The 72,089-nt window shown below is 39.6% G+C and overlaps 3 protein-coding genes and 1 pseudogene across 4 annotated transcripts in view; all 4 read right to left on the bottom strand.

Moving 5' to 3' along the window:
- Positions 1-16,448, bottom strand: part of LOC128615106 (zinc finger protein 850-like) — a 20,985-nt gene extending 4,537 nt beyond the window's left edge. The window contains exons 1-5 of the mRNA XM_053636965.1: positions 16,302-16,448; positions 11,676-13,056; positions 8,660-8,708; positions 8,305-8,383; positions 4,641-5,548 (exon numbers count right to left, since the gene is read on the bottom strand). Of these exons, the coding sequence (XP_053492940.1) occupies positions 4,641-5,548; positions 8,305-8,383; positions 8,660-8,708; positions 11,676-12,970 (2,331 nt within the window). The 5' untranslated portion in view covers positions 12,971-13,056; positions 16,302-16,448. The remainder of the gene's footprint in view (positions 1-4,640; positions 5,549-8,304; positions 8,384-8,659; positions 8,709-11,675; positions 13,057-16,301) is intronic.
- Positions 16,449-19,307: 2,859 nt separating this feature from the next.
- Positions 19,308-24,780, bottom strand: LOC128614801 (zinc finger protein 239-like). Of its 2 annotated transcripts, none has more exons than XM_053636415.1 (2): positions 24,744-24,780; positions 19,308-21,350 (listed from the first exon to the last, which is right to left on the bottom strand). In XM_053636415.1, the coding sequence occupies exon 2, from the start codon at positions 21,259-21,261 to the stop codon at positions 20,356-20,358; it is 906 nt and encodes a 301-aa protein (XP_053492390.1). In that variant the 5' UTR covers positions 21,262-21,350; positions 24,744-24,780; the 3' UTR covers positions 19,308-20,355. The 2 variants fall into 2 exon arrangements, with proteins under 2 accessions (XP_053492390.1, XP_053492391.1); XM_053636416.1 differs by lacking the exon at positions 24,744-24,780 and adding an exon at positions 22,800-22,918.
- A 7,049-nt stretch (positions 24,781-31,829) lies between these two features.
- LOC128615105 (zinc finger protein 850-like) lies at positions 31,830-67,623 on the bottom strand (annotated as a pseudogene).
- A 3,892-nt stretch (positions 67,624-71,515) lies between these two features.
- itgb7 (integrin, beta 7) overlaps positions 71,516-72,089 on the bottom strand; it is a 23,314-nt gene continuing 22,740 nt past the window's right edge. Inside the window, exon 16 of the mRNA XM_053636381.1 lies at positions 71,516-72,089. This exon is cut by the window's right edge and continues 201 nt beyond it. The gene's annotated coding sequence lies outside the window, so the exon portion shown is untranslated.

Genomic DNA, 72,089 nt, shown 5'->3' with positions numbered 1-72,089 from the left:
CACCTGCCATCTGGCAGAAGGTACAGAAGCATCCGTGCCACCACCAGCAGACTCCATGACAGTTTCTTCCCTGAGGCAGTCAGATTACATTTACATTTATTCACTTAGCAGACACTTTTATCCAAAGCGACTTACAAATGAGAAAAATACAAGCAAAAGATTACTCAACACCCTGCTGTCTCTGAACGCTCACCTGGGATAGCCAAACACCTTACCCATTAAGACTCATACCACTGTACACCTGCACTTTACACAGCTGCACCAGTCACTTTACATTATAGAACTTGTTTTTCCAATATTGCTGCTATACTTACTGCTGCTACATCACACAACAGTTTACCGTTTACAGCCCATGTTCTGTGGGTTTATTATCCTGTGTGCTGTCTTGCACTCGTCTCACACTGTTGTGTAGTCTTGTGTACTGTTCTGTGTTGCACCATGGTCCTGAAGAAACGACATGTCCCAGTGTATACACGCTATATAGAGGAACGACAATAAAAACCCACTTGACCACACTGCTCACTTTTAGGATGAAATGGAACACTGACTGCATGCTAGACCTTTCTCACCCAACATCTCGAATGCTGTTGTGGCTATAAAAATGTTTCCAGATTTCTTGTTTGTTTAGCCAGGTTAGCTAAAGTAAGCACAGTTTCTGACAGGATTCTGAAGGATCAGTTGTGTACACGAATGATATATTTCCCAGTAATACAGTGAGTTTCTTCTTATTATTTTTATTAATAAAATGAGATGTTAGGAAATGAATCTTCAGTAGTAGATGTCAGTATATTTAACATAGTCTCAAATCAGTGGAAACAAGAAGAATTTGATTGACATCTATCCTTGCCATGAGAAGGTTTTAGGTTTTCTGACCTAAAACATACAGAAGATTCTGATAGGTCCCTTGTTGATTTCTTTGTACATGCTGTTTTTAAGAGGTTCAGAAGCAGGATATATACACACTTTTCATTGCTATGCCAGACCAGAGGAATTCTCTTAGATAACTGGGTTAACAGTGTAATAAGGACATCAACACTGGATATCTGGTTACTCTCTTTTAATCAGGTCAAACAAAACAGGTCTTAATCCTTGGACCCAGTACCAACACTTTTTACACATCTGGGTTTTCTGTGACAGAAATAATTAGAGCAGGGAAAAGATAACAGCAACAACAATTCATAAGGAAGCATGTTGATCCACACTGTGATCTCACTACCATGTTGGAGACGAGAGCTTCACCAGCACCAACCTGACAAGATCACACAATGATCATCTTCTTCCCCCATAACAACTAGAGATTTTTCTTACAAACACAACAAAAATATCATACAACAGTAATATTGTAAAACTGTGGCTTTCAGATATGTTAAATTAAAGATGTGAATTCAATCAAATTTGGGAATAGAAGTTTGATAATGCCCAAATTCTGTGATGCCATTTTATGTGTATATAGATATAAAATTAGTCACTGATTATATATATATATATATATATATATATATATATATATATATATATATATATATATATATATATATACACACACATTCTGAATGTTTAGAGGAATTAAGTCATAATTTGGCTGTCTTAATATATCAAATGCTATTGTTTTAAAAAGTGCTACATCAAAGAAAATACAGAAGTTGTCCATACACATGAAAATCTGGATATGGTTATTTGATGCATTTAAAACCATTAGATTAAAATAAGTGTCTCCTCAAGAGCAATACAAAGAGAAATAAAAAAAATCAACACCACTCAGTGCTTGCAGTAATTATAAAGGTGTTATGTTACAGAGTCAAGGAGAGAAGCTTTAAGAAGAAAAATAGATGATCAAGCCCAAGAGTAAGTATTTTTATGCGACCATTTTTACCAAGGTCTGAACCACCACCCTGAGCCACCTAAATGTGGGTACTATTGTTAAAAGACGGATGAAAGATTGTTAAATATGTAAAGTATTATTCATTATATTCTGCCTTTTTCCTTCAGTGTATTTGACTCTTTATCTATGCATCACACACACTGTTCTTGCTGGACCGGATTTGTTTAATAAACCTTTGACATGGATAACGGGATCCTATTTAGACTCTGGATTTATGCAATTTCTCAAAAAGCCTTACATTATTACTTTCAGTGAAGAGGCCAGAAGTACTCTATATATCCAAAAGTATGTGCACCCCTGACCATCACACCCATATGTGGTTCTTCTCCAAACTGTTACCACAAAGTCTGAAGCACTCAATTCTGTAGAACGTCTCTGTACGCTGTAGCATTACAGTTTCCCTTCACTGGAACTAAGAAGAACCCAAACACTGTTCCAGCATGACAATGTCCTTGTGCAGAAAGTGAGCTCCATGAAGACGTGGTGTGCGAAGGTTGGAAGAAGGTAGAAGAACTCGAGTGTCCTGCACAGAACCCTGACCTCAACCCCACTGACTCATCACCTTTGGGATGAACTGGAACTGGAGTCTCCTCACATCAACATCAGCGCCTGACTTCAACCTCACTAACACTCTTGTAGCTGAATGAACACTAATCCCCACAGCCACGCATTATAGAAGGAAAGGGGGAATAAATGTGGAACGGGACGTTCAGAAAGCACATATGGGAGTGACGGTCGGGAGTACACATACTTTTGGCTATATAGTGTATATATATATATATATATATATATATATATATATATATATATATATTACTTAAACAATCTTAAACCAAGAGGACTGAAATATCCAGTAGTGCTGAAAAAGTCCATAAAGAGAAGCCATGTGCTCTCCTCACAATGGAAATGTAAGCACACAGTAGTTTAACTGCCTGTTTAAAGGAGTGATTACCTAATTTCCCTAATAGGTCACTTCCTAATTCAGGTAAATGATCCACAAAAAGATTATTCATGTCTGTCAGCTATTCTGGCAAAATATCAGAAATCCCTTTTATTATTTAATTTTTAAAAAATCATTACAGAGTTACGACAATTGTTTAATTTCATTGATTATGACGATGGAGGAATTTTACTCTCATCCATCTCTACTGGATTAAGGTCAAGACTTTGACGTTCCAAAACATGAACTTTATTCTTCTTTAACCGTTCTTTGGTAGAACGTCTCGTGTGTTTAGGATCGTTGTCTTGCTGCATGACCCACTTTCTCTTCAGATTCAGTTCATGGACAGATGTCCTGATATTTTCCTTTAGAATTTGCTGGTATCATTCACAATTCATTGTTCAATCAATAATGAAAAGTTGTCCTGGTCCAGATGCAGCAAAACAGGTCCAAACCCTGACACTACCACCACCATGTTTCACAGATGGGATAAGGTTCTTCTGCTGGAATGTAGTGTTTTCTTTTCTCCAAACATAACACCTCTCATTTAAACCAAAAAGTTCTATTTTGGTCTATTCATACATCCACAAAACATTTTCCATTAATCTTCCGACTCGTCCACGTGATCTTTATCAAACTGCAGAAGAGCAGCAATGTTCTTTTTGGAGAGCAGAGGCTTTCTCCTTGTAACCCTGCCATGCACACCGTTGTTGTTCAGTGTTCTCCTGATGGTGGACTCATGAACATTAGCATTAGCCAATGTGAGAGAGGACTTTAGTTGGTTAGAAGTTACCCTGGGCTCCTCTGTGACCTCGTGGACTATTACACGTCTTGCTCTTGGAGTGATCTTTGTTGGTCTCCACTCCTGGGGAGGGGAACCATGGTGTTGAATTTCCTCCATTTGGACACAATCTGTCTGACTGTGGATTGGTGGAGTCCAAACTCTTTACAGATGTTTTGTGACCTTTTCCAGCCTGATGAGCTTCAACAACACTTTTTCGGCAGTCCTCAGAAATCTCTTTTGTTTGTGCCATGATACACTTCCACAAACACGTGTTGTGAATATCAGAGTCTGATAGATCCCTGTTCTTTAAATAAAACAGGACGCTCACTCACTCACATCTGATCATCATCCCACTGATTAAAAACACCTGACTCTAATCTCACCTTCAGATTAACTGCTAATTCTAGAGGTGCACATACTTTTACCCTTCACAGATCTGTAATATCGGATCATTTTCCTCAATAAATAATTGACCGAGTCAAATATTTTTGTCTTATGTGTTTAATTGGGTTCTCTTTAAATACTTTTAGGACTCGTGTGAAAATCTGATGATGTTTTAGATCATATTTATGCAGAAATGTACAAATTTTGAAGAGTTCACAAACCTTCAAGCACCACTGTATTTGACCACGCTGTATTGGAATTACAGGAATTTGAGAATATGTATAATATATAATCTTGTCGATGTCTTACATTCTCAATATATCCAACATGGGAATGGAATTGTAAAAATGTAAACAACTCCTACTTTAATGAGTGAATATGAAATTGTTTGGAGCATACAGTTTCCACACGGTTTAAAAGTTCATAGTGATTGAAACTCCACTGCCCCTTCTACTACATAGCAAGATTTTATATTATATATATATTTATATATATATATATATATATATATATATATATATATATATATATATATATATATATATATATATATATATATATATAATCAAAACATTCCAGCAGGTTTAATAAAGTGGTTAAATATCCTATTTGACTCAAATTAGGCATTTAAAATAAAATTAGGTAATCACCACACTTTCTGTTGAGAACTGTAGGTCCTCGTTCTCCGCCGTGTAAATGTGCTTGTGTTGCTGAAAATTTCTGTGTGTCCTGAAACTCTTCCCACACTCCGAGCAGTGAAATGTTTTCTCTCCAGTGTGAACGCGCTGGTGTTTTCGGAGATTACTCAGGGTAGTGAAGTTCTTTGCACACTGTGAGCAGTAATACGGTTTCTCTCCAGTGTGAATGCGTTGGTGTATCTGGAGAGTAGACTTTTGTGTAAAACTCTTCCCACAGTCCAGGCAGTTATACGGTTTATCTCCTGTATGAATACGTTGGTGTTTTTGGAGATTACTCCTCTGTGTAAAACTCATCCCACACTCTGAGCACTGATACGGTTTCTCTCCTGTATGAACTCGGAGGTGATTTATGAGAAAACCTCTCTCACTAAACCTCTTCTCACAATGTGAACACTGATACGGTTTCTCTCCTGCATGAATGCGCTGGTGTCGCTGGAGGTGACTCTGGCAGGTAAACTTCTTCCCACACTCTGAGCATCGATACGGTTTCTCTCCTGTGTGGATGCGCTGGTGTTGTTTGACATGACTCTTCTGACTGAAGCTCTTCCCACATTGTGAGCAGTGATAGGGCTTCTCTCCCGTGTGAGTCCGCTGATGCTGTCTGAGATACGTCTTCCGACTGAAACTCTTCCCACACAGTGAGCAGTGGTGAATTACTTTTTGCACTTGTCTGTGAGAGACATTAGTATGGAAAGTATTAGATAGCATTTGTTCACTACTGCAGCTCTCCACGGGTTCCAGATCCTCACATTTAATATCTTCTGATTTCATCATAGTTGAAACGCTTGATATTCTTCTGGAGATAAATGTATGACGTGTAGGAAAGAGGACAAGTGGAGGAGACAGCACACCCCTCAAATCTGCATCAGAAAAAAAACAAAATGTTTCAATATTTTTAACCACATAGATATTTTGCTATAGTTTATAAGCTGAAAATCTGAGCTACAGAAGAGCTTTCCTGTCTGGAAACCGACTGGTGTGTTCTGGAGAGAATTTGGATGCTGCTAGTGAAAGATCTTGGGGTGGCGATCCTGCTCTGGTCATGTCTGCTTGAACCACTTCTCAGCTACTTCCACTTAGACAAAACGGACAATCATCACCTCACTTTACAATTCCTGATCACTGATATATTCCAGGAACACTGGGCATGGAGGCAGGATGCTCTACTCAGCAACTATTCAGCAATAAATTAAATTGTTGAGGGTTTTTTTTGTGTGTGTGTGTTCCCCCTATTTTCTCCCCAATTTGGTCTTACCAGTTCCCACACACTAGATAACTCACAACAGCTACCAATCAAGAGACTACTTCATTCTGAGATATGTGAAGCCAATCTCTGCATCTCTTGGAACTGTTGCTTATGCTGTGTCATAGGCAGGGTAACACATGTCCGAGGATGGCGTACCCGCTCTCTTCCGCATACATGAGCTCGCAAATACCCATGAGTGTTGCTGTGATTGACAAAGGAGAGAGAGAGAGAGAGAGAGAGAGAGAGAGAGAGAATGCCCTCCATTCCACCCAAATAGTAAAGCCAATTTTGACTCCTGGGCATACATGGCTATGTCATCAGCAGAATCTCTCAACAATGCTTTCCAGAGGAATGCTTTCCTGTTGCCCCAGTCAGGAAACATTATCCAAATTCAAACTGCCACTGTGCATAGCCGTGAAAATCTGGGGGACTTAGATTTTATACAACACACCATGACAAGAGTGTTCTTTTGGGTTGTGCAAGGTGCATTCAATAAATGGAAAACAATGAAGGCAAAAACTAAACACAAAAGAATTGCTAGATATGCGTCTATAGTTGATTCTAGGAACCACAGTAGTGACACGTGCTGATGTATTCGCAGTAAACACAGCGATCTTTCTCTGGAACATTTGCCAGGTTGACGTCTGGCTCACGTCTCCCGTCGCTAGGAGGGAGGTGTCAATCAGCTCCCTTACGTACTGAGCAGCTTCTGTAAATGAACTGTTCCAATACTGTAAACTCCACTTTACATTTTATTTGATAAAAATTATAAATGTATAAATTTATCCATAAATAAAATGGTTTACATATTGCAAGTTCTCTTCTAGGTTCTCCTTGCTATTCATTGCTTACACCTGTACACCATCCAACACTATACGCTTCCTTCATTCAATAATTCATTCTGTCTTGACTTTTTCCTTAAATCCATCCAAGTTTGTGTCCGATACAACAGAGCAGATCAACGTCAAGGGCAAAGAATGATTATCATCATTTTCCATTTTAAAATACTGCTACAAGCAATCACAGATTTAATCATTCAAAACCATTACAGAAGACAAGAAAACAAGCATTTCCACCATTTCAGTTTTAAGAAGAGTAGAGGAGGCGTAATAATAGTACCAGCTGTGCAGTCAGGAACTGTGGAAATCACAAGAAGTCAACTGGATGGTGGATGTTTAAGTGTTTCTGCAGTATTACATAGTAAACAGTAAAAGAAAAGTAAAACATTTTGATGTATTCCTTTAATAAACCTGCTGTATAATGTAGTTGATGCTGCTGTGTTCTAATCATCATCCCAATTAAAATGGCTTGTAAAGTGTTTTGCTTGACACTGGGTTGTAGGCCTATTCAAGGTTTTTGGGTTGAAATCTTTATCTTTTTTTTTTTTTTTTTAATCTGAAAGAGGCACTTTGACATTTTAGAGACATCCCTAATAAATACAGGAAAGTGATGATAAATATACTGTATATTTGTGTACTTCTAGCTAAGTCATGCATATATTGTTAGAATTTATTTCACGTCAGTGAACTCAAAATATTCTCCATATACCTAAAGTGAGAGTGAATGAGATGGGGAAAGGGGCGTGGCTTCATGGAAATACCTGGTCATACTGGAGTGTTCAGAACACCTGTGCAGGTCATTCCAGACGGACAGGTTATTTGGCTCGTCTCTCGTTTTATTTGTGGAGAAAATCCCTTTCCATGACTGGAATTTCAGTCATTCTACATTTCAGTAATGGAGCGACTAGACTTATTTATGGATTTGCACTGGCTGGCTTTCTTTATTTTCGTATAATGGATTAAAGGTGCTGTTAGACGAAAATAATGCACACCTTCTGACCAATCAGATTTGAGCATTCAACTACGCTGTTATAAATGTAAATAAATAAATTTAAACTCAACAGAATATTGCAGATATAGAAGTGCAGTAATCCATGCAGATTTTATACTGTATACATTTGCATTGAAGAAGATCAAATCAAGGTTTACATTAGTTAGTTTTATTATGCGTAAATGTATACACACACACACACACACACACACACACACACACACACACAGCAGCACGAGTAGAATATATATAATAATAATTAAAAAAAGATTCTTCGAAATTAAAGGATTTTCATGAATATCAGGTTTCTCGAGTAAACGATAACACGAACTATTTACTCATAAATCCGCTCGATTTCATCTGGATAAATGAGGCCCATTGTCCTTTTTAACTAGGGCTGCGTTCCAAATGAGTCCTGATAGGATATATAGTGCACTATAGAGTGTGTAAACACCACTATTTTATAGGCTGTGTAGTGCACTAGCACAGGAAGTAGAAATCCATTTAGGATTCAGCCACTGTTAGCCGAGTTGAACTTACCTTGATCTTTACAGCAGAACGCAGTTAACCTCCTCAAATACACCCACAACGGATCAGATGGAACTGTGGAGGTAAAACCCTGTCAGAAATATTTGAATGTAAAGATGATTAGTAGAGTCGGAGAGCTCAGATCATCAATCAGCAAAACTGCCGCACGTCTTCTTCTATTTCTGTGAAAGTGTGGCGGCACGAGACCTAGACGCTCACAGCGACACCTACTGGAGCATTGTATTAGCGCTCATGAACTGGTTAGCAAAGGGAAAATAAAACTAAATTAAACAATATAACACACATTAAAAGTGAAGATTTGAGCAGCAAACCAGACTGTTTCTGCCCCAGGCAATATGTTACTTACCCTCAGGGCTATGACATATTTCTGTTTTGAAATTGAAGTTCTCACATCTCTAGTAGCAATGTTGATATGTGTCACTGTGTCTTCCAAATTGAACAGCAGGTTTCCCAGCTCAAAGTGATTATATTCATACATTCATTCATCTTTAATCATAAATATACGGAAGCCCTAAGTGGCCATGCATTATTACTTTTTTTCTTCTGTTGTTTTCTCGTGGACATAAATTATCCCGAAGTCAACAGGGTTTTGAATTGGCTTTTTGCTTGACTAAGGTCTGTGCTTAACACAATCTCAATATATGTTCACGGTTTATACTATGCCATAAAATACATCAGTAATATCCCACTCAGGATTAAAAAAAAAAAGAAAAGAGAGAGAGAAAGCTTTTATGTGTCTTGAAAATGACGGTTGCTTACAAGTGGCTAAATTTTATCACAGAGGTTGTCGCGGACATTAAACGCCATCACTCCGAACAGGAAATCTCATCTACTACAGCCTCGTTGTGTTTATACTCACACTCTTGCAAACTATTCCAACTCAAACTTTCCAACTTGTAGATTTATCAATTTATAGTATTTTCCAATTGTATTGGTTTAAAAAGATTAAAATAAATAAAGATTGAAAGAGTTGTCGGAAGATCAGTGGTGGTAACATTAAAGTCATGCGACCGAGATGTAGTTTATAGTCTAACATTAGCTATTTACTTCTGGCGAGTGTATTTAGGCTTCAAAATTCATAAAAGTTGTGTTCATTTGTTAAAATTATCGTAATGAACGGAACATGTAAGAATCATAAACTTTTGTTGGTCACAGTGTTTATTTTCTGCAATAATCCAAAAGCCAATGGAAAAATCCTATTGGCTTTGTGTCGAGGGAACCGGGGTGATGCTAACTTCTGGGGTGGTCTACAAAAATACCTCATTCCTGCAGGATTGACTTCCACATTAGTGTCTGACACTTGAGAAGGGGACACACACCCCTCTCTCTTAATGTGGAGATAAAGTCCATCTCTACAGCGGGCAGTTATTACATTTATGATGGAGAAGACACCAACATGCATGTAACACCAGTCCCATTCACAAAGCGCCAGATTCTCTCAGGATAAAATTACATCGTGAGAAAACAGCTTTTAGTTATTGTCGAGATCACGAGAAAACAACAGAAAAAAACATTAATGATGCATGGCCGCTTAGGGCTTCCGTATAAATAAAACAAATCAGTCTATATAAATAAATAATCAGCACACAATCCAGGTTTTTGTTGATCCATTGTTTACATAAAATAACAAGTCATGAATCTCAGGACATTCAAAACAGTAATTATCATTTAATGAAAAAAAAAAATAATGAAAAACTTTCCATAGATAAAAATTTGCAAGAACACTATCATTAAAAAATAAACTGTAAATATAAAAACTGATAAATCTTTCAACTTCTGATCAACTTCTCCACTTGAAAAGACAGGTTCACTTCTTCCACCACCATCATCATCTGCAGATTTAACAAAGAAATAAAAGACAGTGTAAGTTACATGGACATTAGATTAAAGCAGCGGTTCTCAACCTTCTTGCGTTTTAAGAAGGACATCGTTTTCCGCCAGTGGCGTCTCTGTGAATCTTGGAGGCTTAGTGGTTAGCATATTTTCCTCACAGCTCCAGGGGTTTGATTCCCGCCACTGCCTGCTGTGGGGTTTTCTTCTGGGTACTCTGGTTTCCTCCCCCAGTCCAAAGTAAGCTGATTGGTGTTTAGGTGATTGTGCCGTGCCTTGTGCCCCATGCTCTCTGCAATAGGCTCCAGGTTCCCTGACCCTGTAGAATAAGCAGTATAGAAAATGGGTAGATGGATGATTTGTAAAAATGTCCACTGATTGATTTGTGACAAGGGCGCACGGTGGCTTAGACCACTGTTATAAAGACTATAGAAATGAAATGTAATAGTCATTATAAAGAGGGTATTATTTTATAGAGTCAAGAAGAGAAGCTTTAATAAGTATTATACATTTGATTTGATAAATTTTCTAAAAGGAACTTTCTTTTCATCATTGTTATTCCTAACAAATATTCTCATATCTGGTCAAATCCTGACTTTTTAAAACAAGAAAACACACAATTTCTATTAGTTCATGGCTATTCAAGAATATAACATCTATTCACCATCTATTTGACCACGCTGTCATGGAATTACAGGAATCTAAAAATATATTTGATCTTGTTAATGTCTTACAATCTCAATATATCCAACTTCAAAATGCAATTATTCCATTTACAGCATTTGGCCCTTATCCAGAACAATTTACATTTATCTCATTTATACAGCTGATCAGTTGAGGGTTAAGGGCCTTGCTCAAGGGCCCAGCAGTGGCAGCTCATCAGTGCTGGGATGTGAACTCATGACCTTCTGATCAGTAGCGCACTGTCTGAACCACTGAGGTAATATTTGCCAAATTATTTTTAAAAAACAAAAACATTAAAAAGAACTCTTTTTATGAGTAAACCTGAAATAGTTTGGAAAAGTTTTTATTTTATTTTATTTTCCAGTCGTCTAAAATTTCATAGTGATGGAAACCCCACTGCCCCTTCTACTACATACAGTACAACTTACTATTTTTGTCTAGTTATGAGCAGTATACCTATAATTTTGATATTTATTTTAAAAAATAAATTATTTGGGGGGAAATTTGTGGTTGAAAATTGTGCTTGGGGTATCTTTCTTTATAATACAGCGCCCTCCACTAATATTGGCACCCTTAGTAAATATGAGAAAAGAAGTCTGTGAAAAATTTTGTGAAACAATTTGTTTTACAACCTTCTTTGCTCATATTTACCAAGGGTGCCAATATTATGCCCCTTGATTTAAAATACTGTTTTCTACTGCAGTGAAATCCATGAATTGTTTAAGTGTGGCTTAATGTTAATCTCACACAATTATAACATATCCTTATTTTCAGCTTTGTTAATGTGCTTGTGTTGCTGAAAATCACTGTGTGGACTAAAACTCTTCCCACTGTCCGATCAGCGATACGATTTCTCTCCTGTACCAGTGCACCGGTGTTTACGGAGATTGCCCAGGGTAGTAAAGTTCTTTGCACACTGTGAGCAGGAATAAGGTTTCTCTCCAGTGTGAATGCGTTTGTGTACTTGGAGTGCGTCATCTCGGCTAAAACTTTTCTCACACTCTAGGCACGGGTACGGTTTCTCTCCCGTGTGAACACGCTGGTGTTTTCGGAGATCACTCAGGATAGTAAAACTCTTCCCACACTCCGAGCATTGATACGGTTTCTCTCCAGTGTGAATGCGCTCGTGTTGGCGGAGGTGACTCAGGGTAGTGAAGTTCTTTGCACACTGTGAACAGTAATACGGTTTCTCTCCAGTGTGAAAGCGTTGGTGTATTTGAAGCGAGTCCTCTCGACTAAAACTCTTCCCACACTCTAGACAGAAATACGGTTTCTCTCCAGTGTGAATGCGTTGGTGTATTTGGAGACTAGACTTTTGTGTAAAACTCTTCCCACACTCTCGGCAGTGAAACGGTTTCTCTCCAGTGTGAATGCGCTGATGTTGTTGTAGATGATTCAGGGTAGTAAACTTTGTTGCACACTGTGAGCACTGATACGGTTTCTCTCCAGTGTGAATGCGTTGGTGTATTTGGAGACCAGTCTTTCGTGTAAAACTCTTCCCACACTCTAGGCAGTTATATGGTTTCTCTCCAGTGTGAATGCGTTGGTGTTTTTGGAGATGAATCTTCAGCCTAAAACTCATACCACACTCTGAGCAGTGAAATGGTTTCTCTCCAGTATGAACTAGGAGATGATTTATGAGAAGACGTGTCTCACTAAAGCTCTTCTCACAATGTGAACACTGATGCGGCTTTTCTCCAGCGTGAATATGCTGGTGTCGCTGGAGGGCTATCGGCCAGGTAAACTTCTTCCCACAGTCTGAACACTGATACGGTTTCTCCCCTGTGTGGATGCGCTGGTGTCGCTGGACATCTCTCTGCCAGGTAAACTTCTTCCCACACTCCGAGCATTGAAACGGTTTCTCTCCTGTGTGAATGCGCTGGTGCTGACTGACATGACTCTTCTGACTGAAACTCTTCCCACATTGTGAGCACTGATACGGTTTCTCTCCTGTGTGAATCCGCTGATGCTTTCTGAGAAAACTCTCTCGATCGAAACTCTTTCCACACATTGAGCAGTGGTAATTTTTTTCCCGCACTCGTCTGCGAGAGATCTTAGAGTGGAAAGTATCAGAGATTTGTTCACTACTGCAGCTCTCCACAGGTTCCAGATGCTCACATTTAATCTCTTCTGACTTCATCATAGTTGAAATGCTTGATATTCTTGTGGAGGTTAAGTTATGATGTGTAGGAAAGAGGACAACAGGAGGAGACAGGACACCCCTCAAATCTGCATCAGAAAAAGGCAAACATATTGATTTTATATTTTAACCAATTAAACAATTTTGCTATAATCTTTAGGCAATAACACCACACAACATGCTACCCGATTTTCCTTAGTCTCATCTTTTAGGAAATCCCACGAGGAACACACACATACCAAATAAGACATAAGTTGACCGTTGTTAACACATGACTAATAATTAATCACAAACCTATATCCATAATCAAACATACTCATGCATGTTAAACAATCAAATGTCTAAATGCAACTGTGTGGTTACAAGCATGATAATTACAGGGTAAGACATAGAAGAAAATAGGCAATTTCAGTTGTTATTTTATTATTCTTGCAGTTCTTGGTCTTTTAGAATATATGAGGTATCCTGATTCAGTTGGGGTGACAAAGGTATGATAAGGACTGTGATTAAAGAAAGTCAACTGGGTAACATAGCAAAAGGGCTTTGCCTGTGTTGATTGCCCATGGGGCCTGTTTGGATGAGTTACCCCCCTCTTCCCAAAGTTATCAGCTGAGGGACAGGGCTTTCATCTTGTAGGCCAGCCACCACGTCTCGGCCAGTGGTCTAGATCAATGAGTTTTAGGAGAGGTTTGCTAATCTGTGAGGGATCATCCATTGTTCACAGGGCAGTGAGATCTCAGCAATCCGCCATGAGCTGTAATTAGCTTTGTGCCCCAAAGTCTGCACACAGAGGCTCATGATTTAAGGCTCATGTGAAGGGGTGATCTTATGCTTATGCTTCTCTTCTGCTTATGATCTTGTGTGCTGAGGTCCTACAGTGATGTACAGTTGCAATCAAAATGATTCAACACCCATTACAATTGAAGTAGTTCAACACAACAAATGCTTCAAGTGGTTTCCCCAAATTCAACTGAAAATGCAACTTATAATAATTTTTCCAGTCTCTAAATTATTCAACCCCCTGAATAGAATCCCTCACAACAGCACAAATATGCAGAACAGGTGTTGTCTCAAGCACACCTGATGCTAAACTAATCAAGTTCCAGGTGTGCTTGAGCTGGAACACATGAAATACCTGAACTGGCTAGGGGCAGAAAACACGTAAATACCTGGACGAGGCAGAGAAAGGAAACTATCGACGGCTGCAAGCAGATTTGTGAGAAGTCAGGTTGTGGAAAAACCCTCGAGTGACTGTAAAAGGCCTGCAGCAAGACTTGGTGTAACAGGCACTGAGGTTTCAGTGAGTACAGTAAGGAGCGTACTAAACGCAGAAGGTTTCCATGCCAGAACTCCAAGACGTTCACCACTACTGGCCAAAAGCACAAGAAAAGTCGCTCAAAATCACATAAATAAGCCACAGAAGTTTTGGGATTCTGTTCTGTGGAGCGATGAAACAAAACTGGAACTTTTCAGCACGATGGATCAGTGGTACGTCTGGAGGAAGAAGAATGAAGAAAGAACACTCTGTCCACAGTCACACATGGTGGAGGCTCGGTGATGCTCTGGGGCTGCTTTACATCCCCTGGCACTGGAAACCTGCAGCGTGTGGAAGGCGAGATGGATTCACTGAAGTACCAGGAAATCCTAGGAGAAAACCTCATGCCATCTGTGAGGAAGCTGAAGCTTGGGCATCATCGGACCTTCCAAGAGGACAATGATCCCAAGCATATCTCAAATTCCACAGAGGCTTGGTTGCAGAAGAATTTCTGGAAGATTCTACAGGGCCATCACAGTCTCCTGACTTGAACCCCATAGAAAATCTCTGGTGGGATTTGAAGAAGGCGGTTGCAGCACGCAAACCCCAGAATATTACTGAAATGGAGGCCATTGCTCATGAGGAATGGGAGAAGATTCCTCAGGAACGCTGCAGAAGCTGGTGTCTGGCTATGTATCTCATTTGCAGCAGGTCATAACAGCAAAAGGGAGCTCTACTAAGTACTAAAGATGCTCACCATGAAGGGGTTGAATCATTTTGAAACTGGAGAAATCATTATAATTTGCATTTTCAGTTGAATTTGGAGAAACCACAAAGTATTTGTTGTGTCGAACTATTTCAACTGCTTTTGTTTGATTTGTTCATCACAAATGGCTGAAAGTCTGTCAATTTTGACAATAAACCTGATTTGCAATGGGGGCTAATAATTTTGATTGCAACTGTATGATATGTCTTTACAATATATGGGCCATTCTATAGAATTGGTGCAAACTGCTGGCCCACAACCAAAAAACACATTTAAAAAGCATTTAATTGTTCAAATGTTAGATGTTTACTAAGATCCTTCTATTATCTATTGAAACCCATAATAATGTTTAAAATATCAAAGCTTAATATACTGTATATATCAATTATTGGGTACTTTCAATTGGGAGGTGGCTGTCCCGAACTCTAACCCCTAAATTTCAACTTATGAAAATGATATTGAAATAATTTTTGCATTTTATTCCATTTCCATTGTTGTTTTTAAAAATATCTTCTTCTTTTTTTTTTTAAGTGAAGTTCAAAAAAAAATTATTTTATGTTTTCTTTGTAAATCAAAATTTGTAAAGTGTCCCGCATTTTCATGTCACTGCCGAAACAGTGTATGTTTTAGTCCATTGGCTGAGACGGATTTTAACCACACCCCCACATTTTTGATCAGGAAATATTCCTGTGTTCCTCTCTCATAGCTACATGGTGAGGAGATAGGTAAAAAATCTGTGTGTAACTTTATAAGGAGCGTCACTACCAAACACCTTTTTTCTGCAATTAAGCAAACTTAGTCATTGTTGTGGTAGTGACAAAAGGGAACGCTTAATCCTTTATTTTTAAATTTTAGTAGAGTTATGCAAATCCCGCCCCTTCCCTGCCATGCCACGCCCATTTAAGTTGCGTTTCTCAAAAACATTGAAGTAGACTTGAGCTGAAAGAGGGGGGTTTCATGACCTCTTAAAGGCGTCTGTTAAATGCTGTATATGTAAACAAACAAACAATCTAAACTTGATCCGTATATAAAACTAAACTAATACGAAATTATATTATTTTAAGCCGCTCAATCAGCGTTGACATTAATAAAATGAAACCCGATTATGATTAGCGTCAATGTAGTAATTAATGAATAATTATCTGCACACACAGTAAGGTTTCACTAGGGCTGCGTTCCAAATGAGTCCTGACGGGATATATAGTGCACTGCAGAGTGTGTAAACACCACTATTTTATAGGCTGTGTAGTGCACTAGCACAGGAAGTAGAAATCCATTTAGGATTCAGCCACTGTTAGCCGAGTTGAACTTACCTTGATCTTTACAGCAGAACGCAGTTAACCTCCTCAAATACACCCACAACGGATCAGATGGAACTGTGGAGGTAAAACCCTGTCAGAAATATTTGAATGTAAAGATGATTAGTAGAGTCGGAGAGCTCAGCTCATCAATCAGCAAAACTGCCGCACGTCTTCTTCTATTTCTGTGAATGTGTGGCGGAACGCGACCTAGACGCTCACAGCGACACCTACTGGAGCATTGCGTGTCTCCAAGAGAAATGACTCAAGAGTCAGAACTCAAACTCAGTATATTAATATCAGTATTTAAGTAATGATAAAGAGGGTGTTATTTTATAGAGAAGCTTCAATAAGAAAGCAATAAGATGAATCGTTTTAATATTTATTTATGTTAAATAAAATGAAACCCGATTATTACGGAAACACTAAGCGTCTGTAAGAGCCATTATGTTGTATTTACCGTTTGTTGTAATGTCATTGTTTAACACTAGGTGGAGTGTGCGTGTAATTAGTATTTAGGTAGCCAGAGAGAAGGCAGGTGTGTAATGGAGGGAAACACAATTTTTGACCGTGTCAGGACATGTGCAGGTGGAAGCAAGTTGGTGGGATTACTGCGAGTTTAAGAGGACATCTACGAGCTTTGTGATAAATAAAACGGATAAAAGCAGTACTAGACTGGAGTGTGTCTTGTTCGGATTTCACGCGTCGGAAACACCTCTAAGTGACAAGATGGTCATTTGTCACTACAACGGCGATGCATTAATAATGTTTTTTTTTTTCTGTTGTTTTCTCGTGATCTCGACAATAACTAAAAGCTGTTTTCTCACGATGTAATTTTATCCTGAGAGAATCTGGCGCTTTGTGAATGGGACTGGTGTTACATGCATGTTGGTGTCTTCTCCATCATAAATGTAATAACTGCCCGCTGTAGAGATGGACTTTATCTCCACATTAAGAGAGAGGGGTGTGTGTCCCCTTCTCAAGTGTCAGACACTAATGTGGAAGTCAATCCTGCAGGAATGAGGTATTTTTGTAGACCACCCCCAGAAGTTAGCATCACCCCGGTTCCCTCGACACAAAGCCAATAGGATTTTTCCATTGGCTTTTGGATTATTGCAGAAAATAAACACTGTGACCAACAAAAGTTTATGATTCTTACATGTTCCATTCATTACGATAATTTTAACAAATGAACACAACTTTTATGAATTTTGAAGCCTAAATACACTCGCCAGAAGTAAATAGCTAATGTTAGACTATAAACTACATCTCGGTCGCATGATTTTAACGTCACCACCACTGATCTTCCGACAACTCTTGAGATCTTTTTATTTAAAAAAAAACAACAACAACAATACAATTGGAAAATACTATAAATTGATAAATCTACAAGTTGGAAAGTTTGAGTTGGAATAGTTTGCAAGAGTGTGAGTATAAACATAACGAGGCTGTAGTAGATGAGATTTCCTGTTTGGAATGATGACGTTTAATGTCCGCGACAACCTCTGTGGTAAAATTTAGCCACTTGTTAGAAACGTCTTTTTCAAGACACATAAAAGCTTTTAAAAAAATTATAAGTGGGGTATTACTGATGTATTTTATGTCATAGTATAAAATGTGAACATATATTGAGATTGTGTTAACCACAGACTTTATTTCAGGCATTTAACCAAAAACCCATTCAAACCCCCATTAATTTCGGGACGATGGAAGTCGAGTACACAGGAAAATTAAGCCGAGATCAAGATAACAAGAAAGGAAAAAAATAATAACGCATGGCCGCTTAGGGCTTCAGTATTGAAGTAATGATAAAGAGAGTGTTATTTTTATAGTCAATAAGAGAAGCTTCAATAAGAAAGCAATAAGATGAAGCGTTTTCATAAGGTCATTATTACAAAGGCCTGAATCTTACCAGGTGCCAAATGAAGGAATTATTATAAAAAGTCAGATGGAAGGGGGACAGATTAAATAAATAATTTAATTTAATATTAAATTAAATATTTAAGTGTTATTGATTATATTCTGCATTTTTTTTTTGTTGAATAATTTGAAATAGACAGCAGAGACCTATCCAGATCGAAGTGGTGCTATTTTTGCTATTTTTGTCTTGTAGCCCATCTTTTTACAGCACATGGACATCAGAGAAACCGGTGTTCATGCTTACCATCGCCAGACACTGCTAAAATCAGACACTTCCACACTAACACTGTGTTCTTTTCGGTGCTACACTGTCACTTACTGGACCTATTGTCCTCTTTTAGTAGTACTGTACTGTCCTGTGTTGTTAGCACACGTCTGCACGTGCAGTTTATGTAGATCTTATTTAGTTCTGTGTCTCATGTGGTTAGTGTATTGTTTTACGTAGCACCATGGTCCTAGAGGAACGCTGTTTCGTTTCACTGTGTACTGTACCAGCTGTATACGGCTGAAACGACAATAAAACCACTTGAACTCAAACGTGTCTGGGAAGTTTAGATGGTTATTTAATCATAAAGACTTCATCATCATCATCCATAGCAGAAGTGGTTAGCAGTTGCAGAGGATTCTGGGTAGCGGAGTTTGTTGAGAATGAAGAATGTGAACTTTGTCAGCTATGAATTTTATATAGCTTTATAGTGTGCTTTTTATGTTGAGTGAAGATGGTACTCAGGCCATACACAGACAGGGGAAGTCACATTGTTATTTTCCACAGATGAAGATTAGTGTTTTGTCCCACCTTCTATTGCCACCCCAATAGACTCACTGGGTCTAACCTGGCCGCTTCATAGTAAATGGTCTGACTACGTCCCTGCTAACAAATGTTCACAGATCTGTCTATCAGTGGCAGCTGGTGCTAGAAATTTTGGGGAGGGCGCAAACAAACTGAAAATCACACCATTAATAACACGGGACAGAATGTAATTGTTAAATGGCCATTTAACAGGTGATATGATAAATGTATCACCACTGCTCAGCTAAAATGGAAAATTCAACTGTTAAAGCATGCAATAAAGTACCGCAAATCAGTGAATTTGAGTTTAATGTGGGTTTATTATCAGTAATAAAGTACTCAAGGTAATCACTCAAAAAAACAACACTGTAATATTGCACAAACAATGGCCAGGTGCTGTTAAAAAGTGATAGGCCATACTTAAGCTTCCAAAAAAACTGTAACCTCATAGCATTTTCAGGATGGCTGCGGCGACTTTCATGATGTTTGCATTTTTCAGAAAGATGTTTTAAGTCTCGTACGTTTCGGTCTCAGGACTTTGAAACAGCAAACAAGGAAAACAATAAAACGCATGACTTGCGTGGCATCCAGCTAGACAACTCTGTTTGCTATAACTAGTGTAAGCTCTTCTGCGATCACTTGACTGCTGCTGAGTTTGTAAGTTGGGTCGATCTGGTCCAAGCTCCTTTATCCTTTTCTGTCTTCATTTGAAAACCTTGTGCAAGGGTTTTTTTGTAAAGATAAACCCGAATTTTCTTTCCTCTGGAAGAAATGTTGCACATACGTTATCTCTTGCTATGTGCTGGTCAAGCTGTTGATTGGGAAAGGGAGTCATCGAGAACAGTCCAATCACATGAGGTCAAAAAATATAAAAACACTGATTTGCTAACAGCAAAAGTGTCTGTACTGCACTGAGCTGTGCCCCGAGGAAAATCTGACACAAGCCAATTAGAGAGCGGCCTCAAGTCACCTGCTTTTCAAAAGGTTAAGGACCTGCATAGACACTCATTGGGCAGGCGCCCCGCACACAGATATGAACTAAATACAATGTTGATATTTTACATTTTTTAATAAATGCTAACATTACTAAAAGTCAAATAGTGATATCACACAGGCCTACCTTTTACTTTCCACACACTCTAAAATTCATAGTTTCATAGTGATAAACCCCACTGACCCCTCGAGTACATAGCAAGGAATATAAAAACATTCCAACAGAAGAGTTAAATGATCCCATTTGACTCAAAATAAACATTTAGAATAAAACGAGTTCATTTCCACACTTTCTAATGAAAATTGAATATGTCCCCATTCTCAGCTGAGTAAATGTCATTTTGGTGATGTAAATTTCCTCGTGTCCTACAACTCTTCCCACTCTCCGAGCAGTCCAGTTTTCTCTCCTGTGTGAATGCGCTGGTGTTTACGGAGATTACCCAGAGTAGTAAAATTCTTTGCACACAGTGGGCAGTAATACGGTTTATCTCCAGTGTGAACGCGTTGGTGTATTTGTAGAGTAGACTTTTGTGTAAAACTCTTCCCACAGTCCAGGCAGGTATACGGTTTCTCTCCTGTATGAATGCGTTGATGTTTTTGGAGTGTGTCCTCTCGATTAAAACTCTTCCCACAGTCCAGACAGTTATACGGCTTATCTCCTGTGTGAACACGTTGGTGTTTTTGGAGAGTGTCCTCTCGATTAAAACTCTTCCCACACTCTAGGCAGTTATAGGATTTATCTCCTGTGTGAATGTGTTGGTGTGTTCTGAGATTACTCCTCTGTGTAAAACTCATGCCACACTCTGAGCACTGATACGGTTTCTCCCCTGTATGAACTCGGAGGTGATTTATGAGAAGGTGCGTCAAACTAAACCTCTTCTCACAATGTGGACACTGATGTGGTTTCTCTCCTGCGTGAATGCGCTGGTGTCGCTGGAGGTAACTCTGGCACATAAACTTCTTCCCACACTCTGAACATCGATATGGCTTCTCGCCTGTATGAACAAGCTGGTGTTGTTTGACATAACTCTTTTGACTGAAACTCTTCCCACATTGGGAGCACTGATACGGCTTCTCTCCTGTGTGAGTCTGCTGATGCTGTCTGAGACAACTCTTTCGGCTGAAACTCTTTCCACACACTGAGCAGTGGTGACTTTTTTTCCGCACTCGTCTGTGAGAGATCTTGGAGTGGAAAGTATCAGAGATTTGTTCATTACTGCAGCTCTCCACAGGTTCCTGATCCTCACATTTAATCTCTTCTGACTTCATCATAGCTTCTAACTCTTGGTATTCTTGTGCAGGTTAACTTATGATGTGTAGGAAAGAGGACAACAGGAGGAGACTGGATACCCCCCTCAGATCTGCATCAGAGAAAGACAAAAATTGTTCCATGTTTCAGTCTTTTATCCAAATGAACCAATAAACAAAAACAGTGCTATATAATAATATTCCTGTCTAAAATCTGATTGGTGTGTTCTGGAGGGAATTTTGACGATGCCAATGAAAGATCTTGGTATCATGCTCCTGCTTTGATTATACTTGCCTGGAGAACTTCTCAGCCACATACTTGTGCAATCATCCATTTACAACACACACACACACACCAATCAACCAGAACAATATAACCACTGACAGGTGAAGTGAATAACGTTGATTATTTTGTTACAATCCTGTCAGGGGGTGGGATATATTAAGCAGCAAGTAAACAGTCAGTTCTGGAAGTTGATGTGATGGAAGCAGGAAAAACGGGCAAGCATAAAGACCTGAGCGACTTTGACATGGGCCAAATTGTGATGGCGAGACGACTGGGTCAGAGCATCTCCAAATGGCAGGTCTTGTGGGGTGTTCCCGGTATGCAGTTGTTAGTACCTACCAAAAGTGGTCCAAGGAACCGTGGACAACTGATGAACCGGTGAAAGGGTCATGGGCGTCTGAAGAAGTGAGCATGAGTGGAAGCAAGTGAGAGAGTATTCACTGGAAAATGACAGAAGCGATCACGTGGGAAGTAAGTAACCATGATACTGTCTACTGAAATGACTGATGTTAAGAGAGTATTTGTTTATAGTTAGCTAGAGAACAGACATAGGAAGCTGCCTACAGTAACAAAATTGTACTTCTGCATCTTTTCAAACTACAGCTCATGCTGTGTCAAAAGATACACAACCACTCAGAGTAAAGCATTATCTGCCCTCTTACGCATAAATGAGCTCATGGACGCCCATGATTGGCTAGTGACGTTCTGTGGACGCAGGCAATTTTGTTCTTGACTACTGGCCACTGGTCATCATCAGGATACAACCTTGCGATCACCTCACCAAAGCACCAGTTTTTTCAGTTGCACCACTTGGGAGCCATTGTGCACAGAAGCGAAAACTTGTTGGTAATGAATGTTTCATAGAATCACTATTACATCTGTAACTACTTTTCTATTTTACTCAACACAAGCACCATGGGGGAAAATCCACAGGCACTTGTGACCTGGCTGAAGGTTCCAAATCTTTTCATCAGTTTGGCACTGCAGATCTGCTCAGGGAAGATGCTGCAGAGGGTGTTTCAACAACTACAGAGAGCAGTAGTGGTAACCAAGATCCTTCTGGCTATCTTGGGAACCACAAGCAATGAGAAAGCCTAGCTGCTGATTTCTGTGCATTGTGGCAAGAATCAGTAATAGAGGAAGAAAAGTATATAAGATGCTGAGGCCAGCTGTGGATCAGGGCATCTCCTCACAGTGGGCTGTCCACCTCTTCCTGGGAGAACAACAACTACAGATCTGTTGACCTGGCATTGAGAAAGAGGTACATGTGTCTTACCTTTCTCAGACCTGGGCTACCACTTCTGGGTGCAGAAACCACTCTGCTGGGCAAAGGACTGTGTCACGGGTGTGTCCATGGCACCATTTTACAGCCTCAAAACAGATAAAACATATAGGACTTTAAGAACTTGTTCAAACCTATTGAGTCAAAAACTGGATGAAAAGTGCCGTCCTTCTTCTGAACACCGAAGGTATATTGAGTAAACGTCCTTGTTTTGTGGGGTCTGTTTTGTGAGCCTCTGGACAAGAGAGGAAAACTTCTTGGGTCTGAAGAAATATCAGTGTTTAAGCAAGAACTGAAGTTTGCATCGCACTATCATCAGGACCCATTAATACATTTTTTGGCGACCATGTGTCCTGTTGGTATTCAGATACCTGCTAGGGGCTAAAGGTATGATTCTCCATAGCCGTGGTTTGTGTGAGTCATGTGGGACCCTTGTGAGTTTTCCAGTCTTCAGCTGTCCAGTTTCGGGGAGTCTGTGCCCATGACAGCCTCAGATTCCTGTTCTTGGCAGATAGAAGTGGAACCTGATGTGGAGTTCTGCTGTTGCACCTCAAGGTTTGAAGTGTTGTGCATTCTGAGATGCTTTTTTGATCACCACGGTTGTAATGAGTGCTTATTTGAGTTACTGTAGACTTCCTGTCAGCTCAGACCAAACTGGTTATTCCCCTCTGATCTCTCTCACCAACAAAGTGTTTCAGCCTGCAGATCCTCCATATACTGGTTCTTTTTCCACCATGCTATGTAAACTCTAGAGACTGTTGTGTGTAAAAAATCCCAGGAAATCAGCAGTTTCTGAAAAACTCAAAGCATCCCATCAGGCACCAACAACCATGCCACAGTTAAAGTCACAGAGATCAGACGTTTCCTCCATTCTGATGTTTGATGTGAACATTAACTGAAGCTCTTGACGTGTATGCTGAAACATGATTGGCTGATTAGATACCTGCATGAATGTGCAGGTGTACCAGTGCACTGAAGTAGATGGTGAGTGTATATTGATATGTAGATTTTATTACACATGAATGAACTCAAAATATTCTGCATATAGGTCTACAGAAAGTGAAAACCTAAGAGACAGGGAAAGGGGGCGTGGCTTCCAGGAAGTGTCTGGTAATATTGGAGCATTTAAGACACCTGTGCATATCATTCCAGATTCACATGTTGGTTGGCTCATCTCTCATTTTATTGGTGAAAAAAAGTCTGCTCTTTTAGCATAATTTTGAGTGATAACTCATACTAGTGTACACCGATGTTTGTGTGGAGCTCCTACGCAAAATGCATAAAGGTTTGCAGGTCTGGCAATATAATATAATATAATATAATATAATATAATATAATATAACCAACAATAAACATCACTGGATATCTTGGCGATCTAATATCATGTAGGGACAATAATATCTTTATATCGCACAACACTACTCACATCTATACCAATAAAACTATTATTTATCAGTGCAACAGCACCTGAAACCACCAGAATCTTGAACTAAATGAATTATGGACACCAAGCCCCTCACACAGTGCTTTATGTTGTTGGTGATGTTGAAAGTCATAGCGCTCTCTAATAATCTTCTCCCTCATAAGCGCAGTGTGCACCTTCACTCCATCCTCCTTTTATACAGCCCCATATCTTCTATCTTAACTCAAACACTCATCTTATTTGTTGTCATTTACAGATTTGTGACGCTTTCTTTCATATTTATTATTTCCTTAATCATAAAACAGCTAGATTTCATTAATGTGTAGTAATTAATGAATAATTATCTGCACACACAGTAAGGTTTCACTAGGGCTGCGTTCCAAATGAGTCCTGATAGGATATATAGTGCACTACAGAGTGTGTAAACAACACTATTTTATAGGCTGTGTAGTGCACTAGCACAGGAAGTAGAAATCCATTTAGGATTCAGCCACTGTTAGCCGAGTTGAACTTACCTTGATCTTTACAGCAGAACGCAGTTAACCTCCTCAAATACACCCACAAAGGATCAGATGGAACTGTGGAGGTAAAACCCTGTCAGAAATATTTGAATGTAAAGATGATTAGTAGAGTCGGAGAGCTCAGCTCATCAATCAGCAAAACTGCCGCACGTCTTCTTCTATTTCTGTGAATGTGTAGCGGAACGCGACCTAGACGCTCACAGCGACACCTACTGGAGCATTGTATTAGCGCTCATGAACCGGTTAGCAAAGGGAAAATAAAACTAAATTAAACAATATAACACACATTAAAAGTGAAGTAGCAATGTTATCTCTAGTAGCAATGTTAATATGTGTCACTGCCAGTGTTGAGTAAATTACAAAAAAAAAGTAATCCACTACAGATTACTAATTACCTCTCTAAAATTTGTCATCTGATTACATTGCTGATTACTGCATGTAAAAAGTAATCACATTACTAATTACTTTACTTTCACTTTACTTTCAAAACTTCTCAAACCTACAAAAATACACAACACTGTGAAACTCTTTCAGTAATTTCAGTTCTTTCAGTAATTTTAGCATCAATGTATGACACAATCAGAAAAACTTGGATTTATCATAAAACATGCCTCGGGTGTGTCACTGTGTGTAGGACTACCAGACCGATAAAATATAGAACTTTTCTAACTAGGCTAGTTTGGTGTCGCTAGCCAAGGGGAGGGACAGCTAAGCTATCACTGTCTGGGTTGTAAAGTACATTAACTTTCCTTCTGCTCTGCTCAGATCATGTTCACCTAAACTGGAACTCATATAGACATTTACACGCCATGTTCTCCTTGTTTTCAACCCCTTTACTGGTTCCAAATAATTGGCATCTATCCATTTCCCCCCTCACACTGACAGTGAGCTAGCGTTTGGCAGAATTGAGACTGTCAGCCAATAAAACACACAGTACTGTAAAATCCTACAGTACAATACCACATTTGAACAAAACAGTAAAATACCTTAGTTTGCATTGCATTCTGGGTAAATTAGAATGAGAGGGAATATTTTACAGTATATTTTAGTCTCGCTATAACATATACAATGTTATGCTAATACTTATGTCAATGCTACATTATACCAGGCAATAATACATGATCGCTGTAAACCCAGCTCTGCACCCCACTGTATCCGGCCATGCTAAAAGTTTTCATGCCTTATTGGACTGTAAATTGCTGATGCACTGTACTCCGGTAACACAGTACTAAAGGTTTAAGATGTTTGTAATCGTTTAAATAATTTTATTGAGTAAATAATTTTGTAAAAGAACATTGTTTCGATTGCTTTTTCATTTGAATTGTTATTCTGAATTAATATTACAATATTACTAACTATGGATTTATATGCTATACTCTTGTATACAGCGGCGCCGTTGGGGGGGATGCAGTGTATACTAGGCAGATGGACCCTGTGGACGCTAGGGGGCTCCAAATCACGACTTTGGATTATTTTATTTTAATTGTTTTTTTTTTTTTTTTTATTGTTGTTGTTGTTTTTGTGTGTGTGTTTTTTTTTTGGGGGGGGGGGGTTCTTAAATACATGAACATATTAACTAATAATATATAATATTTTAGTAAAATGAAATTTGAGAATTCTTGAAAGTAAGAAGTGAACATGAGCATGCTCTCGTCACTTCAAAATACAGCGCATGACGTTAACCGCACCAAAAAAAAAAAAAAAAAAATGATGGATGGAAAGATGAACCTGTCAGGAGCACAAAAGCAAAAACGTAAACAAATAAAGAATGAAGACGTTAAAAGGATGAAAGTTTCCCTTACGAACCTTACAAATCAGAATAAACAAAATATTGGAGATGATTGTCGTGACAGACAGGGAACCGACCGATTAGTGCATCTGGCACTCATATCAATACAGCACACAATTACACACCCTTTAATGAAATTTTAGAAAAATGGCTAAGCATGAAAACAAGACGTGTTCAAATCTAATTGTGTTACCTTTATGTCTGAAAAGTTTAGGACAAGAACCTCTTAACTTTTATTCTTTTTTTTATTTATAGGCTAATAACTGCAGATTTAAAACTGCTATTCCGTTTGTGTTGAAGTCTTTTGGTGTTCAGCCGCTTTCATGGGTTTTATATTTCTTTATTGTTACTGCCTAGATTGTAATATCTTACTGAGAATATGAAGGAAAACTTAAAAAAATAATTTTTGTAGTGATGATTCAATAAAAAAGAGGAAAAAATAATGAGGGTTGTTTATGTAAGACTGGTTAAAACTATATTACATATACATATAATTAAGTATTTATAAAATAGTTCAATATTACTTGAAATAATATAAATGTTAAGTAATAAATTATTTACATTTCTTATTAAACGTCAAAAAAAAAAAAACACACATTCATGTGGAAGAAGGGAGCCCAAAATTCTGTCTCGCATACCCCCTTAAAACTCTTCATGGCGCCCCTGCATGTATATTATAAACTTTTGTAATATCATAATTAGTCATAATTATCAGTAGTAATAATTAGCAGTAATGCAACAATACAGGTATTACAGTACAATGTAGCACAATAAAATACAGTACAAACAGATTAAATGATAAAATACAGTAACATACTGTTTTATTGTTCTGTATACTGTAAATTAAAATACAGCAACCGTAAATATACAGGAAATCTTTTACATTGGTCTCACCTCCGTTCACTCAAGATTATATATATAGATATATAGATATACTTTTATAGGCGTCTTCTTTTACTGAAGTTCGGTTCCATCGATACAAACCGCCACAAGTGGAGAATTATTCAGGGCAAAATGTGATTTGTTTTAAAAATGCATTTTACTTAATATTATTTTCTTAACTATAAATTTGTAACGCAAGTAACGTCCTTTTATTGACATCAGTAACTTTTATCAAATTACATACATTTAAAATGTAATGCTTTTCATTACTGCGTTATCAGACAGATAACGGGAATCTGTGGAAACGATGACGTCATGCGCACGCGTATTATGTATTCAGTCTACAGGCACACGCGCGTGTACTTCAAAACAGCACGCGAGATTTAACACTACAGGACTGTGTTTGTGTTTCTCCAGTAAAGTGTAGATTTACTGCATCACTACTACAACCTGCGTTTATTACATCCTCCACATTATTAACCCACAGCTATAATAATATAAACCTTATCATTATCTGTGTCTGGTTTGGAGTAAATCTGTATCTTCTATTACTAATAATATACAGAAAGCAGACAGACAGCGTCTCGGTATTTATAAATGAACGAGTTTTGTTAACAGAGTTCTGACCTGGAGCACAAAAAAAGCTCAAAGATGGGGCTGAAGACAGAAAAATCCATTTCTACAATGAAAAAAAAACTATGCGCATTTTATGTACATTACATTATATAACATTAGGGACGTCTCAGCATTTATTAATCATGATAATTAATTGGACATGCGTGAGGTTTCGCTTGTCCAACATAGATCCAATTCCTTATGACAATGAATCATTTTCCATGTCTAACTATCCAGATTGTAAGTAACAGGAGACAGAACTTTTTTTGTTCTCCTCGTGGATCATAAACCAGTGAAATCGTTTGAGAAATGTAAACTTTATTGTGCTTTTTATCCAGAAAACCCCACAGCTCCTCCGTTTACTTGTTTGTTTATAGGGTGGTTTTGCCCGGATCAGAATGGCAGACACATTGTATGCGAAACTTTTCAAAAACGCAAAGGAAAAACTTTTCCGCCGTCGTCGTGTCATCGTCATCGTTGTGTAAACGTACCCCCAAAGTGACCCCAAAAGACAACAAATCGTCATGACTATTTCACTATTCTCACACACCCAGCTCATAATTTTTGCTTCCCAGAACAGACGTTCTAAGGTTTTTTTTTTTTAAGACATGAAATGTTTCTTTACAGAAATATAACGTTGTTTTTATGTTTGTAGAATGTTCCCCTAACGTTCCTATAATGTTCCCTTAACGTAATTTTCACACATTGATGCATCATTAATCATAAATAAAACAAATCAGTCTATATAAATAAATAATCAGCACACAATCCATGTTTTTGTTGATCCATTGTTTACATAAACTAACAAGTCATGAATCTCGGGACATTCAAAACGGGTTCTCCACTAATCGCAGGGTTGGCTGTTCGATCCCCGGCCGCTCCACATGCCGAAACATCATTGGGCAAGACACTGAACCCAAAGTTGCTCTTGATGGCAGGCTAACATCTGCATGGCAGCGCTGAGTGAGTGTGTGCATGAGAAACAGTGTAAAGTGCTTTGTAGAACCGATTAGGTTAAAAGGTGCGATACGAGTGCAGACCATTAACAATTGTGAAATATTTTTCCTTCGTTTCCATGATAATGATTCAATCATTTAAGATCAGTTCAATATGATTTTTGCTTACTCATGGTCTCATTATGTTTTTGGGTTTCTGTCCTTTATGTTTTTGTCAAGGTGTTTTGTCTTATGTTTTTTCTTATTGGTATATAATTAGGTATGTTGCTTGCATGTACCTATGAATATAAAAGCCAACTGTATCCAGATTATGTTTAGACTAAGATTAAGACTATGAAATGCTATAGTGGCCAGCTTGTCTTTGGGTGTATAATAAAGCAGCTGGCTCTTGGTCTCCTGATTCTTCAAGCATCTTACTTCTGATGAAGCTGAAGCATTTTCATCATCCAGAAAAGATTTACATCATATTACGCAATTAAACCAGAAGGACTGAAATATCCAGTAGTGGTGAAAAAGAGAAGCCATGTGCTCTCCTCACAATGGAAATGTAAGCACACAGTAGTTTAACTGCCTGTTTAAAGGAATGATTACCTAATTTCCCTAATAGGTCACTTCCTAATTCAGGTAAATGATCCAGAAAAACATTAAGTCTGTCAGCTATTCTGGCAAAATATCAGAAATTCCTTTTATTATTTCATTTAGAAAAACCATTACAGAGTTACGACAATATTTTAATTTAATTGATTATGCCGATGGAGGAACTTTCTTTTCATCATCGTTATTCCTAACAAATATTCTCACATCTGGTCAAATCCTGACTTTTAAATCAAGAAAACACACAATTTCTATTAGTTCATGGATATTCAAGAATATAACATCTATTCACCATCTATTTGACCACACAGTCATGGAATTACAGGAATCTAAAAATATATTTGATCTTGTTAATGTCTCACAATCTCAATATATCCAACTTCAAAATGCAATTATTCCATTTACAGCATTTGGCCCTTATCCAGAACAATTTACATTTATCTCATTTGTACAGCTGATCAGTTGAGGGTTAAGGGCCTTGCTCAAGGGCCCAGCAGTGGCAGCTCATTAGTGCTGGGATGTGAACTCATGACCTTCTGATCAGTAGCACACTGTCTGAACCACTGAGGTACCATTTGCCAAATTATTAAAAAACACCATTAAAAAGAACTCTTTTTATGAGTAAACTTGAAATAGTTTGGAAAAGTTTTTATTTTATTTTATTTTCCAGTCATCTAAAATTTCATAGTGATGGAAACCCCACTTACTATTTTTGTCTAGTTATGAGCAGTATACCTATTTAAACAAATATCAAAAATAATAATCTACTCATTTTAAATCTACTGTTGGGGAAATCTTTGCTTGACAAGTCTGCTTGGGGTATCTTTCTTTATAATACAGTGCCCTCTATTAATATTGGCACCCTTAGCAAATATGAGCAAAGATGGCTTTGAAAAATTATCTTTATTGTTTAACCTTTTGCGCTTTTATTAAAGATATTTACAAAAATACTCTGCTCTCATGGATATCAAACAACTGCAAACAAAACACGGGTTTATCAAAAAAATATATATATGTGTGAAATGTGTGTGCACAACAATTATTGGAACTTTTTTTGCCAAGATAACGGCTCTGAGTCTTCTCCTATAATGCCCGATGAGGTTGGAGAATACATGGCGAGGGATCTGAGACCATTCCTCCATACAGAACCTCTCCAGATCCTTCACATTTCGAGGTCCACGCTGGTGGACTCTCCTCTTCAGTTCACCCCACAGGTTTTCTATGGGGCTCAGGTCAGGGGACTGGGATGGTCATGGCAGGACCTTGATTTTGTGGTCAGTAAACCATTTTTGTGTTGATTTTGATGTATGTTTTGGATCATTTTCCTGCTGGAAGATCCAACCACGGCCCATTTGAAGCTTTCTGGCAGAGGCATTCAGGTTTTCATTTAATATCTGTTGATATTTGATAGAGTCCATGATGCCATGTATCCTAACAAAATGTCCAGGTCCTCTGGCAGAAAAACAGCCCCAAACATTAAAGCTCCACCTCCATATTTAACCGTGGGCATGAGGTACTTTTCCATATGGCTACCTCTCTGTGTGCTCCAAAACCTCCTCTGGTGTTTATTACCAAAAAGCTCTGTTTTGGTTTCATCTGACCATAGAAGCCGATCGCATTTGAAGTTCCAGTAGTGTCTGGCACACTGAAGACACTCGAGTTTGTTTTTGGATGAGAGTAGAGGCTTTGTTCTTGAAACCCTTCCAAACAACTTGTGGTGATGTAGGTGACTTCACATTGTAGTTTTGGAGACTTTGAACTATCGTTGAGACGATATAGACACGCGTCCAATTCCACGTAGAGTCATAACATTTCCAGTTGACTGGAACTTCTTAATTATTGCCCTGATACTTGTGCTATTTTCTTATAGCCACTTCCCATTTTGTGAAGCTCAACAACCTTTTGCTGCACATCACAGCTACATTCCTTGCTCTTACCCATTGTTATGAATGACTAAGGGAATTTGGCCTATGCGTTACCTCATATTTATACCCTTGTGAAACAGGAAGTCATGGTTGAACAATTTCCTGTTCGTAGTCACCCAGGTGTACTAAAAAAATGTAAAATATCAATGGGAATCTACTTCCAATATATATACACTCATGATTTCATAGGGATGCCAATAATTATTGCACATCTATATTTAACAAAGATATTTTTTGATAAACCTGTGTTGTGTTTGCAATTGTTTGATATCCATGAGAGCAGAGTATTTTTGTGAATTTTTTAACAACTGTTCAAAAGGTTAAATGATAAAGACAATTTTTCACAGCCTTCTTCTCTCGTATTTACCAAGGGGGACACTTTAGAAAGAATGGACAAAACATTCCAAAACATTCCAAAACATTAGATAAAGTGGTTCCTTTGACACAAAATAAACATTTACAATAAAAGTAGTTAATTCCCACATTTTGTTGAAAATATTATCATATCCTCATTTTCAGCTTTGTTAATGTGCTTGTGTTGCTGAAAATCACTGTGTGGACTGAAACTCTTCCCACTCTCCGAGCAATGATACGGTTTTCTCTCTTGTGTGAATGCGCTGGTGTTTTCGGAGATGACTTGCACTAGTATAATTCTTTCCACACTGTGAACAGTGATACGGTTTCTCTCCTGTATGAACGCGGTGGTGTTTTCGGAGATGACTCGCGCTAGTAAAATTCTTTCCACACTGTGAACAGTGATACGGTTTCTCTCCTGTATGAGTGCGTTGGTGTTTTCGGAGATGACTCGCACTAGTAAAATTCTTTCCACACAGTGAGCAGTAATACGGTTTCTCTCCAGTGTGAATGCGTTGGTGTACTTGGAGAGTGCCCTCTTGACTAAAACTCTTCCCACAGTCTAGGCACTGATACGGTTTCTCTCCAGTGTGAATGCGTTGATGCAGTTTGAGATTAGCTTTTCGCTTAAAACTCTTCCCACACTCTAGGCAGTGAAATGGTTTCTCTCCAGTGTGAACGCGCTGGTGATCTTGCAGATGACCCTTTCCTGTAAAACTCTTCCCACACTCTGAGCAGTGAAACGGTTTCTCTCCAGTGTGAATGCGTTGGTGTCTTTGGAGATGACTCCTTTGCGTAAAACTCATGCCACACTGTGAGCAGTGATACGGCTTATCTCCTGTATGAACTCTGAGATGATTCATGAGAATACATGTCTCATTAAAGCTCTTCTCACAATATGAGCACTGATACGGTTTCTCTCCAGTGTGGATGCGCTGGTGTCGCTGAAGGTCTCTCTGGCAAGTAAACTTCTTCCCACACTCTAAGCATCGATGCGGCTTCTCTCCTGTGTGAATGCGCTCGTGTCGCTGGAAGTGACTCTGCCAAATAAACTTCTTCCCACACTCCGAGCATTGATACGGCTTCTCTTTTGTGTGATTGCGCCGGTGTTGCTGGAGGTCTCCCTGACAGGCAAACTTCTTCCCACACTCCGAGCATTGATACGGCTTCTCTTTTGCGTGGATGCGCTGGTGTCGCTGGAGGTGACAATGCCAGCTAAACTTCTTCCCACACTCCGAGCACTGAAACGGTTTCTCTCCTGTGTGCATGCGCTCGTGAGTTTTGACATGACTCTTTTGCCTGAAGCTCTTCCCACAATGTGAGCATTGATACGGCTTCTCTCCGGTGTGAACCCGTTGATGCTTTCTGAGTAAACTCTCTCGATCGAAACTCTTTCCACACACTGAGCAGTGCTGATTTTTTTCCCGCACTCGTCTGCGAGAGCTTTTAGAGTGGAAAGTATCAGAGATTTGTTCACTACTGCAGCTCTCCACAGGTTCCAGATCCTCACATTTAATCTCTTCTGACTTCATCATAGTTGAAATGCTTGATATTCTTGTGGAGGTTAAGTTATGATGTGTTGGAAAGAGGACAACAGGAGGAGACGGGACACCCCTCAAATCTGCATCAGAAAAAGGCAAAATATTGATTTAATATTTTAGCCAAATAAACAATTTTGCTATATTCTATAAATCTGAAAATCAGAACTACAAAATAACTTTCCTGTCTGAAACCAACTGCTATGTTCTGGAGAAAAAGGACATAGAGCTGGTGAAAGAACTTCGGTTGGTGATTCTGCTTTGGTCATGAACCACTTCTCAGCCAGGTACTTTCCCTTACACCATACTGACAACCATCACTTTATTACCCTTTATAACTCTTGATATTTTATATATACTCTGGGAACACTGGCCATTGAGGCAAAAACACACCCTGGATGGGACACCATTCCATGGCAGCTAATCAGAAGTGCATCTGCTATAATTCAAACATTGTAAAAAAAAAAAAATGGGGTTTTCTCCAATATTGTCAAGCAAACTTGCACACACTACCTAACGCTCCTCTATCACATGACAACTACCAACCAGGGAGGGTGGGCAAAAAATGAAAACTTTCCTTATTTGACAAGGAACACCTTTCAGTTATCCATGGTTTATAAAACCACTATCACATATGGAAGTAGTGTTCTATTTCACTCCTCCTAAGCACAAGGAAGCAAACCCACAGAATGCACTAGCGGAAACCAAGAACCTGCTAAACATCTCAGGGCCCACAAGCAGTGAGCAATTTTGCATTGTAGCAAGAATGGTCAAAGATTGTCTTCCCAAACATCTCTCGGATCTGAGGTACCACTTCTGGGTGTGGACAGTAGTACCCAGAAGGTTGTGAGTTCAAATTCCAGCACCCCACAAGTTGCCACTGCTGTGCCCTTGAGTAAGGCCCTTAACTGTGCAGTTGTATAAATGAGATGAATTGATAAAGTTGCTCTGGATAAGGGTAAATGCCTAATGACAAATGTAAATGTACCAGTTTTACAGTGTGTCAGAGCGCATTATCCTGCTGAAAGAGGCCACTGCCATTAGGGAATACAGTGGCCATGAAGGGGTGTACTTGGTCTGCAACAATGATTAGGTAGGTGGTACATGTCAAAGTAACATCCACATGAATGCCAGGACCCAATGTTTCCCAGAGCATCACACTGCCTCTGCCAGCTTGCCTTCTCCCCATAGTGCATCCTGGTGCCATCTCTTCAAAAAGTAAGCGATGCACACGCACACCCTATCCACATGATGTAAAAGAAAACGTGATTCATCAGACCAGGCCACCTTCTTCTATTGCTCCATGGTCCAGTTCTGATTCTCACAGGCCCATTGTAGGTGCTTTTGGCAGTGGACAGGGGTCAGAATGTGCACTCTGACCAGTCTCCAGTTATACAGCTCCTTACACAGCATGCTGTATTCTGATACCTTTCAATCATAGCTAGCATGAACTTTTTAGCAGTTTGTGCTATAGTAGCTCTTCTATGGGATAAGACCAGACAGGCTAGCCTTCGCATTGGGCACCCATAAGCCTGTCACTGGTTCTCCAGTTGTCCTTCCTTGGACCACTTTTTGTAGGTGCTAACCACTGCATACCAGTAACACCCCACGTTTTGGAGATGAGCTGGTTTGAGTATTTCAGAAAAGATCTTGACACACAACAGTCTTTAAAATTTACACAGAATGGTGTGAAAAAAATTATGAGTAAGCAACAGTTCTGTGGATGGAAACACCTTCTTCATAAAAGAGGTTTAAAAAAAATGGCCAGATTGGTTCAGGCTGCTATGAAACATAGTAACTCAATCACTCTTTACAAACGTGGCTGCGCAGAAAAGCATCTTAGCATGCACAAAACATCAAACCTTGAGGTGGACGGACTACAACAACAGATCACATCGGGTTCCAAGTCAGCCAAGAACTGGAATCCGAGGCTATCATCGGCACAGACTCAAACTGACAAACTGAGTAGCTGAAGATTAGAAAAAAAAATCTCCTGGTCTTTTTCCAGTATTCAGCTGTCCAGTTTGGGTGAATCTGAACTGAGTGAATGATAGCCTCAGATTCCTGTTCTTGGCTGACAAAAGAGGAACTTGATGTGGTATTCTGCTGTTGTAGCCCATCCACCTCACGGTTTGAAGTGTCGTGCATTCTGAGATGCTTTTCTGCTCGCCATGGTTGTAATGAGTTCATATAAGTTACTATAGACTTCCTATCAGCTCAGATCAGACTGGTCATTCCCGTCTGATCTCTCTCATCAACAAGGTGTTTCAGCCTGCAGAACCTCCATACACAGGTTGTTTTTGCACCATTCTGTGTAAACTTGAGAGACTGTTGTATTTGAAAATCCCAGGAAATCAGCAGTTTCTGAAAAACTCAAAGCAGCCCATCTAATACCAACAACCATGCCACAGTTAAAGTCACAGAGATCACACTTTTTCCCTGTCTGGATGCCTCAGGTGGAGATAGCAATCCCCCAACTCATTCATTAGAGCGCTCCCAGCAGGGCGAATGGATGACGGTGGCATAATCGCAAAGCCAAAGCTCGCCACCGGGAGCACCATTCCTCTCCTCTTAATGTGTCCAACAGGTTTGCGCTCCTCAGTGAAGCACCCCCTGGGTCACCTGAAAGAGCTCTGGTTATAGGAAACTCTATCTTAAGGCTACTCTACTACAGCTCCAACCACAGAGAAGAAACCTGCGACCTCCTGGTAGTCCTCAAGACATGGACGCAGTTACTGATGCACCTGGCCCATGCCCATGCACTTGGGGGTCACCTGGGGGCACAAAACACGCTAGACAACCTGAAGGACCACTTTATCTGGCCTGGAATGGATGCAGAGGTCTGAGGCTTCTATCAACAGTGCGCCCAGTGCCAACGCACCACCCCAAGGAAGCCCCCACTGGCACCCCTCATACCCATCATAGGTGCCCCCTTTGAGAGGATTGGCATGGACCTCGTAGGGCCGCTCCCAAAATAATCCCAGGGTCATGAATACATCCTGGTCATCATGGACTACACCACCAGGTACTCCGAGGTGGTGCCACTACATAAAGCCACCTCCCGCAACATTGCTAAAGAACTTGTGCTCCTATTCATACTAACAGAGTAAGGTACGGCTTTTACATCTAAACTAATGTTTGATCTGTGTCTGCTGTTGCAGGTTAAACACTTGAGGACGGCTGTCTACCACCCACAGAAGGATGGGCTCATCGAACGGTTTAACCAGACCCTGAAACGGATGTTGCACCAGGTGGTAGATGAGGAAGGAAGGAACTGGGACCTCCTCCTGCCCAACGTCCTCTTCACCATCCGGTAGTGCCCTCAAGTATCCACGGGCTTCACACCATTCAAGCTCCTCTTCGGACGGCGACCTTGAGGACTACTGGACGTGGCCTGGGAAGCATGGGAGGAACAGCCCTCACCATTTCGCTCAGTCATTGAGTTCATGCAAGACATCCAGGAGCGGATCGACCGAGTGCCCCAATCGTACAAGAACACATGAAAGCCATTGGAGAAGAACAAAAATGAACATACAACTGCACGACACAACCACGAGGAGTTCCAGCCTGCCAATCGGGTGCTCCTGCTAGTGCTGAATGCCTCCTGTAAATTCCTGGCCCGATGGCAAGGTCCATATACAGTCCTCGAGAGGATGGGTGCCGTGAACTACTGCCAGCAACAGCCCAGTAAGCGAGCAGACACACAAACATACCATGTAAACCTGTTAAAGAAGTGGCTTGAGCCTGCTCCAATGATGTCTGCTTTTGCTACCTTAGACACAGATCACAGCAAATGTGCCTTGGTCCAACAGGGAGAGGACCTAACCTCCACACAAAGACAGGAGCTGATGGAACTGGTGGACCACCACGAGATTATGACCCGTCCAGGAGTTGTGGCTAGACAGCGGCCTTATGCGTCTCAGAGTTTGGCCGAATGCTTCAAGACAACATTATCATAGAGGAGTCCACCAGCCCCATCATAGTTATGCCAAAGCCCGACGGAAGAATTCTCCTTTGCAATGACTTCTGGAAGCTGAACCAGGTCTCAGTATTCAACAACTATCCCCTCCCCCAAGTGGATGACCTAGTGGAGTGATTGGGGAGAACCCAATTCATATCCACACTAGGCCTCACATAAGGTTACTGGCAAGTAGCACTGGCCCCAGAAGCAAGACCAAAAACTGCCTTCAGGACTGCAAATGGCCACTGGCAGTACCGGGTTCTCCCCTCTAGGTTACACGGAGCACCCACAACGTTCCAGAGACTGATGGTCACCATCCTATGACCACATCATACATTCGCAGCTGCCTACCTAGACGATGTGGTCATGCACTCCTCCACTTAGTCAGATCACCAGTTCCACTTGGAGGAGGTCCTGAAGGAGCTCCAGAAGGCCGGGCTAACAGCCAACCCGAAAAAGTGTCACCTGGGACTGACCGAGGCACAGTACCTAGGACACCGTATTGGCCGGGGCCTCCTAAAACCGAAAACAAAGAAGATCGAGGCAGTTAAGGACTACCCCCAGCCTACGTGAAAAAAAACAGGTACGTGCCTTTTTGGGGTTGGCAGAGTATTAACCCTTAGCGGTCGGCTCTCCCGCCTACAGGAGAAAATAGAATGTTCGAGTTACCCATACAGTGGGCACTGACACGGCCCCATTCCATGGGCACTGACACGCCCCCATACCATGGGCACTGGCTTTTGGACCTGACACTGATAACAGTTCGGATGGTCCTTTTCCTTTTTGGCCTATAGAACATGACATCTATTTTCTCCAAAAACTATTTGAAATGTCGACTCGTCGGACCACAAATCACGATTCCACTGTGCTACTGTCCATCTCAGATGAGACCGAGCCCAGAGAAGTGAGCGGAGCTTCTGGACAGTATTGATATATGGCTTCTGCTTTGCATAGTAAAGCCTTAACTTTTCAATTCAATTCAATTTTATTTGTATAGCGCTTTTTACAATAGACATTGTCTCAAAGCAGCTTTACAGAAATATAAACACGGTATACAGATATTAAAGTTATACAGATATGGTATACAGATATTTAACTTGTATCTGTGGACGCAGCGGCAAATGGTGTCAACTGACAAAGGTTTACCAAAGTATTCCCAATATATATATTTGTGCAGTGTAGAAGGTGAAATGCCCAAAATCCTGCCGATTTACCTTTGGGGACAAATGATGTTCTCAAAGTGTTGGATTATTCACTGATGCAGCTGTTGGCAGATTGGCGAGCCTTGACCCGTCCTTGCTCTTGAAGGACTAGGCCTGTTTTGGAGGCTCCTTATATACCATGATTAGACGATTGCCTCACTTGTTTCACAGCACCTTCTTATTTCAACTTCTCACATCGCTATTAGTCCTAAATTGTTTCTGTCCCAACTTTTTTTGGAACATCCTGCATGCATCAATCTATGTCAATAAATAAATAAATAAATAAAAAGAGACAGCAGTGTTTCCCACAATAACCAAAAGTTGTCCACAATGTGAAAACAACTCGGAGAGTAAGCTGAACTAACCAACAAAATTACCAAGACAAAAAGTTCCAGTAAGAGAAAAAGCCCCTTGCTGACTTCAAGTCTGATAAACAGTCTGCGCACAATAACAAATATAATGTGCTTAACTTTTAAAGACTTGTAACAAATAATATAACAGTGTAGGACGTAAAGCCGAGGGAAAAAGCACTAATACAATTAAATAAACAGAAACTCTAACCCAGTCAGAGGCTCAAAACAGAGAACCACATTATTACAGAGGTAGATTTAAGAGGAGTGAGTCCACAAAATCTAGGCGAAGTAATGCAACGACGATATCTTCAATAAAAATCCAAATACTGTAGAGCTGGAAGGCCGAGTGCAAAAAATAAATATAAGAGAAGAGCAAAAAAGACGCCGCTGTGTAGGTGATGCAGTTCACCCCGATATCAAGAGTTTAACATAGTCTCCTGCTTCCTCCGCTGAAATAAAGTCCTTCTGAACATTGTTATATGTAACGCAAAGCCGAGCTGGATGAAGTATTCCATAGTGAGCGCCCTCAATACCACGAAGTTGACGCCGAACCTCGTAAAATGCGGCTCGGGCCCGGGCTATCTTGGCTGTGTAGTCAGGGAAAACGGAGATGGTCAAATCCCTCACTTTAATCCGCTGGAGCTCTCTCGCACGGCGTAAAATGTCAACACAGTCACTGTGATAGTGGAATCTGCACACAATAGCTTGTGGTCGTTCACCAGGCTTGGGCTTCTGCTGAAGGGTCTTGTGGGACCGGTCCAAAACCGGCTCCTTCTCCAGACCAAACGCCTCTTTTAACAAGGCCGCTACAGCAGCAGTTGTACATGTGTCAGCGCCCTCAGGAACTCCCGCTATCCTAATGTTATTGCGCCGTGACCTCGACTCCAAATCCTCACATTTATTCTCTAATTGAGTCACGGTCGCAGTGAGAGACTCAATAGTAGTCTTCATGTGAGCAATGTCATCGGTGCAACCGGAGAGAGCGTGCTCCATTTCCACAACAGTACCTTTCAGTGTTGACATGGTAGCCTCGGTAGCAACTTTATCACTAGCCAGCTGTGTTTTCATGGCCTGCAGGTCAAACTGAACAGCAGACAGCGCATCCCTAAGAATCTCCTGGAGCTCCTTTTCAAAAATATCGGCAATGTCCTTCCTCAGTAAAGCCAACAGCTCGAGCCTGAGTGCAGCGAAGTCAAAGTCACCGCTCAGTGACGCGGATTCAGGGGAAGAAGGGGACTCGCTCACGGCATGCACACTTGGCCTCAGTCGTGTCTAAATGTTAACACGGGTTTTTGTGTTCTTTCCAGACATTTTAATGTACCAAAAAGTTAAAAGTGCAAACAAGGAAACGGAGTAGGAGAAGTCAAAATCTATTGTATGACCAAAAAGTGCAAATTAATTACAATTTTAATCGAAATCAGCAGGAGCCTCCAACTTCGCATCCTACTCCATCGAACTCCGAATTTGAATCCATACAGTCTGTAAAATTAACTGAAAATATTAAATTTAGTTTATCAGAAGGTAAATGAATGCGTCATGGCTCAACTATGTTCCTAAATTCTGTCATAGACAAGATCAAGTTCTCTCATGCCTACTTGTATTGTGGCACATTCATGTTACCATCTCTAAAAAAAAAAAACCCCAGAAAAAACTAAACTTCAACCGTGCTCCTAAAAGAAATTGTTACCGTAGAGCCCTGCTTTAGGACTACAATCACCACAAACAGTTCTGCACTCAAGTCTCCATCAGTGAACAGTGGAGAAGTTTAACAAAAACTGTAATGAATTTCCTGGTTACACAACTGCACTATTTGACCATGTAGTATTAGCACATTTATAGAAGGGTTTTTTTTTAAATTAACCACACAAAATAAATTACATTAAATTAGATCACATTAGGGATGTCTCAGCATTTATTAACCAAGAAAAAAAATCAGAATCTATGTTTGACAAGAGTGAGTTTTCACAATTTCTTATGACAATGAATAATTTTCAAAGTCTAACTATCGAGATTTCAAAGGAACTTTTTTCTTCTCCACGTGGATCATAAACCATTGAAATCATTTGAGAAATGTAAACGTTATTGTGCTTTTTATCCAGAAAACCCGCAGCTCCCCCGTTTACTTGTATTTGTTTATAGGGTAGTCTTGTCCGGATCAATATGGCAGACACATTGACGTGAATGCTTACGTGCGCAGGCGCATAGTGTTTCTTTACAAAGTGACAGCGCAAACTACTGGCCTGGCATGCATACTACAGCGTTTTCAGTCGTTTTCTTGGATCTGTGTGAACGGGGATCGTTTCGACAATGTTGTCATCTGTACGCAAAACTTTTCAAAAACGCAAAGGAAAAACTTTTCTGTTTTTAGCACATCGTTGTCATGTAAAGGTACCCTTAGTGAGAGTCACATGCACACCCCCCTCTTCCACGCCCACTCCCCTCCCCCTCCCTTCTTCTCACGGCCGTCCACGACCATTTAAGTTGCATTTCTCAAAAACATTGTGAAGTAGACCTGAGCTGAATGAAGGGGGTTTCATGACCCCAGGCATCTGTTAAATGCTGTATATGTAAACAAACAAGCAATTTAAACTTGATCCGTATATATAAAACTAAACTAATACGAAATTATATTATTTAAAGCCGCTCAAATCAACGTTTCTATTAATAAAATGAAACCAGATTATTATTAGCGTCAATGTAATAATTTATCAATAATTATCTGCACACACTGTAAAGCCTGGTTTATACTCAACGTATCCGCAATAGTGCGCATGGAGTGCACGAGGCCTCATTTCTGGTGGCGGTTTGCACGCCATTTTTTGTAACTTGCCACGTGGCGCCGCATCTGGAAATGAATGACTTCGAGGCAACTCTTGTCAAAAGGCCATCCATGCGGGATCATCGAGAGAACCAGATGGCACAAAATTCATTGAAAGGTTTTTAAAAATAGTGATTTGGATTTGCTTTGTGCATTCTGTTGAAAGAATAAAGCCAAAGCTGAAAGTGTTTTGGGGTGCACCATGTTCTCATTCATCAGTATCTTCAGCAAATAAACACAGTCACTACACTACACCGTCAGACAGTGATTACACCTCATTCTGCTGTCTTTATACACAGAGATGTTTACACTGATGGTGAACATACAGAGTGATCATTCTGTAATATCTTTCTTTTGTCTCTATACATAAAGAGGCGTTTACACTGATGGGAGAATATAATAATCACCTGATTTTGTAAATGTGAGAAATGACATCTGCAGGAAGCTCGACTTTTTGTTTCTGTCTACAGTAATTGCTAACATTTACAAAATGAGCCTACAATAAATAATAAGTCTATTTAATTAAAGTAAAGGTCCATGTTTAATAAAAATCTTAATGAAATTAAATGTTTAAACATATTTATAGCTATATATTGTTGCTCTTTTTTCATACTGTGGGTTATAGTGAAGTTTACTGAAAACAAACATCAACAACAACAAACACAACAATTCCTCCTCAGCATTCAGTAACTCCACCCGAGACGCCATGTTTGTAAGCGTTGCTTTGGTTGTTCCGACAAACTACTACTTCTCTCAGCTACTTCCTGTTGGTTTATAGGACGATTACTCAGAGTCGTCCCCTTTCGTTTCAAAGAATATTACAACGGCTAGCGCGTCAAGTATAAACGCCTAGTTTGTTTTGGGAGGTGCGCGCTCAGCCAGTGGAGACTCACGCTGCGGATCCAGACGAAAGTAAAAACAAAGCTCAAGGTTTCACTAGGGCTGCGTTCCAAATGGGTCCTAATAGGATATATAGTGCACTACAGAGTGTGTAAACAACACTATTTTATAGGCTGTGTAGTGCACTAGCACAGGAAGTAGAAATCCATTTAGGATTCAGCCACTGTTAGCCGAGTTGAACTTACCTTGATCTTTACAGCAGAACGCAGTTAACCTCCTCAAATACACCCACAACGGATCAGATGGAACTGTGGAGGTAAAACCCTGTCAGAAATATTTGAATGTAAAGATGATTAGTAGAGTCGGAGAGCTCAGCTCATCAATCAGGAAAACTGCCGCACGTCTTCTTCTATTTCTGTGACTGTGTGGCGGAACGCGACCTAGACGCTCACAGCGACACCTACTGGAGCATTGTATTAGCGCTCATGAACCGGTTAGCAAAGGGAAAATAAAACTAAATTAAACAATATAACACACATTAAACGAAGATTTGAGCAGCAAAACAGATGTTTCTTCCCCAGGCAATATGTTACTTACACTCAGGGCTATGACATATTTCCGTTTTGAAATTGTGAAGTTCTCACATCTCCGGTTGAAATGTTGATATGTGTCACTGTGTCTTCCAAATTGAACAGATTTTACAAACAGTTTTCCAGCTCAAAGTGACCCCAAGAGACATCAAATCTCATTTCATGACCATTTCACTATTTCCACCCACCCTGCTAATAATTTTTTGTTCCCAGAAAGTTCCCAGAACAGACATTTTAAGGTTTGTTTTTTGTTAGCTAGGAAAAGTTTCTTTACAGAAATAGAACGTTGTTTTAAGGTTGTAGAATGTTCCCCTAATGTTCTCTTAACCTCAATGTTCATAATTTATTTTTAATATTCACACATTGATGCATCATTAATCATAAATAAAAAACAAATCAGTCTATATAAATAAATAAATGAGCACACAATCCATGTTTTTGTTGATCCATTGTTTACATAAAACAACAATTCATGAACCATGGGACATTCAAAACAGTAATAATCATTTAATGAAAAAAAAAGACATTTAGAAGAACACTATCAGTAATAAAATAAATTGTAAATATAAAAACTTATAAAATTGTCAACTTCTGATCAACTTCTCTACTTGATAAAACAGGTTCACTTCTTCCACCACTGTAATCTGCAGATTTAACCAAGAAATTTTACAAAAACATTTATTATCATACAGAGTTTCACTGAAAGTGTCCCAAAGTCATGACTGAAATCTAAAGGAGATCGTACCTTCTCTGTTTCAGCTCCTCGTCTCTGGAACATTCTCCCTGTCCACATTAGATCTTGTGATGAATCTGAATCTTTTTAATTGCTGTTGAGGACTCATCTTTACTCTGCTGCGTATAACTGTCCTTAAATTTATTATAACTCTTCATGTTCATGTGTTATATTGTATGTTTTAAATGTGCTTGGATTGTAATTTTGGGAGTGTAACACACTTTGGTCAACTCGTGTTGTTTTTAAATGTGATATATAAATAAACTGTGATTGATTTGACAATGTCCACTGTTATAAACACTATAAATAAAATTTAATGTAATAGTTATTATAAATATAGTATTATTTTATAGAGTCAAGAAGATAAGCTTTAAGAAGTATTATACATTTAATTCAGAACTTTTTCTTTGATGTATTTTGTGTTTTATATCTATGCATCACACACACTGCTCCTGCTGGACCTGATTAGTTGAATAATTTCTAACATGGACATCTTGATCCTGTTTAGATTGTGGATTTATGGAATTTCTTCTAAATTTCAACATTATTTTGTTTAGTGAACAGGACAGAAGTACCTATTTCTTGGGGCTCGTGGCTCAGGTGGTAGAGCGGCTTGTCCACTAATCGCAGGGTTGGCGGTTCGATCCCCGGCGGCTCCACATGCCGAAACATCATTGGGCAAGAGACTGAACCCAAAGTTGCTCCTGATGGCAGGCTAACATCTGCATGGCAGCTCTGTGTGAGTGTGTGAATGAGAAACAGTGTAAAGTGATTTGTAGAAGCGATAAGGTTAAAAGGTGTGATACAAGTGCAGACATTTACATATTACCGAATCAAACCTCTCAAACCAAGAGGACTGAAATATCCAGTAGTGGTGAAAAAGACCATCAAGAATCCTAATTCATTACAGCATTACCTAATTCATTACAGGTAAATGATCCACAAAAAGAATATTTAAGTCTGTCAGCTATTCTGGCAAAATATCAGAAATCCCTTTTATTATATCATTTTTAAAAACCATTACAGAGTTACGGCAATTGTTTAATTTCATTGATTATGCCGATGGAGGAACTTTATTTTCATCATCGTTATTCCTAACAAATATTCTCATATCTGGTCAAATCCTGACTTTTTAAATCAAGAAAACACACTATTTCTATTAGTTCACAGCTATCCAAGAATATAACATCTATTCACCAACTATTTGACCACACAGTCATGGAATTACAGGAATCTAAGAATATATATACGATCATGTCAATGTCTTACAATCTCAATATATCCAACTTCAAAATACAATTATTACATTTACAGCATTTGGCTCTTATCCAGAACAATTTACATTTATCTCATTTATACAGCTGATCAGTTGAGGGTTAAGGGCCTTGCTGCCACTGCCAGGATTTGAACTCACGACCTTCTGATCAGTAGTGCACTGATCAGAATGTCAAAGAAACATTAAAAACAACTCCTTTAATGAGTAAACCTGAAATGGTTTGGAAAAGTACATTGTATTTAACAGCCCCTTCTACTACAGTCTCCTCCAGATCCTGCACATTCTGTGCTTTTCCAGCATATTCTGCATATTTGAGCCCTTTCCAACAGCGGCTATATGATGTTGAGATCCATCTTTTCACACTGAGGACAACTGAGGGACTCATACACAACTAATACATAAGGTGCAAACACTCACTGATGCTCAAGAAGGCAACACAATACATTAAGGGCCAGGGGGATGTAAACTTTGAACAGGGTAAATTTTAGAAATTCAGCTATTATCTTGTCTTGTGGACTATATGTAAACATCTGTTATGTGAAGTACTTTGTTCAGGACAGAACTAAATAAAAAAACAACATAGGATTTTTATGATCCCTCTTATTTTGTTAACAGTATTAAGATTTAGCAGATGCTGCAAGGGGTGTGCAAACTTTTGGGCACAACTGTACATACAGTACAATTTACAATTACGACTGCTTGAAAATTGTGCTTGGGGTATCTTTCTTTAAAATACAGCGCCCTCCACTAATTTTGGCACCCTTAGTAAATATGAGCAAAGAAGGCTGTAAAAATTGTCTATCATTTAACCTTTTGATCTTTTGTTAAAAAAATTCACATAAATACTCTGCTCTCATGGACATCAAACAATTGCAAACACAACACAGGTTTATCAAAAAAATATATCTGTCAAATATTGGTTTGCAACAATTATTGGCACCCCTATGAATTCATATGAGAGCAGAGTATTTTTGTGATTTTTTTTTTTTTTTAACAAAAGCTCAAAAGGTTAAACAACAAAGACAATTTTTACAGCCTTCTTTGCTCATATTTACCAAGGGTGCCAATATTAGTGGAGGGCACTGTACATGCCCCTTGGTTTGAAATATTGTTTTCTACTGCAGTGAGATCTATAAAATGGTTAAGTGTGGCTTAATGTTCAAATACTTTTTGGGGACACTTTAGCAAGAATGGACAAAACAAGTGGTAAATTTGACTCAAGACGAGTATTTAGAATAAAACGAGTTAAATCCCACACTTTCTTGAAAATTATATCATATCCTCATTTTCAGCTTTGTTAATGTGCTTGTGTTGCTGAAAATTACTGTGTGGAGTAAAACTCTTCCCACTCCTCGAGCAGTGATATGATTTCTCTCCTGTGTGAACGCGCTGGTGTTTTCGGAGATCACTCAGGGTAGTATAATTCTTTGCACACAATGAGCAGTAATACGGTTTCTCTCCAGTGTGAACACGATGATGTACTTGGAGAGTGTCTTCTCGACTAAAACTCTTTCCACACTCTAGACAGTAATACGGTTTTGCTCCAGTGTGAATGCGTTGATGTACTTGGAGACCAGACTTTTGTGTAAAACTCTTCCCACATTCTGAGCATTGAAACGGTTTCTCCCCTGTGTGGATGCGCTGGTGTTGCTGAAGGTCTCTCTGCCAGGTAAACTTCTTCCCACACTCCAAACAATGATACGGCTTCTCTCCTGTGTGAATGCGCTGGTGCTGATTGACATGACTCTTTTGCCTGAAAGTCTTCCCACACGCTGAGCATTGATACGGTTTCTCTCCTGTGTGAATCCGCTGATGCTTTCTGAGAAAACTCTCTCGATCGAAACTCTTTCCACACACTGAGCAGTGGTGATTTTTTTTCTGCACTCGTCTGCGAGAGATCTTAGAGTGGAAAGTATCAGAGATTTGTTCAATACTGCAGCTCTCCACAGGTTCCTCACATTTAATCTCTTCTGACTTCATCATAGTTGAAATGCTTGATATTCTTGTGGAGGTTAAGTTATGATGTGTAGGAAAGAGGACAACAGGAGGAGGCAGGACACCCCTCAAATCTGCATCAGAAAAAGACAAAAATATATATTCAGTATTTTAACCAAATAAGCCCTTTTGCTATATTCTATAAAACTGAAAATCAGAGTGACAAAATAACTTTCCTGTCTGAAACCGACTCCTGTGTTCTGGAGAAAAAGGACAAAGATCTGGTGAAAGATCTTTTGGTGGTGATCCTGCTTTGGTCATGAACCACCAAATTCCATGGCAGCCATTCAGAAGTGTATCTGCTATAATTCAAACATTGTAAAAAAAAAATAAAAATTTGGGTTTTCCCCAATATTGTTTGACCAACTACCAACCAGGGAGGGTGGGCAAAGGGCAAACACATGCTTCCTCCAAGACACGTAAAGCCAACCTCAGCATTGTTTTGGACTGTTGCTCATGCTGTGTCACGGGGAAGCGTAACACACTCGGAGGATAGTACTATCTGCCCTCTTCTGCATACATGAGCTTACAGATGCCCATAAATTACTTGGGCATCTGCAAGGTCACTGCAATTGATAGAGGAAAGAGAGTATGCCATCCCTTCCACCCAGATAGTACAGCCAACTCTTCTCTCTGGAATACAGGCTACAGATCAGGATCATCAGGATTTGAACTTGATCTCCCATGTTTTGCCTTATTCGGGAGCCATTGTGCAAATTCAAACTACCACTATGCAATCCTGCACATAACAGATTAGAATTGTTTTTGTAATTTTAATTTTAAACAAAACATTATTGCAAAAACATTAATTTTGTGTTGTGTACACTGCATAAAAAAACAATGAAAACAAAACTAAACACAAAAGAATCACTAGTTATGTCTCTATTACTGTTTCTATGAACCTCAGCAGTAATTAAAAGACGTGATGGCACAGTGATGTACGACATGTATTCACAATATATACAACATATCTTTCTGGAACATGTTCTAGGTTAACGCCATTTCCAAATGACACGGAACACCTTTCAGTTATCCATGTTTTATAAAACCTGTCACATTCATAAATATAGTGCGTCCCAAATGGCACACTTGTGTACTATACTATGCCATTTTGTAGTATAAATAGTGTGCTTAATGTGTTCACACTGAAAAACCCCAAAAAACAAAGTGCACTTTAAGTTTCAGATGATGCACTCATTCAACCGAAAAAAAAGTGTGGAAAGATGGACACTTCATGCACGGTCACAGGTTTCCTTACGTAGCGGATGGGGCGGGGCTATATCAGGCTCAGATGCAGAACAGAAAAATTACGTGTGTTTGACGTAATTTGCTCTCAACCGGGAAACAGAATATACTTCCGGTTAGTACAATACCGAAAGTGTGCCATTTGAAACAATACTACTAGAGTTTATAGTGCATAGTATAAGAATGTAGTGTGTCATTTGGGACACACTAATAGTGTTCTATTTCACTCCTCCTATGCACAAGGAAGCAAACCCATAGAATGCAGTAGTGGAAACCAAGATCCTGCTAACCGTCTTGGGGCCTACATACAATGAGCAATTGTGCATTGTGGCAAGAATGGTCAAAGAATGTCTTCCCAAACATCCGTCAGACCACTTCTGGGTGTGTCACCACTTCTGGGTGTGGACACTAGTACCCAGAAGGTTGTGAGTACAAATCCCAGCACCCCCAATTTGCCACTGCTGGGCCCTTGAACAAGGCCCTCAACCCTCAACTGCATAAATGTGATAAATGTGATATACATTTGCTCTGGATAAGGGCATCTGCCAAATGCCATAAATGTAAAGGTACCCTGTCTCAACAGTGTATCTGCTGCACTCTTGTTCAGCCCTGAAACATACACAGATCAGCCATAATATTAAAACCACCTGTTATTACTGTGTAGGTCCCCCTTGTGCCACCAAAACAGCTCTGACCCCTCAAGGCATGGAGTCTACTAGACCTCTGAAGGTGTACTACAGTATCTGGCAGTAAGACATTAGCAGCAGATCCTTTAAGTCCTGTAAGTTGTGAGGTGGGGCCTCCATAGATCAGACTTGTTTATCCAGCACATCCAACAGATGCTTGATCGGATTGAGATCTGGGGAATTTGGAGGCCGAGTCAACACCTTGAACTCTTTGTCATGTTCCTCAAACCATTTACGAACAATGTTTTCAGTATGGCAGGACGCATTATATTGCTGAAAGAGGCCACTGACATTAGTGAATACTGTTGCCATGAAGGGGTGTACTTGGTCTGCAGCCATGTTTAGGTAGGTGGTATGTGTCAAAAGTAACATCCACATGAATGCCAGGACCTAAGGTTCCCCAGCAGAACACTGCCCAGAGCATCACACTGCCTCTGCCAGCTTGCTTTCTCCTCTGCGCGTCGGTTTTCCAAGCACGCTGCGTGCTCCAGCGCCCCCCCCCCCCCAAAGGGGAAGCACCAGAAAACATTCCCCTCCAGTCCTGGCTCTCCGGGCAAAATGTCTTCAGCTGAACAGGGAGACTGAGCGGCGTCCTCGGCGGAGCAGGAAGGCAGAGCGGTGTCCTTAGAGAAGCCTGGCGTAGTGACGTTCGGCGAAGCTCTTGGTTGCTACGGGAGATGGAGAAACATCCTCAGATGAATAGGGATGCTGAGCGGCATCCTCAGACCTGCAGAGAGGCTGAGCACCGTTCTCCATCGACTCTGCAGGCTGAACTTGGTGTCACCAGATTCAGGTGTACGCAGAACTTGGTTGTCCTTGTCTGCAACCTCTAGCTGGAACGTGACTTGGGAGGCCGTCCCGTCGACCTCGGACAGGAACGTGGCTCGGGAGGCCGTCCCGTCAACCTCGGACAGGAACTTGACTTTATGCTGGAGCTCTGGAGATGAGACCACCTCATGGGTCTCATTCTGGGGCTCTGAGGAGAAGGTCGCCATGGTGACCTCCGACTGAGGCTCCGGAGCTGAGACTACTTTGTGGGTCTTGTGCTAGAGCTCTGCAGGTGAGACCACCTCGTGGGTCTCAGGTAGGAGGTCTGGTGTGGGGACCACCCTCTTTGCCTGCATATAGTAGGTGGTGAATGGCAGGGCAGATTTATCTGCCAGGCTGACCCCCCCAAAAGATGTTCCAGGTCAGCCTTAGATTCTGGACTCCCAAACGCCGTCACAAATATTCCCACAAACTGGGTTACATTCCCAAGTTCACTGGCTCCCTTGGCCACTAAGAGCCGTACCCACTGGCAGGTGGGTCCAAAGAACCCTCGTCGACCTCGGACGGGAACTTGGCGTGCGAGGCCGTCTCGTCGACCTCGGACGGGAACTTGGCGTGCGAGGCCGTCTCGTCGACCTCGGACGGGAACTTGGCGTGCGAGGCCGTCTCGTCGACCTCGGATGGGAACTTGGCGTGCGAGGCCGTCTCGTCGACCTCGGACGGGAACATGGCGTGCGAGGCCGTCTCGTAGACCTCGGACGGGAACTTGGCGTGCGAGGCCGTCTCGTCGACCTCGGACGGGAACTTGGCGTGCGAGGCCGTCTTGTCGACCTCGGACGGGAACTTGAATTTATGCTGGAGCTTTGGAGATGAGACAACCTCATGGGTCTCGTGCTGGGGCTCTGGAGAGAAGGTCGCCATGGTGACCTCCGACTGAGGCTCTGTAGTTGAGACTACCTTGTGGGTCTCTAGCTGGAGCTCTGGGGAGGAGGTCACCACGTTGACCTCCAACTGGGGCTCTGCAGCTGAGACTACTTTGTGGGTCTTGTGCTTGGAGCTCTTTGGTTGAGACCACCTCGTGAGTTTCAGGTTGGAGCTCTGGGGAGGAGGTTGCCAAGTTGACCTCCGGCTGGAGCTCGGCAGGTGAGACCACCTTGTGGCTCTCAGGTTGGAGCTCTGGGGAGGAGGTCGCCGTTAGAGGCGGGTGCAGAGAATGCCAGGCATATGGGCCCAGGACACTAGGGGGCCCCCAAAGCACGACCTTGGATTATTATTTTATTTTATTTGTGATTTTTTTTCCTTACATACATGAACATGTTAACTAACAATACTGTAGTAAAATAAAATAAAAAATTGTGAATTATTGAAAGTAAGAAGTGAACATGAGTACGCTCTCGTCACTTCAAAATACACTGCATGACGTTAACCGCACAAAAAAAAAATATGGATGGAAAGATACACCTGTCAGGATCACGAAAGCAAAAACATAAAAATATATATTTTTTTTTAAAGTAGGAATGAATGCGTTAAAATCCGCAACTGAAAAATGTAACTTTATTCTTCGGAGAAACCTTGAATCATTATTCGAGAATTTGGCTGTTGTATTAAGTGTGTTCCTTACCATGCACGTCACAGTGGCCCCTGCAGAGAGATCATTCATTAAATTCAAACTTATAACAAAAATTATCTGCCATCTACAATGGACCGATTAGTGCATCTGGCACTCATATCAATAGAGCACACAATTACACACCCTTTAATGAAATGTTAGAAAAATGGCCAAGTATGAAAACAGGACGTGTTCAAATTTAATTGCATTACCTTTATGTCTGAAAAGTTTAGAACAAGAACCTCTTAACTTTGATTCTTTTTTTATTTATAGGCTAATAACTGCAGATTTAAAACTGCTATTCCATTTGTGTTGAAGCCTTTTGGTGTTCAGCCGCTTTCATGGGTTTTATATTTCTTTATTGTTACTGCCTAGATTGTAATATCTTACTGAGAATATGAAGGAAAACATAAAAAATAATTTTAACTGTTAAAAATGATTTTTGTAATGATTCAATAATAATAATAAAAAAGCAATGAGGTAAAAGAATGAGGGTTGTCTATGTAAGACTGGTTAAAATTGCTACGATTATATATATTATATATATATTTGGCAGTGGTGTCTCAGTGGTTAAAGGTTCTGGGTTACTGATCAGAAGGTCAGGAGTTCAAGCCTCAGCACTGACAATCTTCCACTGTTGGGGCCCTTGAGCAAGGCCCTTAACCCTCAACTGCTCAGTTGTATACATGAGATAAATGTAAGTCGCTCTGGATAAGGGTGTCTGCCAAATGCCGTAAATAAATAAAAAAAAATTATATATATAAAACTAAAATGAAAACCTTAAACTTTTGTTAGGCCTACTAAATATATCAATATTAAATATATAAAATATAAGTAAATATATAACATACTTAAATATTACTTGAAATAATATACATTTTAATTAATAAATTATTTACATTTCTTATTAAATGTCAAAAGAAAAAAAAAAAACAAAAACAAAAAAAAACACATTCATGTGGAAGAAGGGAACCCAAAATTCTGTCTCGCATACCCCCTTAAAGCTCTTCATGGCGCCCCTGCATGTAGGGACAATAATATCTTTATATCGCACAACACTATTCACATCTATACCAATAAAACTATTATTTATCAGTGCAACAGCACCTGAAACCACCAGAATCTTGAACTAAATGAATTATGGACACCAAGCCCCTCACACACAGTGCTTTATGTGTGTTGGTGATGTTGAAAGTCATACCGCTCTCTAATAATCTTCTCCCTCATAAGCGCAGTGTGCACCTTCACTCCATCCTCCTTTTATACAGCCCCATATCTTCTATCTTAACTCACTCACTCATTTTATTTGTTGTCATTTACAGATTTGTGACGCTTTCTTTCATATTTATTATTTCCTTAATCATAAAACAGCTAGATTTCATGAATAAAATGATTGAGTTAGTGTGTAGTGAAATACAGAGTGTTAGTGTGATGGAGCTCTGAGTCCCTGACCGAGTGAACCAGCATGAGGAGGTGTTTTTGTAGAGACTCCAAAGCGCTTGTGTGAGTCCTTAAGGGCGTCTGTTAAATTCTGTACATGTAAACAAAGCAATTTAAACTTGATCCGTATGTAAAACTAAACTAATACGAAATTATATTATTTTAAGCCGCTCAATCAACGTATATATTAATAAAATGAAACCCGATTATGATTAGCGTCAATGTAGTAATTAATGAATAATTATCTGCACACGGTAAGGTTTCACTAGGGCTGCGTTCCAAATGAGTCCTGATAGGATATATAGTGCACTACAGAGTGTGTAAACAACACTATTTTATAGGCTGTGTAGTGCACTAGCACAGGAAGTAGAAATCCATTTAGGATTCAGCCACTGTTAGCCGAGTTGAACTTACCTTGATCTTTATAGCAGAACGCAGTTAACCTCCTCAAATACACCCACAACGGATCAGATGGAACTGTGGAGGTAAAACCCTGTCAGAAATATTTGAATGTAAAGATGATTAGTAGAGTCGGAGAGCTCAGATCATCAATCAGCAAAACTGCCGCACGTCTCCTTCTTTTTCTGTGAATGTGTGGCGGAACGCGACCTAGACGCTCACAGCGACACCTACTGGAGCATTGTATTAACGCTCATGAACCGGTTAGCAAAGGGAAAATAAAACAATATTAACTAAATTAAACAATATCGCACACATAAAATTTGTAAAGTGTAGAATAAAGTACTGAACCAGATTGTCTCTTCACCGGGCAGTGGATCATATTTTTTACTATAATTAATATAAAATGATGCTGCTGATTGACAGTTAGAATCTGTGTGAGGTGAAACGTTTTAACGGTTAACAGACAGAAACATTTATGACTCGTTAAGGATAATCTCTTTTAACTAACTAACGAAAAAAATATACCAGCTCTGTTTAGTCCATAATTCTAGTAAGGGTTTGTTTAAAAATATCAGCTAATTGTCTATTTAAATATCTCCAATATTGTTAGCTTAGCTAAGTTGCTAGTTAGCTCAAATTGGCACAGTTTCTGACAGGACTCTGAAGGAAGAGGAGTGTAAACATATTATATCTTTATCTTTCCCATTAATATACTGACGTCTTTCTTTTTCTTATTATTAATAACAGGAGCTGTTCGGAAGCAGCAGGGACAGAAGACAATCTTCAGAGTTCAGTTCAATTCAGTTTTATTTGTATTCCTCTTTTATCAGTGGACATTGTCCCAAATCAGCTTTACAGAAATATATAAATTCAGGATTTAGATTTTAAATGTATGAATTTATCTTTAATGAGCAGCCAGAGGCGAGGTTTGAGTTTATTTAAAAGGGTGTAAATATTAAAAAATTATGAACATCTCAGTTAGATAATTTACAGCACTGTTTAAAAAAAAAATTTTTTTTTAAATACAGTTTTAAATCACATCCTAATTATAATCATCATTAGCATTATTTGTGAAGTATTTCATTTGACACTTCATTATAGGCCTACTTATTATTTCTGGGTCATAATGTTTGTGTATTTTCTCTGTTAGCCATGCCATTTTTGACCATTTCAACCCAAAATTTGTTGTTATGTGAAATTGTGGCATATGCACAATGTGTAAATGTTGTCAGGTTTGGTAATGTAATATAACTGGCATAAACTTGACTGGATATCAATGTAAAGTGAAGTAAAGTATGGTAGGGTGAAAAATCCCACACTTTCTAATGAAAACTCATTCTCAGCTGTGTAAATGCACTAATTCAATTTCCTTGTGTACTAAAACTCTTCTGTCTCTCCGAGCAGTCCGGTTTTCTCTCTAGCGTGAACGCGCTGGTGTTTTCTGAGATTACTCAGGGTAGTAAAATTCTTCGTACACAGTGGGCAGTAATACGGTTTATCTCCAGTGTGAACGCGCTGGTGTATTTCAAGATCAGACTTTTTTATAAAACTCTTCCCACACTCCAGGCAGTTATGTGGTCTATCTCCTGTGTGAAAGCGTTGGTGTGTTTTGAGATTAATCATCTGTGCAAAACTCTTCCCACACTCAGAGCACTCATACGGTTTCTCTCCTGTATGAACTCGCAGGTGATTTATGAGAAAACCTTTCACACTAAACCTCTTCTCACAATGTGAACACTGATACGGTTTCTCTCCTGTGTGGATGCGCTGGTGTTGTTTGACATGACTCTTATTCCTGAAGCTCTTCCTACATTGTGAGCAGTGATACGGCTTCTCTCCTGTGTGAGTCCGCTGATGTTCTTTGAGATGACCCTTTTGACTGAAGCTCTTCCTACATTGTGAGCATCGATACGGCTTCTCTCCTGTGTGAGTCCGCTGATGTTCTTTGAGATGACCCTTTTGACTGAAGCTCTTCCCACATTGCGAGCAGTGATACGGCTTCTCTCCTGTGTGAATCCGCTGATGTTGTTCGAGATGACAATGGTGACTGAAACTTTTTCCACACTCTGAGCAGTGGAAGATTTCTTTCTGCACTCGTCTGCGAGAGCTCTTAGAGTGGAAAGTATCAGAGATTTGTTCACTACTGCAGCTCTCCACAGGTTCCAGATCCTCACATTTAATCTCTTCTGACTTCATCATAGTTGAAATGCTTGATATTCTTGTGGAGGTTATGATGTGTAGGAAAGAGGACAACAGGAGGAGACAGGACACCCCTCAAATCTGCATCAGAAAAAGGCAAAAAAAATTTTTTTTCAGTGCTTCAATAATTTTACCAAAAATAAACCATTCACTATATTTTTTAAGCTGATAATTAGAGCTCTAAAATAGTCTTCCTGTTTGCAAACAGACCGGTGTGTTTTGGAGGGAATATGACACTGCTGGTGAAAGATCTTGGTATGGTTCTCCTGCTTTGATCGTACCTGTCTGATGCACTTCCCAGCCATGTACCAACCTCCTGCCAGACACCAGACACCACAATGACAATCTTCACCTCCATTTACAACTCCTGATTTATTATATAATTGGGCCCAATTTGGACATTTTCACTTAGGGGTGTACTCACTTTTGTTGCCAGCGGTTTAGACATTAATGGCTGTGTGTTGAGTTATTTTGAGGGGACAGCAAATTTACACTGTTACACAAGCTGTACACTCACTACTTTACATTTTAGCAAAGTGTCATTTCTTCAGTGTCGTCACATGAAAAGATATAATCAAATATTTACAAAAATGTGAGGGGTGTACTCACTTTTGTGAGATACTGTATGTTCTGGGAACACTGGGCATGAGGCCAGATACACCTCGGATGGGATGCCATTCCTTGGCAGTCATTCAGCAACGCATCTATCATAATTCAAACATTGTGCAAATTCTGTTTTTCTGACATTTTCTCCCCAGTTTGGCCTTGACAGTTCCTACCCACTAGCTAACTCTCCTCTATCACACAACAGCTACCATTCAGTGGGGGCAGTCTTTTTCCTCCACACCGCCAAAGTTGAATTTTGTTTCCCTCTTAGTGTAATAGATGTAGTGGTTTGGTTGCAACTTAAAAGTGCCTTCTCCATTTGTTTAGATTTGTGTATTTTGGTGTTAGTTATTAGCAGTATTAATGGTAGAAGTTGTGTGGCTAATCATAAACAATGATTGGAATCAATCAGAGAAATGTTCTTGCGATTGAAATTCCACAGACTGGATCACCGACACGTCCTTATTACATCCAGAAGATTAAAAAGCACCCTCACTGCATACATGAGAAATTGTTCAGATTGGTTGAATGCGGATTAACAGGAAAATTCTCTTCTATGCTCGTTTATGCTTGAGATTTACATGCAAGACCAATAAAGCTATTGTGGGTAGCACACAGCGGCTGCTACAGGTACGTAGTAGTAAACATGTAGTAGTTACATGTACTGTAGTAAGCACCAGTTGGGAAACTTTTACCAAAGATGTGCATCAGAAGAACTGGTGAACATCACCAACTTTTGCTGAACATTGCAAAACAAAGCTCAGGAGGAAGGCACTGCCTGGTAAGACATCGCCAAACAATGAATGGTGTAGGAATGCTGTTGGGGTCTCAAGCTACTGTTCGTCACTGGGCCAAAATCTAGTAGAGTAGTAGTAGTGGAGGGGGAGGAAAAGTATAGAAGATGGTGAGGTCAGTTGTAGACCAGTGCATCTCCTCCCAGTGCACTGTCCAGTTCTGCCTGGGAGAAGCACAACTAGAGATCTGTTGACCTGGCATTGGGAAAGAGGTACATGTGTCTTACCTTTCTCAGATCTGGGCTAGCACTTCTGGGTGCAGGAACCACTCCACTGTCTGAACAGTGTGCCCACAGCACCATTTTACAGCCCAGAAAAACAAACAAAAATGTATAAAGCTTTAAAAACCTATTCAATCCTCTCGAGTCTAGAACTGGATGAAAAGTGCCGTCCTTTTGAACAAGGAAGTATATTAAGTAGACATCCGTGTTTTGTGGGGTCTGTTGTTTTCTTCCATTTGTGCCTCTGTGCAAGAGAGATATACATCATTGTTAAATATAGGTGTGGAACAATTATTGGCACCCTTTAAGTCTTTACTTTGTGCTACCCCACCTTTGCCAAGATAACAGCTCCGAGTCTTCTCCTATAATCCCTGATGAGGTTGGAGAAGGTTGGCGAGGTATCTGAGACCGTTCCTCCATACAAAATCTCTCCAGATCCTTCACATTTTGAGGTCCACGCTGGTGGACTGTCCTCTTCAGTTCACCCCACAGGTTTTCTATGGGGTTCAGGTCAGGGGACTGGGATGGTCATGGGAGGACCTTGATTTTGTGGTCAGTAAACCATTTTTGTGTTGATTTTGATGTATGTTTTGGATCATTGTCCAGCTGGAAGATCCAACCACAGCCCATTTGAAGCTTTCTGGCAGAGGCAGTCAGGTTTTATTTAATATCTGTTGATATTTGAGAGTCCATGATGCCATGTATCCTAACAAAATGTCCAGGTCCTCTGGCAGAAAAAAACAGTCCCAAAACATTAAAGAGCCACCTTCATATTTAACCGTGGACATGAGGTACTTTTCCATATGGCTACCTCTCTGTGTGCTCCAAAACCACCTCTGGTGTTTATTACCAAAAAGCTCTATTTTGGTTTCATCTGACCATAGAACCCGATCCCATTTGAAGTTCCAGTAGTGTCTGGCAAACTGAAGACGCTCGAGTTTGTTTTTGGATGAGAGTAGAGGCTTTTTTCTCGAAACCCTTCCAAACAACTTGTGGTGATGTAGGTGACTTCAGGTTGTAGTTTTGGAGACTTTCTGACCCCAAGACACAACTAACTTCTGCAATTCTCCAGCTGTGATCCTTGGAGATTTTTTGGTCACTCGAATCGTCCTCTTCACAGTGCGTTGAGACGATATAGACACACATCCAATTCCAGGTTGATTCATAACATTTCCAGTTCACTGGAACTTCTTAATTATTGCCCTGATGGTGGAAATGGACATTTTCAATGCTTCTGCTATTTTCTTATAGCCACGCCCCATTGTGTGAAGCTCAATAACCTTTTGCTGCACATCACAGCTATATTCCTTGCTCTTACCCATTGTTATGAATGACTAAGGGAATTTGGCCTGTGTGTTACCTCATATTTATACCCCTGTGAAACAGGAAGTCATGCTTGAACAATTTCCTGTTTCTAGTCACCCAGGTGTACTAAATAAATTAAAAATATAAATGGGAATATACTTCAAATATACTTTTCCTCATATGACTTGATAGGAGTGCCAATAACTGTTGCACACCTATTTAGCAAAAATATTTATTTCTGGATAAACCTGTGTTGTGTTTACAATTGTTTGAGATCCATGAGAGAGTATTTTTGTGAATTTTTTTAACAAAAGATCAAAAGGTTAAACAATAAAGAATTATTTACAGCCTTCTTTGCTCATATTTACCAAGGGTGCCAATATTAGTGGAGGGCACTGTAATTCATGGATTTGCATATTCATAGATTTTAATAAAGGGTATACTTATACATTTAGTTTTACCACATAGAAATTGCAGCACATAAAAAGTGCTGTAATTTAAAAAAAGAAAAGAAAAGTGAATGTGTGAAAAACAGACTCCACTCCAGGTACAAGAGGTGAGAGCAGGCCATTGCTAGTTTGTTATACACACACACACACACTCCTAATAACTCCTTTTCGTTGTTGATGTTTGGTGCAGAGTGGAGTCTCACATGTCTAAATACCACATGTCTAAATTTCTCCATCTGGGGATTAATAAAGTATCATCTTAAAAACAAACACCACGAGGCATCAGTGGTATTTTTTTTTATTTCGCCTCTAGAGGCCGCTCTCGTACTGTAATGACTTCTCAGTAGCTCCTACAACGGTGTGGATTTTTTACCGGTAACCGCAATCGGTTATCGGTGCTGATTAACTGGCAAAACCGATCAATCTGTCGACCTGTAGTTTGTAGGTCAGAATACATGTAGCTCTGACTGTAATCTCTAACTGCTAACAGAGAGCTCCATATGGTTTACATGGAGTCTGATGTGTAAAAGCCAAGGAGAAGAAGCAGGATGTGAAGATGGCTGAAGGACGCCGTTATCCAGAGCAATATACATTTATCTCATTTATACCGCTGAGCGGTTGTGGGTTAAGGGTCCAGCAGTGGCAGGTGAGAGGTGCTGGGATTTTAACTCGCAACCTTCCGATCAGAAGTCGGACGTCTTAACCACTGAGCTACCGCTGCCCTGCCTTCACCTTTGTCTTGTCCATATGCACACAAGAAGGTATCCAGGTTATTCTCACTGCCTCAGGTGGGTAGGAGAGATGACGTAGAATCAGCCTCAAATCAGCTCAAATGTAACATATGACGTCACTGACCAGATTAATTAAACTACTTCAGTATCTCACTAAGGATTAGCTGATGAGGATAATGTTAGTGAGCTAAACTTATTTACATAATCATTAGCAATGTTAGCCACAGAGTACTCTAAAGTTTAAAAGAAGTAAAACATGATCATGATTAGCATCAATTTGATAATCTGTTAATAATTAGCAGCACACACTGTAACTTTTCATTAGTTTTGACTTCCTGATAGGATATATAGTGCACTGCAGAGTGTGTAAACACCACTATTTTATAGGCTGTGTAGTGCACTAGCACAGGAAGTAGAAATCCATTTAGGATTCAGCCACTCTTAGCCGAGTTGAACTTACCTTAATCTTTACAACAGAACGCAGTTAACCTCCTCAAATACACCCACAACGGATCAGATGGAACTGTGGAGGTAAAACCCTGTCAGAAATATTTGAATGTAAAGATGATTAGTAGAGTCGGAGAGCTCAGATCATCAATCAGCAAAACTGCCGCACGTCTTCTTCTATTTCTGTGAATGTGTGGCGGAACGCGACCTAGACGCTCACAGCGACACCTACTGGAGCATTGTATTAGCGCTCCTAATCACCATAACAACAGAAGACTGTTTTGCTAATATAGCCCCAGCTAGCAAGCAGGTACCAGTCCACTGGATCATATTTCTACTGTAATTAATATTAAATATTATATTATTATGGCTATATCATATTGTTCTTCACCCTGCTGACTGATGCTGCTGATTGACAGTTAGGATCTGCGCAAGGAGATGTTTTAACATTTAACAGAGGATCAACTCTTAGTTAATTAACCAACTAACTAAAATAACCTGCCTTGTTCCAACACTTTCAAGGGGGACGGTATCATCTAAAACACTTACTGTAATCCCTTCAGCTAAAGGGAAACGTTGGAGATGAATTTACACTATAATAAACACTATATATTGGAATTACAATTATAAATGTATGTCATGTATGGTAATATCAACGATCAGCTGCTTTTGGATTATTCTGATTATGTATTTCATATCATTTTGACCAAATAAGCATGAGCACTGGTAAGAACAGCACCATTACACAGACAGCAATAAGTACACTGTATTATCTGAAAATGTATTTTACGAACACCGCAATTATACTCAAAAGAGGGAGTAGAGAGATAAAGAAAACATTATATGATGCAGTTTATTTTAATATGCTATTGTAAAGACACTCCACTTTAGCATTTGCATACTTTGACACTTTTGTGTTTGGTTTGCTCCAAAGCATGAAACATCTGTTCCTTTCTCTCTGATTTAAACATGCTTTTATTGCCGTGTAATCACCGCACCACTGGCACTAACTCTTTTCAGAGGAAAGTAGCTAAAGCATGCTCAAACAAGTTGTTATAAGTTGCTAGATGATGTCATAAAATAATTAATTTGCATATTAATTTATTCATCATGATCATTGGCATATCAAATTACAAAAAAGGGGTAAATGATGGAAGCTTTTCACTTATTCACAAGATTTTCACTGTACAATAGAACAGAGTTTTATCATAATAGAAAATAACTGATTATCATTTATTTCATAAATAGTTTATTTTTTCATCATAGAACGAAGTCATCTTTGGAGTTGACACAATGCACAAACTAAACTTTTACACATTTACAAAATACTATACATTCAGAGAAATTTTCTTGCAATTGAAATTCCAATGACTGGATCACTGATGCGCCCTCATTACATCCACTCGGCTGAAAAGAACCTTCACTGAATATGTGAGAAAAGATTCTGGCTAGATGGGTGCGGATGCAGCAGCCAGTCACATCGAAGGGAAGGCAAGTAACATCTGAGGGATTGGTCACCAAATTTGAATATTGTGGAAAAGTTCATTTATTCCATAATTTAATTTAAAAAATGGAACTTTCATATATTATAGATTCGTTACACATAAAGTGAAATATTTCAAGCCTTTTTTTGTTTTAATCTTGGTGATTACAAGCCAATTGTTTGGATACGTTGCTTTATCGGATCCTACCTGATTTTCATAGAATTGAGGGTCTCGGTTCAAGTCACCGCGGCCTCCCAAGAAAATAGGGACAATGCAAATAAAAAAGTTGTTTTATCTGTTACACATGAAAGAAAAAAAAAAAAAAAGTTGTTTTTGGTGTCAAATACGTACGAAGAAGATGAACGGTAGACTGTCATTTGCTAGCGCAAAGCTAAGAATCTTGGTGTGGTTTTAGACAATAGACTTAAACAATATACTTTGGACGGTTTGAAATATGAATTTATGGAATTCCTCAGAATCTCAAGTGATCACTTACAGCCCAGAGGCTAGAGGTGGATGTTAAATGATTTCAAACTAAGAACAAAAAATGTCCAGCAGTGGTGGAAAACCCCATAAATGAATGCTGTGTGATCTCTTCACAATGTAAATGAAGACTTAAAGATATTTTCCTGATTGAGGTAAATGATCCACACAAAGAGTTTTTAGGTTTATCAGACCTTGGGGAAAATAGATTTTTTTTCCTGTTATAGAAACTATTACAGCATTATTATAATCGCTTAATTTCAGTGATCTTATTGACATGGAGAGAAACTTTTCATAACAAATATTTACACAAATTCTTGACTGTTTAATGAATCCAAAAGTATACAGAAGTGTTAATATTACTCAGAACTAAATCCTAGCAAGGACAGAGAAGACAAACACAAAAAAAACCCCAGTACATGTTTGTTGACAGAACAGCTCCATACTAACAGCAGAAAAGATCAAACATGTAGTAGTTTTTAAGTACAATATGCAGAATTATTCGGATTTATAAGCAACCAGCTGAATGCATGTGCTTATGTTAAATAATTAATACAAAAAGCGATTTACTGTTCGCCAACTGACTTACTGAAGTTAATGAAATTATGATTCTACAGCCCTCAACCTGAAAGGAAAAGCTAATTGCCACACACAGCACAACCTACCCTGCAGTTTAATTACTAAACAACTGTTATGTTCATACAAAAATGCAAACAACTCTTTGTTTAATAAAAACAAACAAATAAAGAAAAAATACATTCTATATTTTGACATACAGTAAATAAATCTGAATTTCTCCCAGACATAAATGTTATCAGGTAGACTAACTTACCATGTCACAGCACCAAGGCCTGTCAAGTCAACAGTATGCTGGTTCTAGTTTGTGAGTTTGGCAAGAATGTACAGTAGTTTAACATTTTTCTCCAAATGTGCGCCAAGTAACACTCAAAAATCACAAGTTCTATGGCTAAACCATACACGTTGGCATGTCTGGGTAACAGAATTATTCACCAACTACATATTCAACCACCCGGTCTTAGAATTCCAAAAAACTAATGATTTTGATGTCTTACATTATCAAGATATCCAACTTGGACATGCACTAAGAAAATATACTAAATCATCTCCTTTAATTAGTGGGCACAGAATGGTTTGGAATAGTACAGTGTTATATTCTAAACTGTATAAAGTTCATAGTTTCATAGTGATGAAAACCCCACTGCCCTGCACTTTGCTTTATAATGATGCACTACTGCCAGCCGCTTTGATGAAAAGGTGAAGGTTCTTTATTAATATCCAGAACAATGAAGGCTACAGGAGGGGATGGAGCTTTTTCTTACAAAGCCCCACCAGCCTTCCAATTAGTGTTGTGGTGCACCGGGATGTTTGGATGCCGTCGCCCCCGTCGCCACCTCACGCATTCACTCAGGTGTGTTGATGTGTGTTGATGGTGGAGCGGCTGGCTGCTTAATGTCCAAGGACGCCCTCATGTTTGTGTTCCCTTCTGGCTCTCCATTTTAGCTATGCTGTCATTGCTAGTCTTGCTGGAGTTCCGGCTTGAGCTACACGTTACTGCTACCTGGTGGGATATCAGCGCCAGAGCCTGACTTGTTCTTGTCCTCTGGACTTGCCTGGCTTGTCATGGTGCTCTACTTCTGCTTGGTGCTTCTTGAGACTATCTTGTCTTTTATTTCTTTTACACCTGTATATTGTAATATGTATATAATATTTATAATCCCTCGATCTGGTGTGACCAAGCTGTCTCAGGGAGTTTTTTTCACCCCACTGTAACATCCGGCTTGCTCATGAGGCATCTAAATATACTTTGCAATATTGTTAAAAGTATTTTTGGCTTTTAACTCTCCACCAATTCATAAAATGAAATGTGTTAAGTACAAAGTGGTTCAACAATATAATTTGACCCAAAATAAATAAAACTAGTCAAGTCCTACGCTTTCTCATAGGACTACTAGCATGTCCTCGTTCTCAGCGATGTTAATGTGCTGGTGTCGCTGGAAAGTTCTACGGTTACTAAAGCTCATCCCGCACTCCAAGCACTGATACGGCTTCTCTCCGGTGTGGATGCGCTGGTGTTGTCGGAGATTACCCTGGTCACTGAAACTCTTCTCACACTGCGAGCACTGATACGGCTTCTCCCCCGTGTGAATACGCTGGTGTCGTAGGAGATCACTCTGCCGAGTAAAATGCTTCCCACACTCAGTACAGTAATACGGTTTCTCTCCAGTGTGAATGCGTTGGTGTACCTGGAGAGAAGTCCTTTGTCTAAAACTCTTTCCACACGCTAAACAGTGATGTGGTTTATCTCCTGTGTGAATACGCAGATGTTGTTGGAAATTACTCTTTTGTGTGAAACTCTTCCCACACTCCAAACACTGATACGGCTTGGCTCCTGTATGAATTCGCTGGTGTTTTACGAGACTGTCACTCTCGATGAAACTTTTTTCACACTGCGAACACTGATGAGGTTTCTCTCCAGTGTGAATACGCTGGTGTCGCTGGAGATTACAGATGTAAGCAAAACTATTCCCACACAGTGAGCAGTGATACGGCTTCTCTCCTGTGTGACTTCGCTGGTGCTGTCTGAGATAACTCTTCCGACTGAAACTCTTCCCACACTGGGAGCAGTGGTGAATTTCTTTTTGAGTTTGTCTGTGAGAGATGTTAGCGTGGAAAGTACCAGGTGAACCTTGGTGACTACTGGAGATGTCTGAGGGTTCCAGATTCTCACATTTAATCATGTCTGACTTCATCCTAGTTGGACCTCTTGGTGTTCCTGCAGTGGTAAATTGAAGGTGGGTAGGAAAGAAGACAAATTTTCAGATGATGAAGATGACGGCATCATCGGCTCATAGTGGTTTGGTAAAAGGAACGTATAGGAATCTATAGTCTTTCATGAACCAGCCTATCAACAGAATCTTAATAAGTCAAATGATGTTTATCTCTTAACAAGTCATAAAATATCCACATGAACTATACATTATTATAGGACCCAGGACAAGCTGATAGTCTATAGATTAACTACTAAACATCAACCACCACAAAAGAGACATGCTGTTTACAATTAGTTGGTAGGCTGGTTGATGACAGAAGAAAAAAAAAAAACACCTTACCGTGACCCATGTAAATTGTCATATTATAAATTAATTTCCTCCTTAATCTCCAAGATCCTAGAAAAGGTTTTCTAACTCAGTAGCTATGCTCATAAGGGATCCCAAACATTAAATTCTTCAGTCAGGATTTAGATTTGATCATAGTATTAAAACAGTACTGGTTAAAGAAGTAAATGACGTACTACTGGTCTGATATTAGGGTTGTATCGTTTTGCCTGAATGCACTGTCGCCTAGAAGCGGCTTATACTTCCGGTTAGTAAAAAAAAAAAAACGTTAGTGTTATATTTGAGATGATATTACCTTTCTAAAATCCATACACTAGACGGTAGAGTACATAGTGCATAGTGTAAGTGTACAGTACTTCATTTGGGACACAACTTTAGTATTTACTCTCCGAATCGTGTTTTCTGAACAGAAGTAACGTAGTGAGTACATCTCCCCCGGGCCGCACGCAGACCAACTAATCCATAATGAGATTCGTTACAACGATTTTCATAATCGATTATTATCCATTAGTTGTTACAGCTCTTGAAGCAGGCATGGTGAATAATTCTCTATCTGAAGGAGGTGTGCTCCTAAGCAGATCTGTATTTTTTCCTCCAGCAAGCCAGCGCATGGTCCCCAGAAGATCCTTCCATTTGCAGCATTTGTGCTCATGCCACAGGCTGATAACCCACTCCTGAAAAGCTTCATCAAACCTAGGATCATTATAACAGGGGCTGCTGTCATCAGTCCAAGCATCATCAGTAGACACCAGTACTGCACATGGCCACATGGCTTAATCTAACTGAAAAGCATAATAATGTCTGCCACATATTGGAGAGACAAGGTGACTAGCATTCTCAGAGAAGCTAGCGTCACACTGATGATTTGTCATGCCTCCATCAGTAATAGAGAGGCTTTTCTAAGCTCACTGTGAGACAAAGCTCTGTAATATGTGCCTGTGTCCTGAATGGCCTGCTCCTTGCTAGGAGCCTGTCATCTACTGCACATACAGCCATATGCTGACGCCACTAGACACCACGGGAAGACAATGCCCCTTTCAAACACCTGTGGCACTAGAGAAAGGCCAAAGGGCAGAACTAAATGTGAATGGCAGGTCTGCTCTTGGTAAGCAAGTATCCACAGACATAAACCAGTCCTGTGTTTACACCTCATGCTGGTTCAGACCGTACACTGGATTTGAGATGTGCAATATAGGATCAATATCTTGGCTGTTTAACTAGGACCCTTTTAAATGCCTAAGAATGTGTATTTAAAAAAAAAGGTCCATTACCTGATTATCTGGATCAAGACGGTTCTGAATTCTCCGCTGACTGGACCATTGAAATCGTCACCTGTTTTTTTGTTTTTTGTTTTTTTAAATGAATCTAAATTATAAGGTATTCAATTAATGAACGCTTATGCAATATAGCTTAAATTTTCACCAAATATTTTGACCAATCCAAATGCTCATGTGAAAAAGCACAACTGACCCAAACTTCAATGAATTTAACTGTGCTGTAATAGATGTGTGACAAATAAAGGCCCCTTCTTATTCTTCTTCACTATACAGCCAAAAGCATGTGCACCCCTGACCATCACACCCATGTGTAGTTCTTCTCCGAACTGTTACCACAAAGTCTGAAGCACTCAGTTGTATAGAACGTCTCTGTACGCTGTAGCATTACAGTTTCCCTTCAGTGGCATTAAGAGGAACCCAAACACTGTTTGGGTCAACCTCACTAATGCTCTTGTAGCTGAATGATCACTAATCCCCACAGCCACGCCCAAAAATCTAGTGGAAAGTCTTCCCAGAAGAGTGGAGGAGGTTATTATAACAGGAAAGGCAGAATGATATAGATCTGGAATGAGATGTTCAACAAGCACATATGGGTGTAATGGTCAAGGGTGCACATACTTTTGGACATATAGTATAAAGACAATTCTGCTGATGGATTGCTTAAACAAATATTTTGTAGATATTTTGCAGGTTTTTGAACTAATGTACTAAGAAAAAAAAATCGACTTTTGCACCTTTAAATTAGGAGTTTTCAATGAGTCATCTGTTAAATAAACCATAGTGTCGTGCAACGTTTAAAGGAAATAAGCATCATTAGCATAAATGTAGTAATTAATGAATAATTATCTGCGCACACACTGTAAGGTTTCACTAGGGCTGCGTTCCAAATGAGTCCTGATAGGATATATAGTGCACTGCAGAGTGTGTAAACACCGCTATTTTATAGGCTGTGTAGTGCACTAGCACAGGAAGTAGAAATCCATTTAGGATTCAGCCACTGTTAGCCGAGTTGAACTTACCTTGATCTTTACAGCAGAACGCAGTTAACCTCCTCAAATACACCCACAACGGATCAGATGGAACTGTGGAGGTAAAACCCTGTCAGAAATATTTGAATGTAAAGATGATTAGTAGAGTCGGAGAGCTCAGATCATCAATCAGAAAAACTGCCGCACGTCTTCTTCTATTTCTGTGAATGTGTGGCGGAACGCGACCTAGACGCTCACAGCGACACCTACTGGAGCATTGTTATATTGCTAACAAATTTTCAGGGTTTCTAGCCCAACAAATTAGCCAAAAAACATAGCAGTATAAATGTTAGCAGACACACAGTGGGGTCCAAACATCTTCAACCACATTTAAAATCTCATTCAAGTTTCATGTTTATTTGTTATGTGTACAAAATGCTTCTTGTGAAGCTCAGGTCTCCAGCTGTGCAATACAAATATGTGTATATATAAATTAGGGATGCACCGAAATGAAAATTCTTGGCCGAAGCCGAAACTGAATATAGTGAAAAACTTGGCCGAAAGCCGAATACTGAAGACATTTTTTGGCGTTTTTTCCATTTATTTTGCCATTTTTTTCACCATTGCATAAATTATATAGTCAAAATAGTCATTTATTATTTTGTCTTGCTTTTCAAAGAAAAAAGTCAATTACAAAAAAAAAAAATCAAACTATTTATTTAACACTGAACATTTTTTTTTCATTCCAGCAGGCATAGGCTACCAACAAGGCACAATATAACTTTAAATAAATAAATGAGTAAAATAAAAATATTTTGATGTGGTCATCTTTGAGCCCCTTGAATAGCCGATGTTAGGCCTATAACTGACTGCTGAAAGAATGGAACACTCTGTAGCCTACAACAAAAAGTGCATTAAAAAGTGCATTGACAAGAGTGCAGAAAATGGTTCTGTTGGGTTCTATACGGCTGATTATATTGGGGATATATACCGCTCGCGTCCCTGTATACTTCGCGGAGTATTATAGTAGATATAGTAGAGTTAGATACGTTGTTCATGTTATGTTCCTTGATGGATTTAGTTAGTTTAAACTACAGATTAGTTCATTTAGTCCCCGCTGGTTTTTCCACTCCCAGTCCATAGTACTAGTTCATGTTTCTTGTTTTGTGTTTCGACTCTGTTTTCTCTGACCGCGACTTTGATTCCTGCTTTGCCCCGTTTATGCCCGTTTGCCGATCGCCCGACCCTTTGCCTGTCTTGACTACGTTTTTTGGATTACGATTTGGATTTGTCTGCCTGCCCTTAAATAAATACGTCTTTACCTGCTTTCATACTCTACTCCCTTACATCTCACGACGTGACAGAATACGCCGGAACAGAAACAGAACAAATGCACGTGTCCACAGTAAACTTCCGTCAACATCCGAAGAGCACATAGCTTGTGCACGTAGCTCGTGCATGCGCGCACCCCCTCATCGAGGTCATGACATTTGCGCGTCTCACTCTGGTTGCCAGGCTATTTGGGCACGTCATCAAACACGTCATTGTTCGGTCAAATTTATTCGGCCTTTTCACTTATTTCGAACCGAATAATTTCGGTTGCCGAACATTCGGTGCATCCCTAATATAAATATATCTGTGGTACGTATTTGTAATTGTTTCATGGTTTAGCTGGTCAGGTTTACCATGTCACCATAGCAGTTTTTTGTTGGTTATTAATTAATCTAGTTAATAATTAATGATTTATTTATGAGCAACTATGAAACATGAAATTTGAATACTTTATAAGTTGATTCATTATAAGATTGATCTTTGTTAGTTAATTATTTTTAAGATGAATCATTATAACTTGATTCTTTATAATATCAGTCTTTATAAGTTTATTATTATAAGATGAATTTGAACTTGGGGTTCAGCGTCTTGCCCAAGGACACTTCGGCATGTGGAGTCACGTGGGCCGGGAATCGAACCTCCGACCCTACGATTAGTGGACAACCCGCTCGACCACCTGAACCACAGCCGCCCCTAATGTAATACAGAGGTTCCTGTTTCTCTCCAGATGTGATGTACAGTAATTAACAATAAATTATGCATGTAGACTTCTATAGTGTCTACATCTTAAATAAAACAACTAAACAGCAGCTTTTCCTCCAAGCACATGGACATTTTTGTAAAAATCTGTGTATGCACACACTCCAGTGATAACACCTTAGTAGATGTCTCCACCCGTTATGACCACATTTAATATTAGCACCTTAGTTAGCACGTTCGCCTCACACTGGCAGGGTTGGGGGTTCGATTCCCACCATGGCCCTGTGTGTGCATGTTCTCCCCGTGCTGCGGGGGTTTCCTCCGGGTACTCCGGTTTCCTCCCCCAGTCCAAAGACATGCATGGTAGGCTGATTGTCCAAAGTGTCCGTAGTGTATGAATGGGTGTGTGAGTGTGTATGTGATTGTGCCCTGTAATGGATTGGCACCCTGTCCAGGGTGTACCCCGCCTTGTGCCCCATGCTCCGTGGGAGAGGCTCCAGGTTCCCCATGACCCTGAAAAGGATAAGCAGAGGAGATGGATAGAAGATGGATGGATGGATGTTACTCAGTCTGGTCATGTCTAGATGATCTCGTTCCTTTGCATTACTCAGTCTGGTCGTGCATTAAATATAAACATCCTTAGCAGGGATCTGTAACTCTGTCACAGAAAAAGGCCAAAAAGAGTGGAGTCATTTGGGCAGATTGCGCTTACCTTCTACATTCCTGTGACACTCCTTTTGTATTTACTTTTCTCCCTAATGAAACATGCTGAAGTAAACATTAAATTGGAATTATGAACTAATACATTTATGTAATGACAAAAGTTCAAAGAAAGATGCAATAAAATACTATAAAATGAAAATTTAATTAAATCTATTGTATACAGATCATCCTCAACACAAAATAACTTTAAAAATGTTTTAGTGAAAATATATACTTTTAAATATAATGAAAAAATTAAAGAGTTGTACAAGTACAGCTACAGCGGGGGGAAATAAGTATTGGACCGTCAATGTTTCTTTCAGTAAATATATTTCCAATGAGGTTATTCACATGAAATTTTCACCAGACATCAGTATTAACTCAAGAAATCTGGAAATATAAAGAATTCACAACATTAAAGTCCATAAATAAAGTTATGTGTAATAAAGTGGAACGACACGGGGAAAAAAGTATTGAAGACGCTCAGAAAAAGCAGTTCTCCAAGGCAAGGTAAGGCAAGGAACCAGCTGAAACCCGTAAGTAATTACACCCCCTATCTGTGCAAATACTGATGTCTGGTGAAATTTTAATGTGAATAACCTCATTGGAAATATATTAACTGAAAAAAATGTTGGCGCGTCCAATACTTATTTCCCCCACAGTGTGTACCACTGTTTAATAAAACACAAATGTGTTGTGAAGAGGAAAATACAAGATTTAAAAAAGCATGAACTGAACTGTATCACATCACCAACCCTAATGTACCGGCTTCCAAATAAATCAGTTCATTGATTAATTATTCACAGAAGCACATTAAATCTGTGTATAAGTTTGTGGGTTTGGACAAGTCGAACTTTTTTCCTTGATTTTTACACCAAGAGTTTGACAGACCAGTCTGTTATCTGGGGCATTCTATTTGTAACACTTTCCATCATTACTCAGTTTCTTTACAGTTACTGTAGTGAAGCTGTTGCAAAGTGAGAATAGATAAACTATATAATTAATCACAGCTAGCATCTCTAAACTGTAAGATAAACTTCCAGAAGAAGTCAAGCTTGAGTGCACTGCAGTACAGTTCAGCATGAAGCTGTTCGCTGGTCAAGACTCTCAACATTATTCTGTTTTCATAAAACATTTGATGTAAAAATATCATCAACACACGCAGAAAAATGATATCATTAAAATATTCTTAAATTGCAGCAGCTGGGAAAATCTGCTGATTCCTTCAGCCGTCATGCCGTCCCACTTTAATGTAAATAAAAAAGCTTATAGTGATCCATATTAAGGCTCTAACTGTAAAGATTTAATTTATGAACATAATCCAATTCAATCCAGTCACACACACTAATAACTATAGGAAGTCAATAATAAATACAATAACTTTAATAGTGATGGGTTGTATATTCCATAACAAAAAAAAACGAGGTCCCAAGTTCCATCTCACAGAACCCTGAGAAGGACCACTGGACTGCACATCAACATCACAGTGTGGTTTTATGCTCAAGTTCAATCAATATCAGAAGAAGAAGAAGAAGAAGAAGAAGAAAATGAAGAGGAAGAAAATGAAGAAGAGGAAGACTTGCATTAAAATATCATTTTAGTCTAAGAAGAAAATTATACAAGAATAGAGAATTATAAAAAGAACTATACTTCAATTTCCATCAAATATCACAGAAGAAAACTTTCTATAAAATCATATATACACAGAAAATAAAGTTAAATCTAGAACAGAAAAGCGTTCTTCATTTAGGTTTAAACGTTCTGTGTAGAACCCTAAATCAGAGAGTCTTCATTTTAATGACCCAAACAAGCACTGAGGAACCTTAAGAGTGTCGGCTGGCAGTTTAAAAATATCTCTCTAGATATCAGTAGGGTGTTTACATTATTTAAATTACATAAAAGAACATGTAACACAAGTCAATTATATTACACCTT

Source organism: Ictalurus furcatus, chromosome 11 (genome assembly GCF_023375685.1).
Source record: "Ictalurus furcatus strain D&B chromosome 11, Billie_1.0, whole genome shotgun sequence".
In the NCBI taxonomy this organism is placed as follows: Eukaryota; Metazoa; Chordata; class Actinopteri; order Siluriformes; family Ictaluridae; genus Ictalurus; species Ictalurus furcatus.
This window is presented reverse-complemented; position numbering and strand designations above follow the sequence as displayed.

Bases quoted from the DNA above. Each gene is read 5' to 3' on its own strand.
- LOC128614801 (XM_053636415.1), bottom strand. From the start codon at position 21,261: ATGATGAAGTCAGAAGAGATTAAATGTGAGGATCAGGAACCTGTGGAG.